This window comes from Glycine max, chromosome 19 (assembly GCF_000004515.6).
Source record: "Glycine max cultivar Williams 82 chromosome 19, Glycine_max_v4.0, whole genome shotgun sequence".
NCBI lineage: Eukaryota > Viridiplantae > Streptophyta > Magnoliopsida > Fabales > Fabaceae > Glycine > Glycine max.
The window spans coordinates 39,994,500-40,066,588 of NC_038255.2; the positions used below are offsets into that span (position 1 = coordinate 39,994,500).

Here is a 72,089-nt window from a genome sequence, read left to right on the forward strand (position 1 = left end):
AAATAGTCTATATTTCTAATAAAAAAGATGTCAAAAATACTTATGTCTTGTATCCAAACAGACCCATAAGTCTTCACAACATTAAAGAGAAATTTGAAAAATATTACACTTAAAGACAAATTTAATGCTGATATATAAATTAACTAATTTTCTTAATAAATCAACTATATCTTATAAATAAGGATGAAAAGAGTATATTTTTATATTTATTTATAGAAATCAAAGATGAGTTCATCAAATTTGTAACAATATGTGAAAAGTGTATTTTACCAAGTTTCCATGTCCATTTATATTCCTTTCAACTTATTACCCCCGTCTTATATATAAGCAATATAGTATAAATTGCCAAGATCAAGAAAAATGATGATCACATTTAATACTATCATAAATTTAAATTTTATTTCAAAAGTTTCCTTAAATTAAAATATTGTAAGTGATGATCTCATTTAATGTTAATACTCATAGTTCACCGAGTGAGTGTCTAATGAATAAATTTAACAATAAATTAAGGGTATAAAAAATATTTAACTCTGAATAAGTTTAAAAATTGATCATTATTACATATAATTAGAACAAAAAAATATATCATTTGTTATATATATATATAAAATTGAAGGTAGTATTAACTACTATCTCCTTATATTTTTTGATGTCTAAAATTATTACATACAAGTTAAGAAACATTTAAAGACACTGAAAATTGATGTATCAAAACTAAAATATCCTTATTTAGTACCTTAACTTTGGTACCTGCACCACTACTGGTAGATATTAAATAAAAGTATATTTAAAAAAAAACATTAGTTAGACTTTGAAATTCAAAAACATCAATTGTTTTAAGAAAATAATAAAAATTAAAACATCAAAAAAATCAGAATGAGGTACTTCTAGTAGTAACTTAGGATCCTTTGTTTGAATATAATGATGATGCCTAAAATGAAGAAGTATTTACAAGAAATAGATAACCGTGTCTTTAAATGTGTTAATTAGAGTTTTATTCTAGCTATGTTGATAGGTACAAATTTTACTTACAAGAGATTAATTTTACTTTGATGAATTCAATGCCTCAAATATGAATTAATCTTTGACTTTTACTAAAGAGACGGTCTTAATACCTCAAAAGGTGGCATTTTTTTTCCTTCTTCCCTAAATAAACATCTGTAATTGGACAAATAAATTTACACAACTAACTACGTGATAGTATTATATATTTACATTAGATAGTTTATAACGGATAATTGGTTAAATAAATTATTTATCTTAAATTGACGAGTTTATAATATTACATAAATTAAAAAATTTTACACAAAAAATTATTTTAATGCTAAATTTATTAGAATAAATAATTAACTTGAGTCATATTAAATTTTAAATTGAATTCTTTTTCTTGTATAATCAGTTAAACAATGATTATTTATATAAATAACTCAGTAAGCCATCAACTTTAATGAAATTTTTTAAAGCAATATTACTTAACTTTAAAAGCAACACATTTAAGTAACCTTGTTAAAGATGCTTAGTAGGTTTTTAAAATGCATATAATGACCGATTTAGAAAGGAAAAAAACTATAGAAATTAAGTTGAAAAATTAATGAAATCTTATTTTGATTTAACCTTTTATTTCCCTTTACTTCCGTTCATAAGCCGCTACTATTTACTATTCTCTTGCTTTTAGGCAAACATGGATTTTGTTTCTGTTATTATAATTAGGCCAGAGTAGTTCTTGAGCTCTAATTTACTTTTTGGTTTTGGTTTGGTATTCTAACTTTTTTCGTTGGATTTTGATTTTCTATATTTTATTTAGTTTTAATCTTATCTAATTTATAAATTATGACAATTTTTGTTTCTTAAAAATATCAATTGTGGCAGTTTATTACAACCATAAAAGATAAATTAGACTAATTTGAAACCAATAAAAGGACAAATAACCAAAAAAAGAGAGAGGACCAAACTGAAAATAGAAAATAAGGCTAGAGAATCAAAGAAAGTAATTATACCTAATAATTACATGAATCTTCCTGTCCTAATTTTTCTCTTATTACAAGCACAAATTAAATAGAAAAAGTTATTTATCCTTGGTCAACATGTTATTAAAAAGAATACATTCCTTCTCATTTTAAATTTATCACGATCTTCAGCACATTTCATTGCCATGTATAGCCTGCAGAATCTTACCATGGGCATGACCAAAGGAAACAAGGGGTAGAAGAAAACGAGATTTTGCAAATCCAAATTCTTCGAAGTCGTAACTTCAAACTGTGATTTTCATCAAAAGTGGTCAAGCGAAAGTTGGGTTAATTCCAAATATAAAAAAGCAAAAAAAAAAAACTTTTAAAAAGGCAAATGAAAGAGATACTAATATGGTTTTAATGAAGGCATAACCAAAGCGAATCAGAGGAAAAAAAAACTTACAAGATTTTGCAAATCCAAATTCTTCGAAATCGTATGTTTAATTCGTGATTTCTTTTCTTCTAAGAAGTGGTCTAAATTAAAAAATGTTGGGTTAATTCAAAATGAAAAAAAGCACACAAGCTTTTAGAAAAGGTAGATGAAAGAGTTGCTAATATGGTTTTTAATAAAGTTTTAGCTCTCTAGGAATCTCCTAGAAAATCCACCTATATTGTATGGGATGCACCTCGTGCTAAAGACCGAAGGTTCAATAAAGTGACATGTTATCCACCACTTTAAATCCTTTTGAAGATGAAAACTTTCGTGTCTAACTCTACTATGGCCTTTTTGAGGGAAATCTTGTATCATTTATTCAATGTCAATTGCCTATGGTTGTTGCCACATTCGGCCCTATCTATGTGCAAGTATGGGTTTTTTTTTTTTTTGGGATACTCAAGTATGGGGTACTTGTACCATAAAGATTGATCGATATCACATCTTTCATGTAATAACATTAATTCATCGTTATTAGTAGTTAATACTAACCAAAACCATCGAAGGAGATCTCCCTTTTAATTTCACCCCACTAAAATGCAACCATAATAATGATTATAATTAACAAAAGTAAAAATAGAAAGATGCCATTTCCAATTCCAGCAAACCTACTACATTTGATGCTGTTACCCATATCGATGGGTGCCACCATCTCCAATAGTTCACCTTACCAAATCTCAATTGAAAAGGAAACCCAAAAAAAAAATCTCAATTCAAAAGATTAAAGTTAGCCATCAGGCGATCACAATTTAGCAATCCTTTTCAAACCTGCCATAAACAAAAAGTAAAAAAATAAAATCATGAACAGAAGATATTAATGATTTTTTCTTACTAAAACAAGGCATTTGGTTTTTAAATTACTACTAAAATAGTATACTCATTAAAAACTTCACCGATATAATGTAAGTCATAAGTCAAATTTGTGAAAATTGACTTTACTTTATTTTTTCGCTTTCTGACCATTTGAACTGTCATAAATTTTTTTCCGTAACAAACTTAAACTGGCATAAATTTTTAAAACCAAACTAAAGTAGATTTTCAGAAACTTTGACTTATACCTTCTGCATTTAATAAAGAAAATACTTTATTTGGTGTGCATATTTGATTAGGTAATTTTATTCTTAAATCATTTTTTAAACTTTCAGATTTTTCTTCTAATTTATAGTAATTTTTCACTATTTCTATCTTAATAGTTTTTCTACTAACTGTATTCAACTTTTTTTTTGGTTTTTAATTTATTATTTAAAATTTTTAGAGGCACATTCCCCTGGTTAATAAAAAGAAAGAAAACATCTCATGCTAACAATAAACATAGAAAGTACAATATATGCAAAATTAAAATTGTGAATTACGCTTTTAAAAAAGTAGAACGAACGCTAGAAGGAGGGCTTGAACCTCCGACCTTGTGGTTAACAGCCACACGCTCTAACCAACTGAGCTATTCCAGCTTTCATTAATCTTATCTCACAAAGAGATTTACATTTTTAGTAAAAAGTTAAAAAAAGTGAGTTGAAGAAGTGAAAATGGTAACGACAAAACGACTTCTTGAGTCGTTGTTGTTATTTCTAACGTGTATGTCTTCAGTTTCGACTTTGGAGGGAGTCGTCGTCTCTCTTTTTTTTTTTTTTTTTCCTTTCATTCTCTCCCTCCCCTCACCAACACGACACACAGACACACCAAACATTATATATATTAACAAACAACATTGTCGTAATGTCATCATTCTCATCCTCTGTTCGTTCGATTCTACCGATGGCCGGTGCACACTCCCACAGACAATCACAGCTGCACCACCAACAACCCTCCTCACGTCTCCTCTTACTCCTCACCGTCCTCCCCTTGACTCTCGCCACCCTCGCCTTCGTCCTCCAATGGCGCGGCGGCGTCACTGACCCCGTCACCCGCTGGTCACCCGATCACGACCAGTTCCCCGGCATGGCCACCGCCGTTCCCTCCCTCCGCCACCACTCCGATTGCGGCAAGAACCCTCTCTCCCAATCCTACAACCTTCTTTCCTTTATTCGGGAATGGACCTCGATTCTCCTCTAACTTTCCCCCAAGGTTCCATCATAAACCCAAACCCTACCTTCAATTCCCCTCTTTCTAAAAATTCACCATTTACGAATCCTGATTCATTGATTTGATTTTTTCCTCTCTCTCTTGGAATTCAGATATGTATTACAACGAGCACTTCCGCGGGGTTGGAGCAGACGCTGCCGTGGATCTTCTACCACAAGGTCATCGGAGTCTCAAGTTTTCTCCTTTTCGTCGAAGGGAAGGCCGCGTCGCCTAATGTCACTAGGGTTTTAGAGACCATTCCCGTGAGCTCAAATTCCTTTCTTTCTTTCTTATCACGAAGAAATTCTCATATGTTTTTTCAAATTTTTTTATTTTTTCGGTTGATTAAAAGGTGTTTTTTTTTTAATCAGGGGGTGAAGATTGTATATAGAACAAGGGAGTTAGAGGAGCAGCAAGCTAAAAGGTATGTATATATATACACACACACTCATATATTTTTTTTTTTTGGAAAGGAAAGGCCTCTTTTTTTTGCTTTGTTGAGTGTTGTGACTTGTTGATTGAAGGGAACTTGTGGAGTATATGGGATTTGAAATCTTCATGTAATTTGAATGAGAAAAAAACAAAATTGTTTCGACAGTGCTGACTGTTTTATTGAAGTGTACTTCTGTGCTAGTATGTTTTTCTGAGGTTGAATTTTGACACGCGATCTGGATCTGGCTTGATTTGTGTTTAGTTTGTTGATTCAGATCTTTGGTGGAGGTTTGTGTTTTAGTTATCCAATAAATAACTGTTTCTGATGTGGATTGCTATAGTCTCTTGCATTTTTTATGGAAAATTTGTTCTGGGTTGTCTTATCTAAATGTATTCCAATTTGGGGACATGATGCTGAGATTCAGAATATGGATGTGATCAAATGCTTGTCCTATGAGATCTTACTGTCATATAGGTAATTGATGTGATTCAGGTTCTGATCCACATAATATTTTTTTAAAAATGAAATCAACATTGAACAGTTGAATCATGGCTTGAACAGTTAAACTCTTTTTTGGTCAAATGATTCTTTGGCATTAGACTGAAGCTTGATTGGTCAAGGGCTCTATTGCTTTATACCCATTCTTTTATCTCAATTATCAGACATTAAACCTTTTTTTAATTGTCAAGTTTACCCTTCATTATTTTTCTTTCCTTATTATGAATACCCATTCATCTTTGTGATTTATGTCCTGTCAGTAGTTTACATATTAAAAAAAATGATTATAAGAAAGCAAGCCTTGCACTCTTGGTACAGTGCTAGGGTTCTAGTTGTGAAGAACATCCTAGCAATATTGGGAGCCAAGCATTCTGAACTTTGCTCTCTTTTATATAGAATTATGGATTATGATATAACTTGTACATCTAAGATGTTGGGTTGGTTTAGCACTTTATCCATTATTGGCTTCTTGTTTCACTCATAGCTTAAGATATTGAGATCAGTAGTTTCTAATTGTCTTCTTAGATATTTTATTCATGTGGAGTTTCTGGGTTTTAAAATTATATGCTAAATTTTGCAACCTCTCCAAAATGTTTCCAAGTATTTTGATAGGATGATTTGTTCCTTATTTGCATATTTCTTTATTACTTCAGCCGAATATGGAATGAGACATGGTTGGCAACCTTCTTCTACAAACCATGTAATTATGAGTTGTTTGTGAAGCAATCTTTGAACATGGAAATGGCTATTGTCATGGCAAGGGTATGAATTATGATTTCTTTTATTGGATTATTTACTATCGTACCTTCAACATTGTAGTTTATCTTTTTATGATCTCAAATTTTTTTTGGGACGGTATTTTTTCTTTAGGATTCTGGAATGGATTGGATAATTCATCTGGATACTGATGAGCTGATGCATCCAGCAGGAACGCAAGAGTATTCTTTAAGACAGTTGTTAGCAGATGTGCCTGGAAATGTTGATATGGTCATTTTTCCAAATTACGTGAGTGCATGGATTTTATTTAAATCCTGAAGTTAATATCATTTTTGCCCTTTTGATATTCATTGATATTTTTAACTTCTGGAATGTTATTTGTTTCAGGAAAGCAGTGTGGAGCGAGATGATATCAAGGAGCCTTTCAGTGAGGTAACAGATAATTCAATTGATGTTGTTTGAAGATGATTATAAATTTAGTTCATGTTTGTAACTTCTTTTTCTTTTTGTTTTTATGGGTGGGGGGATCTATTAATTATCAGAAGTTTGTTGTCTTTGTTGTGCCATATTGTTGTGTGTGTGGAAAATAAAATACTCACTGAACATGAATTGCAAACATTTTAAAATTTATCTCGTAAAGAAATGAGGCAATCAAAACTTGCACACATATTTTATGTAGACATACAAAAGCAGACATGCATGGGCATTCAAAGAGTTCTGTATATGTTTTACAAAGAATCTTTTATGTAATGTTTACAGTGTAGAAATGATGTGTTTTTAGCTAACTAAGACGCGTTGTTTAGAACTTCATTGCAAGAGTCTTTTAAGTTTTAATGATGTCTATTGAACAGATATGAGGCAAAGGCCATCAACTTGTAGAATAATGTGATTCAGAAACCATCAACTTGTTAGAATATACTTTATTAAGCAGTATCTACTTCATACTAGTACAAATTATATAAACATAAACCAAATCCACTTTGCATTCACTTTCATATGAATTGGTGGTATTTGGTTGGTTAATGATATATTGTTACCGAACTTGCGATGTGGCTGTTGCAGACTTGCAATTTCTAAGGTTTTTTTTTATAATTAAATTAAATAAAAATAAAAAAGCATCTTTTGGGGTAAAAGCTATTGTTGTCGATCCAGATTTTTACCATGTCTTGTAGTCTTTTTGTTAATTGTGTTGATTGTTGCTCTTTGTTCCAACTCTTTCATCCTTTTTGAAACCAAGTATATTTATTGACATGTTTAACTTGCAATGTCATCATAGGTTTCAATGTTCAAGAAGAACTATGACCATCTTCCTAAGGATGTATATTTTGGAAATTACAAAGAAGCAACTCGTGGAAATCCTAACTATTTCCTTACTTACGGAAATGGGAAAGCAGCTGCCAGAATTCAGGATCATCTCCGTCCTAATGGTGCCCACAGATGGCACAACTATATGAAGGCACCTAAGTATGTTGATCCTGCCTGTCATTAATTTATGAGTGTGCATTAGATAATACATGTGCATATATTTGCATTTTTATTACCAATTATTTTATAGTGAAGAGTAGGTCTTGCTGGATCTGCTTGTATTTTGGAGTTTAATAGATGCCCAGTTGACCTGCTCAAAGGTTGATCATAAGAAATTTATGGGTATGCTGATTTCAAGTTTACTGTAAACTGTTATTCTCATATTGATTTAACTTCCTAATCTGCCATGCCAGCAATACACTCTATCTTGTGCAGGCCTCATTGTTTTGTAGGTCTTGTAAATTTCACCCAACGATATTGTGTTGAAAGAAGTGTGTTAGAGAGTGGACTGTTAGCTTTTCTCTTCTGTTTAATCTTTTGTCTGAAATACTTGGTAGCTTCTTACTGCTGTTAATTTGCTTGTGAATCATTTGAATAAACTATTTAAAGCCCTATGTTAGTAATTATTAGTGAAGAATGCATTGTTTCTATGTCTATATTTTGCACTGATCTGTATGACAAATCATTCATCAGTGAGATAAAATTGGAAGAAGCTGCTGTTCTGCATTACACCTACACCAAATTTTCTGATTTGACTTCAAGACGTGATAGGTGTGGCTGCAAGCCTACAAAAGAAGATCTTAAAAGATGCTTCATGTTGGATTTTGATAGATCTGTGAGTTATAGTTGCCTTCAAGTATTCTTGTTACCAATTTCTTGTAGGTTGATGAGTAAATTATTATTTGCAATTACATTCTTATACTTGTTGCATGTTGGATTTTGATGTTTGTTTAAGGCCACCCTAAGGTATCCTAGTTGAATCAGAACATAACTTTTGTTTGTTGTTATTTTTGTGCATGGTTATGTGAGATTCCCTCAGATTTTTTCTTAGAATCAGAATTAGTTCTTTTCTTGTTTACTAGTTGTATTCTGAAATACCCTTTCCTCCTATTTTCTAGATGGCTAGCCTTATTTTAATTATGTTTTTGTTTTACTTCCTAGCATGTTAGCCTGTGTGCATTTTAAGGGATAGCCATTTATGATTATATTTAGTCTGACATGACTCTTGTATGTTTGATGTAGGCATTCATAATTGCTTCAACTGCAACTGAGGAAGAAATGCTTCAATGGTAAGTAGTGATATGAAATCAATTACTTAGATTTTACTAAGGTATTGATCTTATTATTATTATTATTATTATTATTATTATTATTCACGGGGTGTTGGGGGTGGACGAGCAGTTGAATTTGTTGTTGAATATATGCTGTTTTTTAAAATCATGATAATTAGATAGTTTGTTCATGTAATGGATATTTGCAAATGCTAAGCAAGATAAATTCTATATGCTTTATCATTTACAAATTACATTGTCCTTAAACTTAACATACACATACATGGCGACAAGCTCGCATATTTGACTTGGTTTTAAGTCTTAATTTATCATCTCTTAAATGGGCCTTTTCTTTTCATTTAGGTATCGTGAACGCATTGTGTGGACCGACAAAGCACTCTTCATGAAACTTATGAGGAAAGGCATCTTGACTCGTATTTATGCTCCCATGGTAAGTTCACATGCCTGAAATTTGCTTTCTGGTTTCTCTCCAACTAATTTACCTAGTTATCTTCTGCATAGTTATTTGAAAACATTCATAACTTTTCCAACCAAAATTTATCTTTGCAGATTATTATTCAAAGTCTGAAGGAATCTGGTGTTTTTAGCTCTCTGATTGCAAAAGCTGCTCAAACAAAGTTATCCAAAGACAATTTTTTACAATCTGTTGAGAGTAGCAATTCTACCAGGAATTCCAGATCAGAAATTATATCTTCTAGAAAAATTGATGCTGGTGGATTATCCCAAGCAACTGCTAGAAGAATTTTGGAAGTTATAGATGACTCACTCCCATCTGCAATCCCACCATTATCTCCACCCAGCCTTGATCATGCTGACCTTATTATATCCTAGTTTTTTTACTGACTCCTTGCCGTTGCCAGAATTTATTTTGAAGATAATCCAATTCTTGACTTTTGGGGAAAACTTACTCAAGACATATCATAGAAGCTCTTCTGGCTGTCATGATGGGCATTCCAGTTTTTGGATTCTTAGGGTTTTTCCCGATCATTACCCAAGCGCTTATGTAAATTTCAGGTATAGATCCTAGGTTTAGTGTAGAAATCATACAGAGGAGATTTTGCTAGCATTTTCATTATTCTTTTTTACCTCTAATCTGTTCTTATTTCTTCCTTTTGGGCACATTGGCTGCCATTGTAATGGAAAATAGTGGCGGATTGTATTTTTTTTTATACACATTGAGAGAGACAGTGTTATACAAGATTAAGATTTTCTCCCCAAGTTGGAAGTAGAAATGGTTCATGCAATGAAAAAATTGTTTTGCCAAATTTTGCAAGCATTATAATTGACTTCATTAGTACTGTTGTTCATCCAAAGGGAATTGCAAGAGCTTATGTGCTTGTAGAATCCACAATGGGAAGAATATGTCAATTGCAATAATTTCTATATACCTGAACATTTTACGGGAGTTTAATCTTTTTTAATATTAGAATTTATAATATAACTTAGTATCTAATTACATTTCTACTCTACTAATAAATTTAGATTTTTCAAAGCATACCTTACACATCTTATGCCTTTAAAGTGAATTAATACTTTAATGTATGGCAATATATACATCTTTGTACATTATATTTGATTTTTTATTAAACAATTCCATTATTTAAATAATTTGAATATCACTTCAAAAAAATTATTCCAAATATGGGATAAAGAAAAGAATAAGCATGATCCCCGTAAAAAAAAAAAAAGCATGATCATTAACCATCTGATCATTAATATCTATTAAGTATAAGTCATAAATGGAAAATTAATCAGCCGACTTTCATTCTATTAAGTAAGTAAAGTATTAAAAAATTATAACAGACAATAGATTAAGGAAAAGGGTCCCTTCAAAAAAAAAAAAAAGAATAAAGGATTAGTTGAGGAAAATGTGGCAGGAATCCTAGAAGTAAAAATTGATTGAAAGGTAGGGATGAAAATGGATAGTGTAAGGAGACAATAGTACAACACTCATTCATATGCCTATGTTTACGTTTTTTTTTTATAAAAAAAACTATACCTGCATGGGGTAGGGGTAGTAACCTCAATTAAAAATTAATGTATATATATATATATATATATATATATATATATATATATATATATATATATATATATATATTAATGATGTTGTTTAATTTAACTATATAATATATTTAAAATATACAGTATTTAATATTTATTATTTTAAATAAGCATTAAAATAAATTAGTTTTAAATATTTATTACATTTTAAAAATAATAAATACAGTATATTTAATTAATACAACAATCTTATTCAATTTGAGTATGTATATGTATAATATTTTTAAAACATAATATTTAATGTTATCAGACAGTCAATTATACTCATAGTATAGCTATTATAGTATCTATTAATCACAAGAAATATAATATACATTTATTGAACGTATGAGTTTTTATACAAATGAAGCGTGTGCGAGAAACATTGATAATCCTATGATGAAGGCAAACAAGTGCGTGAAACATGCATGAGGATACAGAAAAGTGCGAGAATTGGAAGGATAGAGACCACAATGTAAGTCGAGAGAGCGATGAACGTCAAGCACCAATCAGAGACATATATTTAGAAGGATCCAACACACTTAAAAAGAGGGTAATTGTTGTGCGGATCTTTTGGCTAGAAAAGGTTCTTTTTCTCATGCACCAGTGCCCTTCCTTTCTTAATCTGGCACTTCTATCATATGCCCCTAATTAACACTCTCCATGTTTAACCTTAGTCCTTGGTGTCTTTGTATTTCGTCTTCAGCATTCTGAATGATAAAAAAAAAATGAAAAATACTAATCAGTAAGAGTAATAATTAAAGAACTAAAATGAAATTGAAATATATAAAATTATGTTGTGTATAATTTTTTTTATGTTCTCCTGTAATGTTCACAATAAATATTTTCTTTTTTTAGTTTTTTAGTCAATATCTTAATGATATTGGTTAGCAAGACAAAAAAAAAAAATACATTTTTCATTATTCTTTATTTATGGTTTTCTTTAAAATGTTGCATCTTGTTATTTTATTTTTAAATAGCATGTGTGATTCCATATAAAAAAGAAATGTTCATTTTAAAAATGTTCTTTTCGTAGTGGCTTTGTTTTGGTTTATGTGGATTTTATTTTTTATTTTTTTATTGTGATCTTTTGGAAACTCTTCCCTGCTTGTTTCCATGTTTAGTAATCTCCAATCTCCATGTCTCGTTAAAGCTAGCAGTGCCTAAGTACTTTCGACATGGATGGAATTGCATGCAAGACGATAAAGATGATCCATCAATTAATGTCTTTATTAAAAGATATATCCTTTTGAAAAAGAAAACAAATACAAAAAAAGGGATTGAATTGGAATTTTAAAATTTTCTTGGCAACAATTTTTTCTGAAATAAAACCCAAGAGCTCAAACAAGTTTTGAAATAATATATATTTTTCAACAAACACTTATAGGAGAAGAAAATAAGAAGATAAAATGGTTAGGTTTCTTTTATAAATTAAAATTAGTTTATGCATAATTTAGATAAATAATAAGAGAACTTTTATAAATTGATTTATACACAGGTTAATTTTAATTTGAGAAAAATTTAATTAATCAATTATTTTTATTTTCCTTTAAATGCTTATAGAAAATTTTATATAAACAAAACCAAAGTTATAGATTATATGTCTAAAATAATCAAACAACTCAATTGAACTTCTCCTAGCTTTGAAGAGATAATGAAAAGCAAATTATGAGTCTATTTTGTTTATCTGAAAGAGATTATAGGATAAGAGGTTATCTAAAAGTCTAATGTGTAAAGTTACTTCTAAATGAGTTAATTTTGTGTTGAGATGATATTGATTTAAGTGCTTATTCAAAATGGTAGGTAGTGTTTGGATGAAATAGCAAAATCACTTTTATATAATTAAAATTATTACAAAATATGTTTTTAAATTAAATATTATTAAAGTTAATTAAAAAAATATTTTCTCTATTATTGCTAAAAAAATGTTTGAAGATATCTTATAAAATATTTTTTTATTTTAACTTTTTTAAAAAATTAACTTCGTTATAATTTATCGGTAAAAAGTATTTGTATATATGTTTGGTCGTCAGGGAGAGTGAAAAATCCATATTTTCTTGAAAACTTTGAGATAAAAAAAAATACTAACTCTAGCTTTCCTTCCAAACAAAATTAATTGAAATGAGCTCCAATATAAAAGTGTTTAAGTAAAAGTGGCAAAATAGGTTGAACTAGGCTAGTCAATTTGAATTTGTCCTATAAAATATAAGGTTTGAATTTTAAATTTTGAGTCTGAATTAAATATAAACATTTTTGGAAAAAAGATACTAACTCTAACTTCCCTTCCAAAGTTAATTGAAATGAGCTTTACTATAAAACTCTTTTAAGTAAAAGTGACAAAATAGGTTGAATTAGTCGAATCAATTTGAATTTTTCCGATAAAATATAAGGTTTGGAATTTAAATTTTGAGTCTGAATTAAATATAAACATTTTTTTTTACATCCAACTTGTATAGCTAGCTCGCAACTTGCATTAAGTCGGCCTACACCGAGTCAAGTAATTTGTTTTAACATCTTTACTTCTAAGCAAGAAATAACTTATATCAAAAGAAAAGCTTTTAGTTATTCTAGCCTGTATATATCCAAATACCCTCTATATAAAAATCTTTTTCAAATAACAAGTTACCCTTTTCATAGGACACATTAACTTAAGTAATAAAAGAGATATAGAGAAAAAAAAAATACAGACGTTTATTAACTACTTGACCATAACTTTTAGCAAAATAAACTAATTTTTTTCTCCCTAACTAATTAAAATGAGTAATAGAAGAAATAATGTAAGAGTAAAAGAATGATTTTAAGAAATCTTTTAACACGATAAACCCTCTCAATATGAAAGAAAAATCACGATAGCTGGTTCAACAAAATGTCTCCATTATTACAAAAATGATTATAATGACTTTCTTAATACAGAAGAAAATCTCTCTCTAATATCAACCAACTAAAATAATATACAATATTTATAAAGAATAATTCTAAATCCTCCTATAATGTATATTTTTCTACTTCTCTTGTAAGTATGATTATCAAACTCTTGAATTAACTTGTTAATTCTTATGAATTTATGAGTTCGATCACTTGTCCTTTATTAGTTGACTTGTGTACAAATTCTTTTTTTAATAGATTCTGAGTAAATTTTATGCAAATTTTGTAGACTTTCGAGTTTATCATTTAGTTAAAAAAAAAATTAAACCAAGTCAACTATGTGCATTTAGGTTCAGCATACCTACATTTAGTGTGTTATTCGTGAATCAAAGAAACCTCACTTCTAATCCAACATCAAACTTTCAATGAGAATACTCTACCGTTACTATATCACTTCTAGAAGCTATTATCTAGTAATGATGTGATACTAGATTTAATTATCTAAATATTGTAAAATTTATAATTTACTATTTACTATATTATGTTATTGAAATATTCAATTGATATAATATTTATAAATATTTTGTTATTAATTTTATATATGAAATAGACTATTATGGGTTTATGAATGAAGTCTATGAAGTTTCCACATGCAGATTCTCGAATTTGATAATCTTAATGATAAATATTGAATGTATTATTATATTTTCAAAACATTAAATGCATATACTTTTTAATTTATACTTTTTTTTATAAAGTATAAGAAGATTTATATGAAGATATATATAAGGATATAACATTACTTATGTATCAAATCTTCCTAAGTATAATGAAAATACAACACTCTCTTGAAGAGAGTGACTAGAACTTTTTATCACTCTTGGAAATGAACTTGCTTATTAGATGGAATCTGCCCTTCACAAGTTTCTTAATAATATATAGGAGGAGAAATTTTTACCAGAATAAAACTCAAGAAATACATTTCAACCCTTCCTTTTGTGTTTCCTTGTGTATCTTATGGTTAATATTAAGTCTCAACCATTGGCTAAAGCTCCTAGCAATGTAAGGGAAAACGATTATTCAACTGGAGTTATGACATATTAATTCAAGCAAGAAATTAATCCTAGAAGGAGCTTCTATTTCTTGTCCATCAACTTTCTTTAAGATAACCCCTATTAGAGAGACACAACGGAAATTTTTATTAAGCCATTATATACTCTCTTGAGAATTATTCTCATTGTTGATAACGAAATTCTTATAATTCCTTTTGGAATTCCTATTCTTAATTAAAAAAAAAGACTATGAAGCAAAATATGTTAACTAGATACATATATATGATTTAAAGATAAGATAATCACATGTGTCTCATCAAAGTCAGAATATGACAATGTGTAGAAGTATAAAATTTCAAACAAAATGTGGGATACTCTAGCTGATCTTGCTCTTGAAGGAACCGACCAAGTAAGAAGGACAATGATTGCAAATTGGTGCACCAATATAAGTTGTTTCAAGATGAAAGAAAAAGAAGAACATCGATGATTTTTTCTTTTTTTTTATTGAATTCCAAACTATAACAATAAACACACCTTTGGGAAGAAACTACAATAAAGAGGATTAGTTCTTGAAACTTCTCAGAAGATTACTTAGTCATTGAAAACCTAATCACATCCAATTAGTTAGGAAGTAAAAGATCTAAGTACACTTAAGTTAGATGAACTTTCGGGTTTGTTATAAATCCATGATTTAGATCAAAGCTGAGGAAATCTCAAGAAAAGGATAAAATCTATTGTTGCAAAAGCTATCTCAAAGCCAACTTCAACATCCATAGTCTAGAGCGATAGACTAGATAAACATTAAGATGATGGCTTAGAAACAAAAGATGCACTACCCTTGATCTATAAAAGAATTCAAATATGTGAAACTAAAAGGAAAAATGACAATGATCTTAAAGAAAAGCTTTAGCGAAAGAAGACAATAACTTCCCCACCAATTTGATATCATACTTTCTATCTCCTGCAGGTTTTCCCCTCAAGTTTCCATTTGAGTTTCCATGATTGGCTTGATCTCCCTTATTGTCAATGCAGTTATTTCCTAATGCAAATCATTTGCAATTAATGCTAATGATTGGACGGTTTCTTTGGATTATGAGACAAGACCAAGACATTTTTCGCACTACATTTCATCAAATCAATTTTGGAAGAATATTTAATACTTTGTGTAACCACCTTATTTTAGGTATTATTACATCGAACAATTAACCATGGACCCTAATTACTTTGTAGGTGATTCGTTGATTTTTTTTTTATCCATAATATTTTTTTTTTGCATTAGATTAGAAAGTAGGGCTGGTGTCAACCCTCGGCTCCTTTTGCATGGTTGCATTGGCTACCTTATTGATACTTTAGACATCTTATTTCCCTCCTGATTATTTTTTTGGTTTACTAAGTATTTTTTTATCAAAAATAATTTTGTTTAAGTTGAATAAGATCATTATGGACCATAAAATTCTTCCTCAGGGGTATGCAAAAATTAATTCAATAAAAAAATTGAATCGAATTGGTTTCAAACTATTTTAATCAGTTTGATTTTATATCCAAATAGTCAAATTGATTTAAAAATTAGTTCAAAACTGAATTGGTTTTAAAAAATTGATTCTGAACTAAACTAATTTTTAATCAATTTTAAACTAATTCTAAAAGTTAAATCAGTTTTAAACTAGTTTTTGAATTATTTTTTTATAAATAATAAAAAAAATTAAACAAAAATCAGTTCAATTAACCTAATTGATTTTGTAGAAACAATTTGATTAATTGAATTGATTTTATAAAACAATGCACTATTTTTTTCTTGAATTAGTTAAGGGGAAAAACAAATTCAATTTAGGTTCGGTTACAATTTCAATAAATTTTTTTAAACATCCCTAATTATTACAGTTGCCTGTGAACTCAGTACATTGATCCTCTTTGTGCCCAAATCACCCACATACACCAAAAGCAAATTGCATGTAAACCTTTATATTCTAAGTAAAAAGCGATAATCTTTAACAATAGAAGAGTGACCAAAGGCTTATCATGATCCAATTCAACAAAAATTTGAGCAATTTCACCTTGAGAATGAACTGAAATCAAATGATTAATCTTCATAATTTCCAAGGGTTATACGACCATCCAAGTATCATCCAGTAAGGCAAATTTATAATTTTCCCCACTACTAAAAACTAATCAGGAAAAGCCATTAATTGTACATATCAATAATAAATACCATTCGTAGTGCAATTCCTCTGAAGTTTTGATTCCAAAGTGAGGAAACTAATTATTTCCTCTAACACCTTAACAACTAGCGTATTTTTTTCATGGGCTTGTCCATAAATTTATTTCCTTATCGCTAAGAGGAATTACAGAACCATCACAAATTCACAATGCTTCAATGGACCATACCCTCTTTAACCTTAGTCATATTCTCTGAGTTATACATTCAAACACCCCGCCTCCAATATAGGCTTCATAATTAGTTTATACATATATGGAGTTACGTACGATACCTCCCATGACAATGCCGTCGATGGTCACCTCACCACGTTTTCTCTCATCACCTATCCTCCCTTCACCCTTTTCGTACAACGGTTAAGAAAATCACCCTCCTAGCTCGAAAAGACACAACTAGTCTTTCCTTTCTCAAAAACCCTAGCCATGACACTCTCACGAACTTGTTAAGAACTCCAGATAACCTCATGCATTTTGAATATATGATACGTGTTAGTTGTAGATTAGTTCATATCATTCAAAAATTTTCAATATCAATTTATTAAACACATCCTCAAATCAAATAACTAAGGCCCCAATTGGAAGAACTTATTATAAAAAACTTTTTTGGACTTATAAAAATACCTTATGATTAAGATCATATGTTAAGTGTTTGCGAAAGTGTTTGGGAGAACTTACAAAAATATCTTATAACTAATCAATATATATGATGTTTTTAACTTATTTTTGCAAGTTCTCTAAGATAGCTTATATGAATAGCTTATGCAAAGCTTATAAAAAGACCCACTTTCGAATCATGTCAAGGCCAAACATTTAGAGCGTGCATATTATTATAATTTTTGTTTCTTTCCCTAAATTAAATATCTTATTCTTTTTAGTTTGTGCACAAAATGAATTATAATTAGTTGTTGTTAGTAAATATGTTTTTATTTTTTCTTTGTTCCATTCTTTTTTTATTATTAAATTTATGTTTTTATATGTTGCTAGTAATTTCTTTTATATGTTTCCCTGATAATGGTTTGTAGTGACTGAATTTTTAATAAAGAATTACTATTTTTTATAATTATTTTGGAGGCAACCAACATGGTTAGATCATTTGCATCAATTATTGATTAGTTTATATTAGACAAACTTGTTCATTAGGCAATTTGTTCTTTGGAGGCAAACTTGACCAACATGGTTAAACCATCACCCAACTAGTTCATTAGGCAAACTTGTTAATCTTATCTAATCTTAAAAGAAGTGTACTAAACACAAAATTTATGTAATAAAAAAAAGATGAAAAAGAAATTTCAGAATAATCTAGCATTGATAAACTTTTAAAATATTTAAATAACGAGACAAGATTAAATCATGTAAACCATAAATTGGTATATTAGTTTGATGAAAAGAAAACTACTTATACGAGTATTAAAAATGGTTATAGATGAAGTTTGAGCAAACCACTGCTCCAAACTAAAATAAGGTTAGTTGGGTATGATTGGTTTTAGGTAATTGTTTTAGCCAATTCAATCTGATCAAACTTCGATTGGTTTGAGAAGTTATTGGGTAAAATCATTCACCAAAAAATGTTATTGGATGAAAAAAAATTATTTCGTAAAAAAAAAACCCATAAAAAATAATGACATTTAGTTAAATTATTTGGTTAAAGAAAATCAAGTGAACTTTCATTAGTAGGATTAAACTTTGGTTAAAAAATATTCGAGCCCACGTTCATTGGTAGGCATGCTTTGACTTTAACAACTTAGCATGAAATGGTTTCCTCTTGTGTTAAACTTTTTAAAAACATAATAAAAAAATGAAAATAAATATTTGGGAATCAATAATTTCTAAAAAAAAGGAGTCAAGCCAATTTTAGATTTTTAATACAACTTAGATATATTTGATTTTTTTTAAAAAAAAAAAACTAAAAAGAGTTTTGAAGCGATTCTAAAAAACTAATCATATCAAACAAGTTTTATAATTTTTTTGAAAAGGTTTTTTAATTTTAAAATCTAAAAAAGAGAGTTTTGAAAATAACTTTAAAAACATAACACAGCCATAAAAAATATTTTTTTTTTTATAAAAATTAGGAAAGAAACATACCTAGTTTTCCCCTAATGTCAATATAAAGTGTAAAGGAATCACAGACTAAAATTATGAAAAGCAAGTAAACAAAAGTAGCATAGATCATCAAGGAGACAAGAATGCACTATTTAGCTTCATTTAAAATTGTCTATGCATATTTTCTCTGCATATACATAAACCTATCAACACGGCAGGTACTACTATTCTTAAACTATAAACTCCAAAATATACCATAAACCTTTCATAGAAATGTATTAGAATATAGGATGCTGTCTTTGTCTTCTTATATACTACCATATCTTACATGTTTTACCAAGATACCAAAATTTATATATCTTCAGCCACCTCAGCAGTTTCATTGGGGTCCCCTTGTTGCAGTCTCAGCCTAAGGTCTTTGACACTTCGCCTTTGCACTCACTTACCATCCAGCAGGAGTAGGAGTAGGAGGCACCTCCTTAGGCACATAAACAAAATTGCCCCTTCTTCCTCCTCCTTCTCTATAGTTTCTTCTTCCCCTATTATTCACATGATACTCATTATTACCATTAGTAGGGGTCTTAGACCATGACATGTTTTCCCTCCTTCTGTTATAGCCATCCCATGTTCCCCAATTACCATACCCTCGACCATTTCTCCCTCTTCCCATTTTGTGCAAGTCACCACCACCACCATTGTTCTCCCTTTGATTCCAACCCCAAGAATCATTCCTCCAATCTTGCCATTCATATCCTTTAGCATGTTCAGCAGGAGCAAAATCTTCTTTTGCAGGTTCGGCAGGAGCAAAATGTTCTTCTACATGTTCGGCAGGAGCATGATTCTGTTGCCCAGATTCTACTCCATTATTTGCTTGCAGATTTGCTGCCCAGCCTTGGACAGCAGAATTTGGATTTGGTGCTTCGGCAGCATAATCGTCGTCCCATCCGGTACACGGAAGCTGTTGCTCGTTCAGGAAGAGAGCGCCACCAATCATCACAATCTCGTGATCATTCCTTAGTTCCTCATTGGGGACCTTTGCTAATTCCATTTCCATATCCAGAATAAGTTGAGGGTCAACAATTGCATTCCAATCTACTTCATCGGTGTAAATGTTGGGATCAGGCAATGATATGTTGCAGGGAACACCGTTGATCTCAGCCCAATACCTCATTTTTGCATTGTCAAATGCCTCTTTGCCGGCAGAGTCATCCCAATTTACCACATGTTCAAACAGGTGCATGTACTTCTTGCTTTCTACTAGCTTTCGCCATGGAACTGAGCCAATTGAAGTGCAGAATTTCCTTTCCCAGGCAGGCACTGTTGAATGCCACTTATCTCCTGTGAACCAAGAAGAATAAGAAAATCAGTCGATAATAAAAGGAATCTCCTGCAATCATGGCAAGAATACATAACAAAAGGTGCATCACAGTCTAATAAAAAGCATGGTTAGTACAAAAGGAAAGCCAAGAAACAATATCTAAAATCTCGAGCAAAAGGGCTGTGTGTTACTCTGCATGCCAGTCTACAGTGAGATACTCATACATTCTCAAAAAAATTATTTCATAATACCATGCAGATGCTTCTAACAAACGTGACAAAGGAACGAAAAACATGCAAAACTTGCGAAGACAAGGTATAAGCAATTCCAAATAATATCTAGAGCAACAATTACTTTGTATGCTTGTTTGGTTGAAACGTGTCACCATAAATGATTCAATTAATAAATAACTAGTTAGCAATTGCCAAAATCGACAGCTTCAGTTCAAAAACTGACAGAAACAAACTCGACAACTGACATTTTTACACAAACCGACATCTTCAGGTTCAATCACCAGATTTCCTTTTCAACAATTGACTGATGTAGGCATTGTTTCAAACAATCAAACATGTCTCCAAAAGATTCCGCTAGTTGATACCTCAACAGTTTCAGTTCAGAACACGACACACCGAGTTATTATAAGAATTTAGATAAACCAAACAGGAATTTCAGTTATCTGTGTAGTACTCAATTTCAATTAAATAATACCACGTAACAATGGTTGAACGGATCAAAAGATTCATCATTAGAAATTACTAAAATCAAGACAATTTCAGTTCAGAACGTGACAGAAATCAAAATTGCTACCTGTGAAAAAGAGACTATCATAGGAAATTTAGTTTACCCTAGGCTTCACCTTCACCAACCTGATAATGTGAGAGGTTTTATTTACAATGTGCACTAAAAGATTCAATTTCTAGACATCCACTTGAAAATTGCCCAACCATAGACAGTTTGGATTCAAAGCACACAAACAAAAATTATTACAAAGCAGAATTTGCTTAGATCCACTACAAAAGGACACTTAGTTATGCATGTTAACCTAGTCCATTTCAATTATTCAATGACATTGGAACCAATTAATCCGCTGAACACCAACAAACTACAACTCAACAGCCCACCAACCAAAGAAATGACAGCACCTGACAACCTTAGAGGCCTCCCTTTGATTATTGAAGCTCTTAGTTACTTTCATTGACAAGGAAATGAAACCTAAGCCCTCCATCATAACCCCACCCTACCCTTACCACTTGAGTCACACACAACAGAAACACAACAAAGTAACTTGAAGCCTTAAATAATCCACCCCCTATCACAAAAAAAGAGGAAGGGGTTTCATAACGGCACAATCAAACCACACTTCAATCAATTATGAAAATTAAATAAAAGTTGGACAATAAAAAAAAAAATCAATATATATCTATCTATCTAAAGCTAGTTCCTAGAAACATAGGAATGGCACAAAATTAGAACTCCATCACACGACAAAGAAAGGCAAGAAAACCATAATTGCTCATTCAAAACCGACCATTTTACAAAAAACAAGGGAACCCCACTTTCTCAAACAAAAACCCCAATTAAATTCACTCAAAAGCAGCGTGATCATGATCATGTGCGTGGCAATTCAACCACACACCCACTTTTTAAAGTGTGTCTGAAAACAAAAAGAAAGATAAACTAAAAGAGTAATCCATGCAACAAGAATTAAACGCAGGTTCAGAAAACCAAACCAAGAAAAGGAAAAAAAGAAGAGAAAAGAAAAGAAAGAGCGACTAACCCAACGGTGGCTTTCTGTTGTAGGAGGATCGCCACTGACCCACTTGATGATGACTCTCACCTTGTTGTTTTCTCCAATTAGCCATTTCCCAGAGGCAAAAGAGAAAGACCCAGTAGAGGAAATTGGAAAGCTTTGGTTGCAAGCAGAGCAGAGACACAATATAAGAGAAAAATTTGCAAACTTCGGCAAAAGGGTGGAAGCAGGCACGGATTTCAGTAATTACCTCAGCAGAGAGAGAGAGTTATGTGTGTGTGTTTGTTGTTCTATTATGTATGTATTGGGACACGGCACACTAAGACAGAAACAAAAGAAACGGTGATGCGTGAGGAAAAGGTGGAAGGAGAGAATGAAATTAAGGAGCTTGTTGAAGGACCATGAAGTAATGAATATGAATGAAATGTGAAATTGTGAATGGACCCCAGACAGAGGAAACGCTCTCTGAGGTTTCTTGTCACACGCCTTCGAAGCGTTTCCTTTGAAGTGAGATCCTATCATATTCGTTTCGCTATTTATAGCACATGGTTTTCTTGGTCCTTTGCTTTGTTTCGGTTTCATGAATCATCATCGTCATCATTTATTTATTTATTAACTTTAAGATATTTAGCTTTTGCTTTTATTACTTTTTCAACAGTGAAATTCGTGATTTTAAGGTGTCATTTATTGATAAATTGATTTCTCAAGAATAAAAAAAGATATAAATTTAGTGTCTTGAATTATGAAATAATTTTGTTATTAAATTATATTATTTAATAACTAATTTAATATAATGAATTACAGTTTCTATAGAATTAATTTAGCATTAAATTATAAAATTTAAATATTAATTTATTATTATATTGTACAAAACTATTTTATCATATTCTTTTACCCTCAATGATTAAATTTAATTTTTTTATTTTTTACAAATCAATTTGTATATCATATTTTTATGAAAGAATTTGATTATTTATTTTAATAATAATTATAATAGTATAATAATATTCGGTAACCTTTCCTCTCTCTATGGACCTGGTCAGAGGAGTTTTTATCTCAGTTTCTTTCTCTCTCTGTTGGAAAAAAGAAAATAACAAATCCCTTCAAAATCTCAATCTGATGAATTGATAATCTTCTTCATTTAAGATAAAAGATTTGAAGATATGTTTAGACCATTTCTCGAGAGTATTTGATAATTGTTATCATTATTTTAAGAAATGTTTAAATGAAATTATATATTTTTTTAAAAAGAATGATTATTTTCTTACCTTATGTAACCATTTTACTATTAAAGATTTTCAAAATAAGAGATTATAATACAATAATTTAATGGCCGTTATTTATTTTTAATAATATTTTTATAACTCTTTTAATTTAAAATATAAAAATTAATAATTCTTTTATTTTATTACTATTTTTGTCTTGACTTGTTAAAGATACTTTCTAAAGTTGACGGTCTTATAAAAAATATAATAGGCATTAAATATCAATTCAATGTTTCTTTCTAGGCCTAGCATAATAATTTGTTTTCTTTTCTTATCTTACGCACATATTAATTAACTATTGAGTAATATTCTTTAAGGTTAGTAAAAGTAAAGGAAGTAATCTCAAGTATTGATGACAAAATTAAAGGATCATATTCGAACAGATTGATAGTGGAAACACAGTGAAAACACAGTGAGAAGTTCTCATTTCTTATAATAATTAGAGTTATTATGAGAAATGAGAATATATATATATATATATATATATATATATATATATATATATATATATATATATAAAATTTGAATTTTATTGATATGATGATTGAGTTACAATTATATATTATCTTGGTAATAATAATAATATAGTTTGCGACAAATTTTATTAAAATTAAATAATAATAATAAAAAGATAATCAAATAATTTATACTTTTGTATTTTTTAAAAAGTATTCATTATACCAATTTTGATGTATAGAAATGATGTATCAAATAATTTTTATTGATGTAAAATTTCATAAATATAATCTATTTTAAAGAATTTTCAACTTAATAATGAATTTTATGATAAAATTATTTTAATTATATATAAATTATTAAATGATGTAATAATTAATATAAATTTTTTTATCGCAATTTAATTCTTCTTTATCATTCATTAAAAGTTATTATGCAGTGTGTGTAATATCAAGTGAGAATTCTATTCATTGAGACCATTAGATTATATTTAAATAGTTGAGGTTAAAATATTAATGCACATAATGGTTATGTCACTATTGCCTAATTTTTAATTTGGACCATCCATGTATTCTTGCATGACCTAAATCTATACTTTTCATTTTTCGCAATAATCAAGCAATGATTGCCACATGTTGTTTTCAATAAGGTATGGAGTTAACAGGAGAAGGAAAAGAAATATACTGTGCGTTATAATGCTGAATTTGAGCTTTATAATCTTACTTTTTTTAGCAATAAGCGTAGTTGTATAATTTTACCACATGAATGACTATTCTTCACCACATGCTAAACACACTGAGAGACAATCTTTACATGCTTGGACATTGGACCAACCTACATTATAGCCTTGCAGGATGCGATTAGGCTGAGTCTATCTTGTATACTTCTAATTCGAGCATTGGCATCACTACAACCACTTGCACTTGCATTGACTTGAAAAAATGGTCATTTCCTCTTATAAACCTTGGCAGCAAAAAACCATTATAGACTTGTGAATCAATTGACCATCCTAAAATAGTAATGGTCTTGTGAAGCAATCAACCTAAAAGAAGGAGGCAATCTTGTGATTCTGGGTAATGGATGTCATTGAAGACTCATAACAACATCGACTTGATAAGGTGATGGATTTTATTCTTCAACTCTAAACAACGAGTATCCTCAGGGATGTAGTGCTACTTTGACTTGTTGAAAGACAATCAAGCTAAGGTTGATTCACTCTATCCCAAAAGCTAAGAGTTAAGCCTTCAATTTTTGGGTGGATGTAAAGTCAGGTTGATCCATATTGAGTTGTTGGCTACACAAGCTCTACGTTCTCCAACATTTAAAGCTTATTTGAGATGAAAACGTTGACAAGAACAACATCTGCAATTTTTAATAATAGAAAAATATATAGGTAATGCAAGTTTGTATAATTAATAAAAGACAAATCTCATATAACAGAAAATTAATATCAATGGAACAAACTAATTGACTAGCTATAATGCTTTTCCATTTATTCGCAATCCATGCCTAGATGTGGGAAAATTGGTAAATTCTTAAGGGCATTGGGGACGTAGGTGTTTCTCTTTTAGCATGTTATCATATACCTTACCACATCTTGAATATCAAAGCACATCATAGATGTCGAATCATATCATGACTGTTATTCACCATGCGTTGAAACTCAGGTAGCTTTATTTCTAGTCTCATAAGTTGTACATAGGTAAGTCAAGTTCAGAACACTATATAATAATAAAATATTGTAATAATCACTTCAAAATCTTTTACACGTCAAAATTCATTGAATATTAATCATAGCTGAAATGATTTTACTGTAATAACTTTCCGATTCGGGTATGGTATAATATGTATCACCTATTAGCATTATAAATAAAAATGCTTTTCTTGTTTTGCATGGCATTAAGTAAGAAAAGGGTTGAATTAATTGTACAAAAGGCAAAATAAGTAGGATGCGTCTGTATCAACTATCACGAGGATAGATATGAAAGTGACGAATATTTTATTTTATGGGACAAGTGAAGAACAATGAGTCGTGCATTGAATTTCATTTTTATTTTCTGTGTATTGGATATTACTATTATTAATAAATCAGAGCAGGTCCAACTGAAGTGTTGTTATGGTATATACAACTAATACAAGTGCGTTGCATAGATACAGTCATCAACTACAAAGAGTCAGAGACAGACAAGGAAACATGTATATTGCATCTTTCAGTTCAGTTTTCATTCTCTACTAAGATTCTTAGCAGAATACAGATGCAATGCAAATGCAATGGGTTGATTATGTTTCTTTTTCAACTCAAGTACAAAATCCTCATCGGTCATGGCATGGCACCACTTTATTTTTGCCCAAAGGCTTACGTCGTCTCTGGTTGCATTTAGATAATTTTAGTATCATGTTGTTAGCCCAATACAAACATTTAAAAATATTGGATGGGGTGTATGCTGATTTCCTGCAAGCATCGTTTTGTGATTGGTTAAAATTTAGATTTATGGCCCAAATAAAAAAGGGATAATTTTAGTATAACTAATATCAATCGGTATTTCATCGGCCTCTTGTTATATGATGCTTATAATTAATTTACATCCTTTAAAAAAATAATTAACTTAAATTAATCACGTGTAAGAAAAAAATAATTAATATTAATTTAAGCACAATTTAATATTTGATACATTAATGTATCTAGAAATTAGAAAATAATTTTATAAAAAGAGATAAATAAATTTATGAAAGTGATTTTATAATTAGGCATAAAGGAAATATTAAATTGTGCTTAAATTAATTTTAATTACTTATTTTGTTTTAAAATATATATGTTACAGTACGATAAAATAATGATTGTTGTAAATAAAAAAAAACAGATAACGTTGATAGGAAAAAAATGAAATTGATCTGTGGCTCTTTATAACTTCTATATTAATTATATTCTTGTATTTTTTTTTCAATTAGACTAGTTATTTGCAACGCAGAGCAACAGCAAACATTGTTAATATTTAATTTATAAATAATCATTTATATTATAAACGTTTAAGGGAATAAAAAATAAATAATTATATATTCCTCTAGTTTTAATATTCTTTACCAAACTTAATTACCACTGAACTTAAGGTTTTCTCTGAATTTTGAGTTTAGGAGACTTATCTCAGGTCAAACAGTACTGCATTACATAAAGCCATCTAACTGATCATGACCAAATTATGGGTCAAACAGCGAACAATTCATTATTTCTAATGGATGTTTCGAATTCTTATCTCCCTTTCATAGACTTTCAACACGTGAGAATTTGAAAACTCCAGAAAAAAAAATTCGTATTTTCTATTTTTATAAATAATTACTCATTAAATTGACACCAGCTTGTTTATTTCAAAGATCTATATATTAAAAATAATAAAATTTATTTTTACTAAATTTTATACAAATATTTAAAAATAAGAAACAAAATAAAAATAAAGCAAAGTTTTATAATTATTTATTATAAAAATAAAACACAAAAACACTTAATAATTATACAAACAAACAAGATCTAAAACCCAGTCCTCATGCTCTTTCTCAGCCAGTGAGGTGGTGGTTCTCCCACCTAACTTACCGTGTAATAACTGTGATGCCTGCCTCTCACTGACTTGATTGTGTAACTACCATGCATGTAATAGTAATATGGCCTGACACGTAATAGACTTTCATGTGCAAAGTGCAATTCGTAATAAAAAGACTTTCAACCATCAAATGTCAATTAATTAATGAGCAAGGTGTTGGAGTCTTAAAATGCATTGAATACAATGGATTGGCTTGATTATCCCCAAAACTATCGTTCATCACCAAGGTTTTCCGATTACATGCATGCCAACTATTATCTTATCCGGGTATTTTGCTTTAGTTTTGTTGCTCATTTCAATTTTGGTATAATAAATAGATGGGGCTTCACAATACCAAGAGTTTCTTTTGTTTCCTATTTTCTTATTTGGCGAGGTATATCTAATTATATATGGTTTTGGTGTCACATCCCAGGAAACGTAGCTGATTATAGCTAGTCTGGTAGTTCCTACAATTGTTCTTCAAAATTCCTAGCCGCAACATTTTCTTCTTCTTGCAAAATTGTAAACGTACACCTTATTTTACGTTAGATAACGGTGAAGGAAAAAGAGAGTCTAAGCCTGGAATTGATCAACTCCATAGATATGGTAGTTCAATTCCTATATGGGGGAGGAGAACAATTGATCAAATTAAAATACCACATGATCTTCCATGCATCCCTCCATACATGATCTCAAATTCTCGAAGCTCAGCATCGTGAACATAGGGGGCCTCCTCACCAACCATTTGTCAACAAAACCAAGAATGATCGCTTAACTGAGCTCCAAAAGAAGGAACCTGCAGTATTATTCAACATATATATCATCCACTTCTCTCTACCTAGGTATTTTTCTTTCACAATTTGTAACCCATAACTTCTCATCATTGAGGAGGATGGATGTTCCATAGAAGTTTTCCCACATCACACATAACATATGTTTAATTTGATTCCTTATTTTGTGAAAACCCGACCCACCATATTTATGTATGTGGTTTAATCATTGTGTCCTAACTAACTAGGTGAAGCTAATTTTTATATATAAAGAATTATTTTTGATTTAATTATATTTTTAGTTTTTTTTTTTGTTCCGATCACATTTATCTTACACGAGATATAATCCTATTTAAGTTGGATAGGAATTAGGCTACTACTATGAATGACAAGTTTTTTCTCCAAATATTTAATATAATTGTATATCCGGTACTTGAATCCAGCACATCTAACTAAACTGAAATGATCTAGAATAAATTGATTCATGTGTTTTGATAGTTGTTTTTATGTCACCAGAAATTGAAATTTAGTTTTTAATTTGAGTTACTTGATGTTTTTATTTATAAAGCTTATGAATATTTTGGAAATCAACTAAATTTAGTCGTTCTTATCAATTTTTTTACTTAAAATCCTAAAATTTTCATCCGTTATTCAAATATTTAGATATTTATGATAGGTTTAGAATATAGAGTAGTTTTAAATGCTAGTTGGTCCTGCTTAGAAAGAAAGTCATCAACCATACGAGAGATTAACAAATTCTGGATCGCCAATACTAGCAAAAGAAGAGATTATTGATTATATATTATAAAGTAGTAACAAGAGAACTTTTATTTAAAGCTAATTAACTTAGCTCGTAAATAGTACATGCAGACTTCAAGAATGCTGATAAAGTACTATACCCGCCCCTTCTAATTAAGACAATTATTGAAGTTTCATTTGGAATCATTGCTCTTATTTCTTATACACTATGCTTCTAGTAACTAATTCAAATTAATTGAGTACTTGGGCTGTTTATTTGGAAGGAAGACCCCCCAAAACTTCTCATACTCTGGCTGCTTCTGATTTTCATTAAACATGGCAAACACATAAGTTTCAAGGGGTCTACCAGCTGGCCTCTTTGGGGTCCCTTGCTTCACATTCCGAACCAAGTTTGTGTTGTAAGTTCTTGCATTATCAAGCGAAGTTGCTGTTCCACCAGAAGAAGGCCATCCACTCTCAGACACAACTATGCTCACTGACCCTCCTCCTGCTTTCTCCAATGCAGCATAAACAGCATCCACCATAGCATCAAAGAGGTTACGGTAACCAAGTGAACCATCTTGCACTACCACCGACGGAGACCTAAAAAGTGCATAGTCAAGGCTAATGTTCCTAGGGTCGTTAATGTAAGCAAAATAAGGGTACACATTAACCAATAATGGGGTATTATTGTTCACTAGATGTCTGATGACACCATCAAGATATGCTGTTCTATAGTCAGACCTAAAGGAACCCATTGATGGTGGGTATGAATCTGCCAAGGCTCCAGTCTCAATGGCAGTGGAAACTTTTATTTGGTTTCCAAGACCAGCATTAGAAATGGCCCTTTGAATGTTTTGCATTGCAGGCACAAGGAATTGTGCAAATGAGTGTTCCGGCTTCACTTCATTTCCCACTGAAATGTATCTGAATCTGACATTATTGGCATAGTTTTTGATGTTGTCTTGCACCCATTTGTTTGCATTGTCTTGGCTAAATGCTAGGTTTTGGAGGTTGTCATTTGGGATGTCTAGCAAAAGTTCAATGTTGGAACCTCTCAGAGCTTCGAGGACTTCTTGACTTGGATCGTAGATTCGCATCCTTCGGAAATCATATTGTTTGAAAAGGGCCACTACTTCTTGTGGGGACGGTAAATTGTTGCCAATTCTTCCATAGCATACACCAGATTGTGCACCTGCATCAGATGGAACAAATTGGTACTAGTTGTGAATTCACTGAATTGATTGTACTACTTTTTAGCTACTTTGATTCACAATTAAATAACTTGGTCGTAGAGATGAGTGTACATAACTTGCTTCATTTTCTAACTATTATTTATACGAGCTTTTATAAACTGATTCTTATTTAACGTAAGTTTTTTCGTTTTTGTTCTTAAAAATTATAAATTTCGTGTACTTTTAAACGTAAAGATTAAAAATGAGTGAAATTTATATAGAAAATTAAAAAAATGAGATATTTTCAAAACGACCAAAAATCCACTTGAAGTTCACCTAATTTTTCTTGGGTTTTGTAGTATGGTATTTTTTTTTACGCTTTTTTTTTTTAATATGGGGACAACTTGAAAGTGTTTGACCTAGTCTTCGTCTCTTAATTACCAGAAGGATTACAATGGATAAGGTCTAAATAAACCACTAAGTACTAGACCTATACTTTCATTCAAAAAGTAGTTTCACATGGATATATGCTTGTCTAGATAGTAATTTTAGTGTCATTGTCCATGTTTAAATCGGTATCTATATACTAAATTTTGAACTTTTTATGCAGATTTTAGTTCAATAAATATGTTATCATTTCAATTAATGTCGTACTTTTACAAGGTACTATAAAACAAGAGCATTACTATAATATCAAAAATTAACTCTGAAAAATTAATAAAACTAAAGAACTAATTAAAAGTGAATGAATTAACTTGATTAAATAGATATTCGGATATGTTTCACAGTTTTTAAAAAATTATTATTTTTTCAATCCCCAAACATTTTGAAAATTTTGCTTTTAATTCTTAAACTTTTCTTTTCACTGATCAACCTCCTTAACTTTTTTTTAAAATTTTAGTTGTTTAATTATTTTTTCATTCTTATTTTTAGTCCTTGAAAAAACTAAAAGGAAGAAAAAAAATTGAAGAACAAAAACTAGTCAAAATTAAAAATAAAAATAGTAAAAAATTTAGAGACTAAAAGTATAATAAATTCAATTTTAAATATAAATATGTAAAAGATAACCTTATAACTCAATAATAAAATATATTCGACTTTTAAAAGCCATTCTATTTTTTACACATTTTTATGAAGCAATAGATAGATTGGTACATACTATTAATTATAAGCAGTTATCTAAGGTCCATTAACAACTTGCTAAGCTGTATGCCTACATCCTACTAGGTTCTCTATGCTTGCAATGGAAGATCCCTATCACTAGTCAGCTCATGTATATATCCCAAATATTTTATGATTGGAGAGCTAGACTCATGCACCTTTGCGAGATTGCCTCACAATCATGCTCTGTATCCTAACAATGACTCATTCACATTCTAGTAATGATTCACTTGCACTCGAGTCTCGAGACCTATAAATAGATCGCATGAAATATATCTTAATTTTCATATATCGATACTCCATTAATTTAAACACTGAATTGGGTGTCGGATTATCTATATAGTTATCCCCAAATAGACTAACCACTCATCGCCTCAAAAGAAGCAAATGCCTACCATTGTTTTGCCTCAGCCACATCAATAAAATATAGCAATTATATAGTTATATGACGTGTAAGGGAAAATATATATGGAACAAGTTAGGTATTAATATTATATTCAATTCAAAACGTGAATCAACTCATATAAAATTATTTTAATTTAACTAAAGATTTTATATTTAATCTTGAGAATGTAATTACACATTAAATATTCAAACATAAAATTTTGTCATACATAATTTATTAATTTTATCTCACTCGAATAAAATCATTATCCTTAAAAGATACATGTGATAAAGAGTCTAAATCAAAAAAATTATATATCTAGATTTAACATCCTATTCATTACATATTATTAATACGAGTAAATGGTAACATAAATGTAAGAGCCCTTAATGAAGCCAAAGTTGAAAACATATTGATGCATAGAGAGGCATGGAAGAGAGAGAAAGAGACCTGCTTTGCCTGTATTAGTGATTAGAAGAAGGATAAACAGAAAGGCTATAGAAGTGATGGAAGAACTTTTCCCACTTAAATGGTACTTAGCCATGTGAGATAAGAAGAAATTAAGGTACGTTGAAGAACGAAGAACTGATACAAGGGTAAGGCAATTCAGCCTCAAAAACTAGTTCGTTTGTATATACAAGCTAGTAAGACTTTTAGACTTGTATTGGCTGAGACTTTTCAACAACCAGAGTGTACTGACGGGTCAAGCACTGCAGCCACTAGCAATTTGTTGATTGTCTTCACATGCTTGCTTCTGTCTTATTTCCCGCTAGTGTTCAAAACGATCAATTATTCTTCTCAACTGCTAGCTAGGTATTACCAATAATGGAGGCAACATGCACATTAGAAAGAAATTAATCGGAGTTCATATCACTTGTTCGACTGTGACATATGCATTCATTCGTACTATCTTTGCGTGAGTGGTGATTATGGTTTATTGTAACTGCTCGAGCCTCTCATGAATTAGTTAGGGATTCGAGACTACTAAAATTTCCAGCAATATTCTTTGCAATGTAAATGATCATATAATAAGTGAAAAAATATCTTTTATCTTAACCTTATATTTTATAATTTTCATATTTAAAAAGACACCTTCAATGGTTGGTTTTAACACATGAAGAGTCAAAACAAATCATAGCAACTATCAACCGGAAGATAAAAAAATAATTTACTGATTCCAACTAATTTTTACATAATTTACCAATAGTAGATAAACTCTAAATTAAAACTGACTGAATCTTATTACATAAGTTGGTCGTTAAATATTACATATTGATTAAGTTTTGACTAGCTAACTTTAGAACCTAGATATGTATTACCATTATCTTGAAATTTCCTAGTTACATCCAAACCATTTAACTAAGTGTACAATTAGTTACATTAAGCCATGATTAATTCTCTTACACCTTAATTGTACTCACCAAGTACCATGAAAAAACACCTTGGGCTCATGGTTTTAGACACCAGTGCCGGCCAACTTAACCATCCAAGTGAAGTCAATCTATTTTTTTTAAAAAAAAAAAACTTATTCAATAAGTTGTTGTATTTGTTGATTATCAAAATGACCTTGCTTTAATCCTTTGACCATGGACTTTTAAGTAATTGGTCAAATCATCCAAGCCCCCATTTGAACCAGCCTTGGCCGAACACTTCCTTGTGTTCGCCCAAAATTCTTTCTCTTCCCTTGATAAGAGCTCCGGGGTAAAGTTGGTTTTGATTAAAGCCAAGTCTTGGTATGTTTTTCTCATCCTTCACCCACTTCCATTGCTTAATCTTTTCATTCCGTAATCTAACTCATGGTTCTAGATGGGGGATAAAAAAACTCCTCTTCTCTTGATGATTCATTGATGGATTCATACATTGGAAACCTATGGAACACAAAGAAACTTTTGTTTTCTCAAGGATTCTGTTGAGTTTGGAACCAAAAGAAAGTAATTTGTGAAATTTATGTACTGATATGAGATCAAAAATATATCTTTCATTTTAAAATTTTCAGACCAGTTGTTCATGCTTTGAAAGAAAGACGTACATCAACATACTAGAGAAACTACAAGAAAGTTTATTATTATAATGAGCTAAAAGTCCATTGTAATAGCCAAAATCTGTTGTAAATTAATAGCTTACAATGGACTAATTTTTTTTTTAAAAAATCTTTATTGGTAAATTTTATTAACAACCTAGAAAAAGTCATCTATAATATAATGGACTTAGTCTACAGTAACTCAAGGGTAATATAGTGGATTCTTTTGTCGATAATTTGACTCTAGTTAATGCTAGCAAAAGAGAGGATTCATTATAGAAAAAAATGGTTACATATTGACTATTTAAAATATTTTATATGGTTATTCAATTATAATTTATTATTTATGATTAATTTATTAATTTTTAAAATAATGATTTAAAAATAATTTAAATAATAATTTATAATTAAATAACAATATAAAATTATTTTACACTATCATTACGTATAAATTAAACTCCTTCATTGTATATAGTAAAATATTGATAATAGAATTATTATTTAAAACAAACTTTGCTCGTAAATGGGTACATAAAAGACTCCAATAATCAATAGTGCAGATAAAGCTCCATACGGACCATACCTGCCTGCCTCTTCTAGAACAATTATGGAAGTTTAATTTGGAATCATAGCCCTTATTTCTTATACACTATGCTTCTAGTAACTAATTCAAATTAATTGAGTATTTAGGCTGTTTATTTGGAAGGAAGAGCCCCCAAAACTTCTCATACTCTGGTTGCTTCTGATTTTCATCAAACATGGCAAACACATAAGTTTCAAGGGGTCTATTAGGCCTCTTTGGGGTCCCTTGTTTCACATTCCGAACCAAGTTTGTGTTGTAAGTTCTTGCATTATCAAGTGAAGTGGCTGTTCCACCAGAAGAAGGCCATCCACTCTCAGACACAACTATGTTCAGTGACCCTCCTCCTGCTTTCTCCAATGCAGCATAAACAGCATCCACCATAGCATTAAAAAGGTTACGGTAACCAAGTGAACCATCTTGCACTACCACTGAAGGAGACCTAAAAAGTGCATAGTCAAGACTAATGTCCCTAGGGTTTCCAATGTAAGCGAAATAAGGGTACACATTAACCAATAATGGGGCATTATTGTTCACTAGATGTCTAATGACACCATCAAGATATGATGTTAAATAGTCAGACCTAAAAGAGCCCCTTGATGGAGGGTATGATTCTGCCAAGGCACCAGTTTCAATGGCAGTGGAAACTTTTATTTGGTTTCCAAGGCCAGCCGCAGAAACGGCTCTTTGGATGTTTTGGATTGCAGGCACTACAAAACGTGCAAATGAGTCCCAAGGTTTTACTTCATTTCCCACCGAAATGTACCTGAATCTGACATTGTTGGCATAGTTTCTGACGTTGTCTTGCACCCATCTGTTTGCGTTGTCTTGGCTAGAAGCTACACTTTGGAGGTTGACGTTAGGGAGATCTAGCAGCAACTCAATGTTGGAAACTCTCAGAGCTTGGAGTACTTGTTGGCTTGGATCATAGATTCTCATCCTTCGGAAATCATATTGTTTGTAAAGGGCCACTACTTCTTGTGGGGACGGTAAATTGTTGCCAACTCTTCCATAGCATACACCAGATTGTGCACCTGCACCAGATATGCTGGAACAATATGGCACTAATGCTGAATTGATAACACTACTTCTTAGGTATCAACGGAGGTTGATTAGTTTAATTGATTAATTAATGTCTGTGAATTATTATAAAATTAATATTAACCTTGTGCATGAGTTGAATGAGCTCAAAATTTATATTTGAACTTATTTTGTCCTATCTATCCAAAGATTAATTGACTCTAAGAACATATTTATTCGATATTCTTGAATTGGATTCTTGAATTCAATAACTCTTACCATATACATGCTTTGGAGATCTTTAATTAACATGGAGGTTGAATTTCTCTTCAAGAATTCTCAAGACCCCATTTTAAAAAAAATATTTTTTTATAATATTTTTCTCTCTAACTAATTCATAAAATATACCTAAGTGACGCTTATTGTGGGATTCACAAAAATACTCAAGAATTCAAATTGAGATTTATTAATTACAAAATAAAAAAGCAAAAAAAATTATATTTTATGTGACATCATCAAACCTATAAAAAATGATCTAAGAATTGTTATATTTTCCATGAAAGATGCTTTAAGTGGCCTGGTCCATGGATTAGACTTATATTTTATTACTTAATTTTTTACAATGGAAAGAATCATAGATGCTAAATTTAATATTACATGCGTTGTCAATGTCCATTTTAAGATTAATATTATATATATATTGATATCAAATGTCAAACTTTTACACATACTCTCGGCTCGGGTAAGAACTTTTGATATAAAAATTGAATTGATAGTACTATAAACTAGATTAAATTTATAAAAATTGATGTAAATAAAAATAATTAATTTACTACTTCATTAGACTGTATTATTTTGATATGATATTTAAAATATAAGTAAATTTATTGCTCTCCTTAAAAAAAAGTCATTGCTATATATATAATATACAATAAAAAAATCAATTTATCTGAAATTTGATATACATAATCATAAGATAATATATATCAAATGTTTTAATGGTTGGATTTATTAGTTTCGTATTATATAGAAAATCGTTGAATGGTGTAAGGATAAAACAGTGACACCTTGTAAAAGATAAAATTATATTAAAGAGATCAAATTATATTGTATTTAGTTACACTATTTAATCATTTTTTATTAAATAATTTTATCTCAAAAGTTATTGTATATTGGGTAAAATTCTTATCATATAAATTATGTGTACGAAATCTTATATTAATATATAGATATTTATTTGATTATCGCATAATATATTTTTGAAGAATAATAACAAATTTTAAGTGCAATTAAATTTCGATAAGAAATTAGTTTTGTAGTTGCCTCATCAAAATTTGTGACTATCTTATAATCTCACCGAAAAGCTAAATATGATGGTTACAAAAAATATAACTATTTAATTTAATAATTAATTGATATTCATAAAAAGTATTTAGATGATAGTATAAAATTATTTAATAATGTGTATCACTATTAAATTCTATAAAGTAATTAATACTGTAATAGTTTATATGAGTTTAAGTCAATATATGTTTTTCTTCTTTCTCTATATATGTTGAACGTTATAATACAAAAAGTAGCACAACTTTTCTATATTAAGTGATCATATATATAATCTTAAGTGATGGAAAATTGGCCAAAGTGGAAAATAAACAAGACTTGTGCTTCCTATTGTCAAGAGGATGATAGATCAGTTTGTAGAAAGTGGAAAACAAATAATGGTTATTGAGAGAGAGAGAGAGACCTGTTGTGCCTGTGTTAGTGATTAGAAGCATAAACAAGAGGAGTATTGAAGTCATGGAAGAACATTTTCCAGTTGAATGGGATTGAGACATTGATAATTAAGAACAAGATAGGTTAAGGAAGAAGAAGTGATAGAAGGGAATGACAATTTAGGCTCCAAAACTAATTTGTTTATATAGACAAATAAGGCGGCTTGTATTGGGCCATTAGATTTTTTTCTTCCCATTTCTATGGCGCCAATCACACTATTGACGGGTCAAGCAGCCACTACCTAGCTAAGCTAGAACTTGGATGAATAACAAAAACAGCTTTCATAATATGATCAATATCCTAGTGATTACCTAGCGATTTGTTGATCGTGGAGTACTTCACACGTCAAGTTCCCTCTCTTGTTAGTGTTCAAAACATTTAAGAGTAATGATAAATGTTCATCCAATGAAATATAGTGGGGTTAAGAAAAAAAAAAGGAAGGAAAGAAAGAATAAAATGTAAAAAGAGAAGGAAATCGATTTTTAGGTTAAGTTATAATTTTGGTCTTTTATAATTTTAAATTTGTAATTTTAATCTTCTTATTTTTAAATCAAGGTATTTAATTTTTTTATTTTTCAGAAAATTAAATAATTTGTTTTTTCATGGATTGTTCATTAAAGTCAAACCTTAACTTTGACATGTGTATTGGTGTTTATGTGATGCTTATGCTTAAGTAAGTTGTGAAATAATGCTCATGTAACAAGCGATTAAATAAAGTGAAAAATAAAAAAAAATCTGGTCATTAATCAAGAGTTATTAATTTTTTTCGATCTATAAAAACTTATAAATTAAAAAAATTAATATATAATTTTTTTAATTTTATTTTATATAATTTTATATATTTTTATTTTCAATAGTTTAATATTTTTATTTTTATTTTACCAATTTATAATTAAATTTCATAAATTAATATATGAATTATTTTGTAAATTTATTTTAATATACAAATTATTTTTATTCTAATTATAAAAATAAATATAATTGCATCAATTAATATATAAATTAAGTAAATATTTTAATATGTAAATTTTTTTATTCTAATTATATAAATTAATAAATTAGTGTTTAAATGATGATTACGAATCACCTACGAAATGATGTGTTTGAGTGTTTTTGGTTGTTTAAAAAATAAGTAATTTTATGGAAATCAAAAGTGGAGTTGTTTTATATGCGCTTCGTACAATTACACAAAATGTTTTTGTAACAAAATAGTGTTTTCCTTTCAGTATTTAAGCACTAGATATAATATGATAAAATAAAGACAAGTTGAAGACTAAATATTGGAGTGTGTAAATGAGTTCAAAGAAAAAATAAATATATTGATTATTAGTTTTCAACATTTAATTAATCTTCTTAACAGCTATAGCTAGGTAGTTCCCTGGCAAGGAGGTAACATGCACATTAGAAAATAAATTTTCTTAAATTACTACTTTACATAATTAAAATTTATAATCTAAATATATTTAAATATATAAATTATATTTTAAAGTTATCATAATAATTTATATTGTGATACAACATACGAAGATAATTTGTTTTAAAATATTAAAATTTAATGTAGAAATAAAGATGAAATATAGATTGAAAGATACAAGAGGTTGGGAAAAGTCTCCAAAAATGTTCTTGTTGAAGAATAACTAACTCTAAAAATTTCTCATTTTAGGTAAGTACTATAATTTTTTAAAATAAAAAATAAAGGATTTTTTTTTTGTTTTATGGTTAATTTTACTCTTTTTTTTTTCAAATTATTATTAGTTAACGTTTTATCTTTGATATAAATGTTGGTCTAAGAGTGTTCATGAATATGGATAGTCATGAACGCAAACTAACCTAATGCAACACTAATAATTTGATTTAATTTTGAAAATTGTTTGGGTTGAACCCAACTCAATCCAATTGAACTTATTATTTTTTGGATTGAGTATGGGTACTGCTCTAGCATTTTGTGAACACCGATGATTTGTGGAAGCTAAGCGTACTTTCCATTTCCCTCGATTTCAAACCAGGGTTAGACTCTTATGTATTTTATTTTTGGGAGTTGCTATTTACACTTTCCTTTATAACTAGTACACTCCCTTTTATAATTTTATTTCCCAAAAATATGCTACAATTTGCACTCCCCTTTTTTGTAATTGGCCTCTTCAGGATATGATTTTGCAATTCCCTTTTATGCACTCCTCTGTCACCCCACCTCCAACGAATCCCATGCACCCTTGGACCTCAGAGTGGAGGTTCTTCTTCCCTTTTGTCTTTTGAACTAGAAGATTCTCCAATCTATTTTCTAGTTATTGCTGCAATGAAATCAACCTAAAAATTACCAAAATATAAATAAAACGTAATTCAGTTTTCCACTCCAGTGACAAAAGTGGAGCTATTATCTTCAACAACAAATGAAGATTTGTTATCCTTAGTCTTCTGCATTTCAGCTGCCTACAAGAATAAAATAAGATTAAATACATTATAAATAAAACTCCATTTATGATAAGAAATTGAAATCCATATACAAGGAATAAATGAAGTCCTGCAAATCCCATTGAAACATACTAAGTAGCTACCACCGCTTTATTGAATGCTTTGTTACATGGTGAAATCAATCATAAGCATTGGGGTGTAATAAATAAAATAAAAAATGCATTGGGGAAATGCTAGAAAGGGAATGTGGTGGTTAGATGGCGTGGCGGAGAAAAGTGTGCAAGAAGGGGAATGCAAAATTATTTATTGAAGAGACCAATTACAAAATAGGGATTGCAAAATTTAGGATATTTTGGAGAAAAAAGTTATATAGAAGAGTAGGAGTAATAAAAGGGAGCAGAAATAGCAACTTTCTTATTTTGCTTGGTGGAAGCTCTAGACCAATAAAGTCTTCCACTCACCTCAACTATAACTAAGGGGCATAAGTCATGTTGATATAATGATATTAATTTGATAATGACTCGAAGTGGAATGGGTTTAGATTTTTCATGTCAATTTGTTTAAAAGATAAGGTCAGCTTTAAAATTTATTTAAAGGTTTCTTTTGTAATAATATGTTTAAATAAGCTAATAGATTGAAAATAAGAGGAAAGAAGAAAATATGTATACATTAAGTATTTTTCAACATTTAGTTAATCTCGTTAACCGGTAGCACATTAGAAAACAAAATGGGTGATCAAAATGTTTGACTGTATTTGCATTCATGTATACTATTTTTTAATGGATATTTGGTTCTTGTTTTGTATTTCTATTCTTTTAGTAATTAAATTCATAATTTAAGGCTATGATGAATTCTATATTTTAATCTTTTGTTATTTCTCAATTTCAATGTAATCAAATGTTTCCGTGCCCAATATAGGTTGTCTTAATATTGATAAAATTAATTACCCATTACATAATTGATAGTTGGGCACGGTTACATGCATCCAACGAAATTGCGGCGTTCACATTTTTCCCATTTTATCCTTTCGTAAAAGGATAGAGATCAACTGATCCGTGGATCTCATACGGATCACGAATTAGGCCTACGGATCAACTCCGTATGAGATGATCCGTGGGCCTTATACGGATCAACTTCATACAAATTAGTTAATCCGTATAAGTCCAATTCAAAAGTTTTTTTTCAAAAATATTTGTGATGAATTAATTTAAAATTAATGACCCAAACAAGAATAGAACATGTAACTTTTAAATTATTAGTACAATGTTCTATCCAATTAACCTAATAAATCAATTACATTATAAAATAAATAATATTGCTATACATAACACTAAAATTTCTAATGTATATTTAAATAATAAATTGTGACAATTAATTTTGATATAACTCATGAATTATTTAATTTGTATATTTTTTTATAAATAAAAATATTTACTATTAAAATTTTTAATATATTAATAAATTAATTTTTTAAAAATTTAATATATAAATTTTTTTAATAGTAAATATTTTTATTTATAAAAAAATATACAAATTAAATAATTCATATGAGTTATATCAAAATTAATTGTCACAAAATTTATTATTTTAATTTATATGCACATTAAATATACATTAGAAATTTTAATGTTATGTATATCAACATTATTTATTTTATAATGTAATTGATTTATTAGCTCAATTAGTTAGAGCATATGAGACCCACGAATCAACTCACACGAATCAACTGATCCATATGAAATTGATCCGTATGAGATCCACGAATCATTTCATACAGATCAATTGATCCGTGGGCCTCATATGGATCAACTGATCCGCATCCTTTTACGAAAGGATAAAATGGGAAAAATGCAAAATTGTTGAATGTACCAGCAATTTTGCTGGGTGTGCATAGCAGTATCCTTGATAGTTTGATTCATGTACTACAGTTTGATCCATTACATAATTAATGACTCATGTCCAATAGAGTAACACACCGGAAGGTGTCAAATGGTTTTGCAATAGCAATCAAATTTCTCATTTGGAAGTGTGGATTTGCAGTATTCCATGCCTAGATCCAAGGGACTCGCATTAAAGCAGCAGAAAATTCTTGTAACTTCAAATGCCACAAGCTCATCTAAAGAATGGTTGATACTTGGTACCCATAGAAGACAATATTAATGCCTTGATGATAAAAAATGTTGGCAATGCTCAATTACATAAAGTTTGCCATATATACCATTGAAAGAGATTTGGCCTAGTGAAACCATGCTGAGCAAGTTTATAGGAAGATGTAAGGTCCACCTGATTTTAAAAATAAAGTCTTCTCATATCCTTAACCACCTTGTCACAAACAGCATGATTTTGAGCCAAAAACAGTTCAGCTGCTTCTCTACTATCAAAACTGTTACCTTCAATAAAGTAGCTTCCCTCATGTTTCACAAAGATTCCATGTTCACAAGCCAAATCTAAGACATCTGACTCATGGCAAAAGCCTCTTCCAAACTTGATACCCAGTTCAGCCCTTTTCGTTGCTGCTGGTGCTAGTTTATTTTTTACCACTTGAGCACAGATCATAACACCCTCTACCTGAAGCATCAGATATCAAAAGGGAACAAAATAATGAAAATGAGAAAAGAGAGGATGTTAGGGAAAGACAGGGAGAAATTGGGTAACTTTCCATGAATTAAACAAAAGCAATATAGCATACAAAAGTAAAGGTGGCAGGACTGAGAATGAGAAGTCTTCCTCAACAGAGTAATATTGACTACCCGGTTGGCCATAATCCCAACAGTACTTAAGAACTAACCTTATCCTCAGTTTTGATCAATCTCACTCTTGAAAGTCTCAAACGAACAGCTGCATAGAATCTCAAGGCATTTCCACCACAAGTGACTTCTTCCACAGATCCATATTCCTTGGCTGATTTTGGACTCAATCTAATCTGGACATGAAGACAACAGTATTGCATGATACATCTAATGGTTCACTGGTATATCGTATTAATTGACATGGAAACTACAAGGTACACAAACGTTCAGGTAATAAGGCTTCAACCTGATTAATGAAAACAATGAGAGTTTGAGAATGAGATAATGAATAGTGAATCTTCCGCAGTGCTTGAGTCATCATTCGTGATTGTAAATCGCGATTAGTGGTAACTCCTAATTGATCAAGTTCACATTTGGGGACGAGGGCAGCAACCTGGAGTGACAAAATTATCTTATATTCATGTGAGAGTAAAATGAATGATGAAATGTATACAAATATATAGAAAATATCTTATGAATGAATCTTTTAGGGCATCTTTTTTTTTTTTTAACTCAATTTTAGGGCATCTTAGATTAACTCTTATGAGTGACTTTCATATTTCATTTGTTTCCTTATGTAACTAGAATTAGGAGTAGAGTTTTAGTATAAATAAATAGGAGTTGGTATTTTGTGTTTTATATTGAATCAATATCAATTTCAGATTATTCATTAGCTTATTCTCCCTTTTCTTTCTTTTCTACCTAAATCCTACAATTTCAACAAAATGATTGGAAGCAACGAAAATGAATAGGAGGATCCATAAAGCTAGTCTAAATACTTGGATGAAAGCCTTTTACTGCTGCAATTGGGGGCAACGCTCTTATTTCTTGACAGTCAGGCACTGCTATTGGATCTCATGACAGATTCGATGCAATAGGGGGATAATTTACTTTTGGGAAGCATTTTCTTCTCCTTCTCTAAAATGTTGCAGACTTTCAAGGCATGTTCAACACTAGTTATGAGAAAAAAAGCTATGGCTATGATTAAAACAGTGTAATCTAAATCCACCCCACTGGACCAAATCCTCGTGCAATATAATAGGTGTTAAAGACAAAATACAGTGACTTACACTGTCAATCACAATCACATCTACAGCACCACTTTTTGTTAATGTATCAACCATGCTTAACAAATTTTCAGCACAATCAGGATGTGATATAAGAAGGTTTTCAGTATCTATGCCCATCGATTCCATAAGTGAGAAGTCCAATGCATTTTCTACATCAAGATATGCACAATATCCTGCCAACAGAAATACACGGAAACTATGAAATTGACAGCACGCTAGACTCCGACAGAAATAGGGCTCCAAGTGAAGCATATGACTGAGCATCTTGCAGGTATCAATTGACAAGAAATAACACATTTAATTTAAATTTTTGGTCAAAAATAAAAGTCAAGGGAAATAACTTTTAGAGACAAACAGCTTAGTGCATTTCATGCATGTACACACTCCAGTATTGTTATGATGAACAAATTTAATATATAAATTTAGATCATCACCAAGAAACTAACCTACTTTAAATGAAGGAAATACTTACAGCTGCCTCCAATCCATTTTACACATTTGACAATTTTTTCTTGGATATTCTACCTCCAAATTATTTTCTTGGTTTGAAACTCAAACAAGATTCTTCTTTTTGCCTAAATTCTTTCTCTATGTTTCACTTTTGAGAAACCATAAAATCATATGATGCTAATTATAGGAAAAATAATAATTGATGACAGTTTACGACTTAAGAGCTCATCAGGAAGTTTCTGTATACTGACATAGAGCTTTTAACCTGCACATTTTGTACTTAAAGGAAGCATAACTGTGCTACATTCTAGTTACATGATTGAAGAATTTACTCATGTTGAAACTTAGAATAAGTCAGGGTGGCAGGAACTGTGCATATATGCTTTGATGTATATTTGACCTCTCAAGCATCTATATTTTGTCCTCCCTCCACTTTTTTATTTGTCCACTTCGGAAGTTAACACAAATGATCAAATGTAATTAATATCCTCGTTTATATTAAAATTATTATTAACTTCCTATTCATTTATTTATAATAAGTGTGAGAAGTATTTAAGAATTAAGAGGAGATAAGGGCATGATTGAGAAATAGTAATTAATATTGTCTTGAACTTCTAAGTGGACAGATAAATAGAAACAAAATCTCCTATCAAAAGTGGACAGATAAAAAGAAATGGAGGGAGTATAGCACAAAGAAAATATTTTTGCATACCAAGCTCCAAAAGTTCATTATCATTGCTTAGCCAAGAATTGATTGTCACTCCAATCCCTTATTAACATAATCAGTACTCATAAGAAACTTGAACAGAAATCTCTATAAACAGACCACCCCCAATAAAACTAAAAACTAATTGAGAACTTATTTATATACTTGAAGTGGGTCTAAAAATCTGAAATACTGAAATTCAGATAAGTACCTCCAAGCTTTTGAGCTTCTTTAATAATTTGAATTGCAAGTGTAGTCTTACCAGCTGCTTCTCGTCCATAAATTTCCACAATCCTGCCCTAAAATGTTGCAATGCAATACACATTAGGAAATTTGTGAATATAATGGGATAATAATCCAATGCTAGGAGTAAGAATCATCATTTCCAGCAAAGTCAGTCAAGTGCCGATCAGGAAAAGGTTGACCAACCCAAAACTATACTATTGATAGTTGCCAAAGCATTCAAGAGCTACATTACAAATTTAAAGTGATCATCTATCATCCAATAGTTAAGATCTGGCAAGAGAGAGTGAAAGGGTATATCAAAAGAAGAGAAAGGTTGCTCTGTAGGAAAAAAATGTTATTTTGTCAAATTCATGTGGTCTGCTGCTTTAAACAGCTGACTAATTCTGACAGTGAATAATACACATAATATATCATTAAGAGGCTTAAAGAAAGATTCCCTTTGGCTGCAAAAGGTTCAAATTCTGAATCTTATGGGTGTTTCAAGAGCAAAAAGCTGAGATGAGAGGAAAAAAATGAAACCATCACAAGAGCTAAACTGAAAAGATCTTGCCGGCTCCAGCTCACTTAAATATGGAGAATCAAAGTTCTTAAAATAATAAACTTTTTAATTTCAGTAGAAAAGACCTCCATTTAGGATACATTATAAATATAAAAGATGGAAACTTTCTAAGTTTATCACAATTAACAATGCAAAGAAAAACTATTCTAAGCTTCTACCAGTGCAGAACTGCAGATTAATAGTGGGAGGATATTAAGTGGGAAAGGGAACTAGGATGAAGAAATGATGAAGACAGGATGACTAATTGTATTGGGGAACTTATGACCCCTAGATTCCTGGTCTGAATATATCTATCTATACCTAAATATCAATATTAAACACTTTTGGTAACCACACTCAACCTGAATTATTTTCCAGTTAAAGCCCTATTGCTAAGAATTTTCGTTTTGGGCTTCAGTTTCATATTAATATCAACTAGTAAATCCAGAGAATTTAAGGCTATCTAACCATCAAAGAAAAAGCAAATATATGTTATACTGCTACTGCTACACAATTTCACTGGGTCATCCACCAGCAAAATGTGAGCACATGATACATATCCCCATCTCATAAATGTGCAACACATTTTCTTACACCAAACAATAGTCTAAACTCTAAAGGACAGATGCACAAGTCCTATTGTCACCTTTGGTAGTCCACCAATTCCCAGAGCTAGATCAAGCTTCAAGGAGCCTGTAGATATCACATGAGCACGGCGTACACCAAAAATCTTCTGCAGAGATAACATAGATTCCTTGCTAAACTCGCTAGCAAGCTGCGAGACAGCCAAGCAAAGTGCATTATCTTTCTCTGCTGCTTTGACATCATCATGGATCGCATCACATTCAAAATCTGAAGCTTCAGCTGAAATGCTTGTTATTTAACACATCATTTATGATAATTTTATTCTTCAAAGAAATGAAAGACATACTTATATTCATAATCCATAATACACAAAGTAAAAGATAACGATGCCCACAGAAAAAAGCCAGTAAAAGTTCATGCAAAATAGACACACAAACACACACAATCACAGGTACACTAGAAGGCATGGGAACTAGTACCTGCAGAAGAAAGAGAGCAGGCAGTCATGCCAATCCTGCTCATTATTTGTCTACCTCCATTCTGGGAAGAAAAAAAAAAACGACATAATTTGTCACAAAGGAGAAGACAATGGTTTAGACAATACTCATTTAGGGGAAATGGAAACAAACAAACACAATAGAAAGGGTCAGAAAGGAAAATAAAATGAATTACCACACTTGACGTGTATTCAATCAGTAACTATAGGTTTAACTTGATTAAAACCTATTAACATTATGAAAGAACATCTAATCCCAAAATGAAAACTCACATCAGACTAAAGCCATGTTTGTATAAACTTTTCCATAAGCCCTTACAGGAAAAGAAAATGAAATAAGCTTCTCACATAAAATAATGCACAAGTAAAAATACGCTTTCAGATAAGCTAATATGAGAGAACTTCTACAAATTAGCTCAAGCATAAGCTAATTTTACCCTTTTTTCTTTCTTCTTTCATAAGTACTTATGCAGAAGTTCATCCAAACAGAACCTAAACAAATATAACAATGCTTTGAATTAACAACATTAGAGGAACATTAGCCAGCTCAATTGAACTATCAAACCAAATCCACAAATCGGTTCCATCAGGAGCATTACCACACTTCAAATTTCTCTTCTAATTTAACACAGTACATTAAATAAATAAATAAAAAACTTTAATAAATGAGACGCAACCAGGTTTCACATTTAATAAAAAAACGTTATGTTCAGTCTATGGGTAAGTAGTTGTTGCAAAAAAATATGGAAGAGAGAGGAAGGGGTTTTGGAAAAAGAAAACAAAAACAATGATAATGAAAGTGTAGAGAGAGAGAGAGAGGACCTGGCAGAAGGGGGAGAGTAAAGGCCTAGCTAAGATATGAAGACGAGGCAAAAGAGACATTTTTATGAGACAACAGAGACGTGTGGCGGCGGCATTTACGACTTCATAAACATTTGAGACAGCAAAACACAGCACGAAGCTAGCTTATGCACATGATGTTCTTTTCTTCGATCCCACCTTACCTAAGTAGAGTATAGTTTATTTATAAGAAGGAAACGAAAACAAGACAAGGGTTTTTGGCGCTCGAGTGAGTCTAGTAAGTGACTGCGCCAACCTTAACAAAACTGGGAACAGGGTGTTCCCTCGCTCCAAAAAAAACAAGAAAGAAATTAACACAAAGGAAACAACTAATTTCCCATCCATTTTCTTGTACTTGTCTATTTCAATTTTCATATGGAAATATGAAAAAAAAAGAAAATAAAATATAAATACAAAAGTTGTAAAACGAAACTTATAGTTAACTTGGTGTTTCACTTTTGTCAAAATTTGAAATTTATTATGGATAAAACAAAAGATAGTGAGTTGAAACAACACCACAATCATCTAAACAATTATCATATTTTCATTATTCCAATGACTATTCTTTATAATGAAAATGTGTTCAATTATAATTAAACTAAGCAATTTTTATCCTCCTTTTAATTTTAGATAAAATATTTTTAAAATTTGTATATAAAAAAATAAAAAATCATAAAAGGTAATAATTAAAAAATATTGAATATCAAGTTAATTATTTAAATAATCAAATTATATATTTTTTTTTCATTTGACTAAACGACGTACAGAATTATAATAAAACTAGAAAACATCAATTATATTTCTGTATCTTTTCAACTAAGTGTTTAAGTTGATCAACCAATTTTTTTAAAATATGTAATAAATAAATTTCTTGATTCTAATTTTATAATTTTTGTTTTAAAATAAATTTTCATTTTTTATTTCTTAATATATTAAAATATGAAAAAAATAAAATAAAATGTGAGAATATATTAATATAATTTATAAGAAGCATTTTAATAGCAATTTATAAGTATTTTATTATATTTAATATTGATTATTACCAAAAAATTATTTAATTGATTAAATATTACATAAATAAATATAATAACATCACTAAAAACTCGATAAACTGAATTTGAAAACAAATTTACTAGTTTATTCATAATAAAAAATTATGAAACAGGATAGTTGTTCAATAACATTTTCCTTTTAATATTTATCTACTATGTTAATTTTCCATTTTCAAAGAGAAATATTATATTTTTATAATTTTCTTACCAATTTATAAAAAAATTATTTTGATGAAAAAATTATCTTTATTATAAAAAAATATTTCACATTTTTTCTTCTTTAACAAATAAAATAATTTATAAGAAAATGATTTAGTAGAATAAAAATTATTTGTTTTTTTAAAATATGTATTTACCGACCACACCGGCTCTTCGGTGGCGGAAGCGTTGACCGGTCTTTCTGACTCTCTTCACAATAAAATCCAATCTCAGCGCAGCACTTCACATCAAAGCGCGTGGTGAGGGCAGAAATGGCGGCGGCTACGGCAATTTCTCAGCTTGGCTGCTTCTCCGCCGTCCACCGCAGCTCACACCTCCGGCGGCGCTCGCTTCTATTCCCTTGCCCTCGCTCCAAGGTCTTTATCCTCTTTCTGATTTTGAAATCATATTTTGTCACCGTCTCTTGTAACTTATATTAGGGTTCGTGTTTAGCCACAATTGTCTGCATCAAGCACGCCAATGTAGAAGTTACTACATAGATCTAAAGCGATGTTTCCTAAATCATTCGTTGCCAAGGGAAGTTTGAAGTAATAGTGTTAAAAAAAACTGAATTTTTGCTTCTAGAACTTTAATTTCCAATGAGAATTTGTGTTAGAATCACAATTGTTAGGTTGGAATTTTGTTTAGTTTATGGATTGGCTCGCTGAATACATTTATTGCGTGTTTGAATTAGCTTGTTTTGAAGAAAATATATATAATTGAGATTTATTAGCGGCTTCTTGATGTATTGTTTTCATGATTAGTTCTTAATCAGTCTATCCCAAACATGATTCGGTGTTGAAGGTAATGCCTTTTGTTCATAGAGTTTGTTGTCTGATTTTGTTGGTTTTAGTCAAAGGATTTTGTATGACTTGGTGTTACTTCTGAACCAGATTACTGAAAAAAGAGCAGCACTAAGTCATTAACATATATCCATAAAAGAAAGCTGTTTGCCTGTTGTTACCATAGGCAATATATTTTTAATCACCGGAAATTTTGTGAGCAGTCTCTTTCAAATGATGTGGTTTTTTTTTTTTTTTTTAATATGGATCTATGACAATTATTGCTGTATGTGTGTATGTGTGCTCCATCATGTCTATCATCCATGTTCCTCTTGTGACTTCTTTCCTTTTGGGTATCACACTTTCCTAATACTGTGTACTTTGTTGCTGTTAAACTCACATAATCTACATCTTTCGAATTTGGCATCCATGACTGCTTATATTTAGTTCCTGGTTAGATAAATTTCTCCATAAGCACCCATAGGAGAAGAAAATAAGAAGGAAAGAAAAAAAGCTTCTCTCATAAACTTAAATTAGCTTACGCATAAGTTAAGATCAGCTTTTAGAGAAGCTAAATTATATAGCTTCTACAAATTAGCTTATGCATAAGCTAATTTTAACTTAAACTTATAGAATAAGCTTATTTCATTTTTTCTTCTTTCTTCTCCTATAATTTCTTATAGAGAAATTATCCAAACAAGGCCATAAACATGTTTCTCTACAAGTACTGGATAGAATGCTTTATTGATCATATATGCTTGTATTTATAATTTTATATGCAACTCTAGTGAGAATACAAAACTTATAAGTGCATAGCAGAGTGCTGGAAGTGCACATGATCAAGCATTCGAGTTATAGCCTTAATGATGATAGATTCGCAGGTTTCTCCACATTTAGGGGAAAGTCATATTAAGTCTATATGCTTGCACATATCTCTCGTTTGATATTGCAGGGCATAGTGCTAGAAAATATCATTAGGCTTGAATAACAGCATAAATAATGTTACATAAAAGTTTGCTAGAGCAATTATTTGATATTGATACTAAACAGGAAGCATGTCTCATTTAGTTATCAGTTGTTATGAGTCTGGAGAGGCATGACACAGATACTGCTGGGTCTGATACCAAAAATACACTAAGTTATGCAGCTGATGTGTCAAAGCTACATGTTGAAGAAAAAAAGCACTCATATTCTACAAAAGATGGCCATGATACTGAAAAATTAGGTTTTGGAGAGGCAACACAGGAAAGTGTTCATCAACCGAAAAGGACTGCAAAGATTCATGACTTCTGTTTAGGCATCCCCTTTGGTAAGTGTTTCCTTGTTAGTTAATTTGCATGTTAGGCAACTTTATTGTTAAGTTATAATAATCCATTCCACTTACAGTGTGTTTGGTTGGATGGAAATGGAGGGGGAGGGTAGTTCTTTTTTTTACGTTATTTAATTCAGAAACTTGGAGGGGAGGGGATTAGAAATCGTTGAGCTTGAATGCCTCCTTGCCTGTGTTTGTTTCCCCTTCAAATTAGGGGGGGTTTGGATGGGAGGGAAAGTGGTTTATAATTTTTTGACTGTGTAGACTAAATTGTCTGAAATTTGTTTACCTCTTTATTAGGTTGGATCTAGATAGAGAGATAAAATATAAGTGAAGGGGGATAGAAAACAATCGTACCTTTTCAAATTTCAAAGAGTGTAGCAAATTAAGTGAAGGATCTATCAATAATAAGTGAATTGATTTATGTTAGGACACCACTCACAATGATTGACTGGCCTGCTCTCAACAATGCCCAAGTCTAACTAACTAGTTCCAACTCATCATTACTCACTAACTCCTGCTAACCTGCTTCCTGATCTCTCTTTTTCCTGACCAACTCTTCTGTTGTCTACTCCATAACTGAACCTTGTGTCCTAACATGGCCCTTTCCTGGAGCTTCAGCCTTGTCCTTAAGGATGAAAGAAGGAAACTGGCTACATGGCACAAATTCATCCTCCCACATTGTGCTTCTATTAATTTCCCCTTCCACTTTTCCAGCCTCTGATGAATCTTCTCTCTCCTAAATAACTTGTCTGCTAACCATCACCATTACATATTCTGGCTCCCCTTGATCTTGTAACTCAAGTTCCAGCCCCTTTGGCAGGTTGTTAGGCACAATTTTAAGGAAACCTAATTTCCTACCTCAAAACACCTGTTCCTTTCTTTGTCGATCCACATACTCATTCTGTTGTGCCTGTATAAGGTTCTGTCTCAACTGTGATTGGCTTCATCTCTGTCCTTCATATCTTGAGCTAGAGGCTCAACTCTGGTTTTGCTAGATAAGAGGCATTCCAAGGTAGGAAGGAGGCTTCCTCCCGTAGACAACTGCAAAAGGCATTTTACCTGTGGCTGCTTGTAAAGATTTGTTGTACCATAGCTGAGCCCACATCACCCATTGAGGTAAAGCAACTCAAGTTGGTTTCCAAACACCTTTTCAAGACTTTGGTTTGACTGTCTGATTCAAGGTGATACGAAAAGCTCATCCTGAGTAACGTCCCTCGCAACTTAAACAATTCTTTCCAAGAACGGCTAAAGAAAAAAGAATCTCAGTCACTAACCACTGATTTGGGAATACCATGCAGCCTTATCACATCTTGAAAATAGCTCAGTGACTGTCTTGGCTATACAAGGGTGCTTAAGCAACAAAATAGCTATATTTAATAGTCTATCATCAACACAAATAGAATGGCCTCATAGCCTCTTAGGAAAACCCATAATGAAATCTAAGTGTCTTCCCAAATCTGTTTATCAATCTCTAGAGGCTGTTAGAGTCCAGCATGTGGCTTCATATTTGTTCCTTCAATAGACATCACAGGACTTCACAAAGTCCTGGACTCTTCTCTTAGTCAATCCAGCATACAAGGCAACAAGACGGGTTTGGCTCTCCCAGTCCTCGCTCCAACCAAGAACTGGACTGTTTGAATTGACTGAAACAATTTAGCCTTTCGTTTTCATCTAGAATTAACAATTTAAATTGCTTATTAGAAGCTTAGAATGGGTTTGTAGAGGGTGTAATTTCTCACCACAACGAAAGCAAAGGATTTTTTTCACTCAATGAACTCAGGGTAAAAAGGGTGATGAAACCCTTGCATCTTCTCTGTTGAGACTCTCCAATGTTGGGACACCAGTCACAACACAAAGCAGAAAGAGAGAGAAGATCCAAGATTAGAAGAAAATTGTGTTATTCACTGTAAGAGCTTGGACAGAAAACCAGAGCTTAACTCAGTTACATCTCTCCCTCAAAAATTACAAATCCCCCATGTCTCCTACATGCCTGCAGATTCTTTTACATTTAACTAACTGGTCATCTCTCAACAGTGCCAAGCAACTTACTAACACTTGCTAATTAACTAGCTTCTTGATCTCTTTTTCTTGCTCCTGTAGTATCCTTTCCAGACCTTTGGCCCTCTGTTATTGTCCACTAACTGATCTGTACCTGAACTTTGGGTCCAAACAATTGACCTCAGAAAAGGTTTTATGGAGTCTAGTGTTATACAGATTATGGCTTATTAAACTTTTTACATTTACCTATTAGTTTTTAAAATGGAACATTGTGCTGAACAGGGTATAGTATTTGTGGGTGACCTCTTGTTTGAGACTCATGACATCAATAATATGGAAATGTGGTACATTATTTTAGTACAGAGAGAAAATTTATACAGTATTCTATTAGGGAATTATCCCCCCTCCCCATTAAAGATGTTATATCTCATCTTTATCTTTTGTTGTAGGTGGATTTGTTTTAACTGGAGGGATTATTGGATTCCTATTTTCACGGAGTCCTGCAACACTAGGCAGTGGTGTGCTCTTTGGGGGTGCTTTACTATTCCTTAGCACCTTTAGCATGAAGGTTTGGAGGCAAGGAAAATCGAGTTTACCATTTATTCTAGGACAAGCAGGTATATGATTTAAGCAGCATTAATATGGCATTGGTCTTGGAATAAGAAAAAAAAGAGAAGAAACATAAGAAGCTGCAGCATAATCTTATTAGGATAAGTGTTATGTACTCTCTTGACTTGTTTCTTTATTTTACAGCTTTGGCAGGGGTTCTTATCTGGAAGAACTTTCAAAGCTACTCATTGGTAGTACATCTATTTTTGGCAAAAAACTGTTCTTATGTTGTGTCTCATTTAATTGTTATACTTATTTGCATTTCTGGATGCAGGCAAAGAAAATATTTCCAACGGGCATTAGTGCTATTATAAGGTATCTCAATCCATTGCTTTTATCCTAATTAATTATACTTTGGTCTTTGAAATTGATAATTGTTCTTTTAGCCCCTTGGGTGTTAGATTGTCCTAATTTTGGATTGATCGCTTTATGCTTGCGGGAAATTTTTGTTTGCAGTTCTGCAATGCTCTGCTTTTATTTATATGTGCTTATCTCTGGAGGAAATCCCCCACCTAAGAAATTGAAGCCATCTGCCAGCACTGCATGATGAGATAGTCAAGGTTATGCTAGCCTGTAGAATATGGGGATATAATATCTTATTTTTCTGTGAATTGAAATAAGTTTTGGATGAAAATCTGATAATTTGTTTCTATAGTTTTTCTTATTTATAAATCATAATCTTTATTTTCAGTCCATTCTATTTTTAGTTGCATCTTCAGAATGGGGCTACATTTCCGGTCCACATTTGTTGTGTTGGATATTCAGTGATTCCTTATCAAAATGGATCCAGCTTATATTTTCTCAGATAGATACGGTTCATGCACAGATTAAGAAAAGGAGAAATGGAAAACAAATGGGGAAGATTAGCAGTAAAAAAATGAAGATTAAATGAAAAAAAAAAGCAAGGATCGTATAAAAATACAAATATGAAAACGAATACTTTAATATAGTCATAAATACAGTAAAAAAGAATGCAAAAAGAAAGATTTTGATATATTTATTATTCATTTTTTTCATTTTGTAACGCCTGAGTGTTTTTTCCAATGCAAGTACAGAAGGGGAAAAAGTAAAGGGTAACGTCTAATGTGATCCTTTCCTTAATATGACTCGTGACCATTTTAGGATAACAAAAGATTAACAGGGCTCGATAGTTTAACAATCAACCTTGGCATAAGATTAAGAGCAATACATACTCAACCAACCAGCATTGGCTAAATGAAATAAAACTCCTTTAATTAATTTTAGTATGAAAAAAATCCTGAGATTAAAATAAATTATTGAACGTAACATGAGGCTAGAAAATTTATGCTCAATATAAATAATATCTTGCAAGCTGGTGGAAGAACGGGTCTTACATTGGGTATCTTCTTTTGAAGATGAGCAGCAGGAAAGAAAGATGAATCTCAAAACTGATAATCGACGCTTGAAAACACAACACACCAGTCTCTTTATATTTACCATACGTAACTTGTTTTTAAATTTTATTTTATCTTGATATACTAAGTAATGACCATTAGAACCGTGATTGAGTTGTCTGGATAAAAATATTCTATACAAAACGGTGGTTATAACATTGCTCATTTCAACTCATAACTTTACGAATCATATATAATTTCGCCAAAAACATAGAATCATATATAAAACACATGGGGAATAAGTTGAAAAAGTATTAAACTAGAGAGAACTTAAGTGTAATTTATCCTAGCTAGAAATTACTATATCACATCTTACCTAAATTCTCTGCTGAGATATCATACAATAAGGCAAGAAAAAGACACGAGGTTTACAAATGGGTATGACTTGAAAACTTGCACTCTTTGTCTTCCTTTCTCCTCGCTAGAAACTCAGAATAATAAATCAGACTTAAGATAAATTTTGAGATTGATTTTTTAACTTTAAATGAGAGATATACAATTGAACATTTTTATCAATATACTACATGACCTTTTTGTTTTAGAAAACTGATAACAAATATTTTTTTTTATTGGTAGATCTAAAATTTGAACTTTAATTATTTGACTGTTATGTCGGTTCTGCTTGAAAGAGACTAGGGTCGGGGTATCACACCATGTTCCTGCAATGTCTACAACAAGAGCCAAACAAAGAAGGCACCTAGTGGAAAAAAGTTACGCCCAACTTGAGACTTGAGACTTGAGAGTGACCTTTCTTGGCTTCAATGTCATCACAAACATAACCCTCTGCATTATGCACAAGAGAGTTGTTCCAATGAGGACGCAAAAGAGGACCAATCTCATGATGAATAAGATAGGCACAAGGATGAGCAACATAGCTGAAATGTCCAAAAAAGGAGGCTAAGTGGTCAAACAAATTACTTGCCCATGCAGCATTCCCAATACCTCAACTCCCCTAACGTTGTGGAGCAAGAAACCAATGCATGAATGCAAAAGAGTCATATATAAATAGTGCACACACCTCTTAATAACACACAAGTAAATTACATATTCTTCTGAAGTTATATCCAAATAATTGAAATGTGAAACTCTGAGAAGATCCAAATCAAGCTCAATCTTCATTGTACCGATTAATAGTTAATCTTATGTAAAACTAACAACAAACAATGAGTATAAAGTTGTATGCCCACGCGTAACTCTACTATAAAAACACTGATATAAATCTGTTTATACACCATGTCAGCTTATCCAGAAAACACATTTCCTCTTAACTTTCTCCCTTTAATGTTTCGTTCGATGGAAGATATGAACGTGTACATCTTATAAATTTTAACCGCTAACAACAACAATAACAATTAGTACATAAACGTATTTTACACTGACGAATATTCAAACAAGTTTAATATAACCAATAGTGATTGGTTGCAGTACAAATCAAACTTTACATGAAATATCAAATATTTGAATCCTGAAGTACTAGCTCTGCCTGATTACTACTCTAAACCTAAGAGATTAATTAAACTAGCTAGTTGTGTACATATACTTGGAGTTAGTGGGATACTTGAACAAAATCAAATGTGTATTAGTAAGTAAACCCTAAGTGATTCAGTCCCAATCCGCACATGCAAGGTTTACGTACAGATAAAGATTCTTGAGTTCACGTGAGAAGAATCACTCGATCGGCCCGAAGAGATGGTCATCACACTAAGTAATAGGAGGTTTCTTATGTTTGTTCAAAAATAAATTTATGGGAATTTTCTCAAGTTGCTCTAAAAAATTTGTAATAGGAGGTTTTTGAAGTTTGTATATCAAAATTCGCAGTAGTAGGTGCATTTCATTAGGAATATAATAAAGTTCCATTCGAGGACCCTTTTTAAAATTTAAAAATGGTCACTGATTATTAAACTCTTTAAAATTTAGATTCAATTGTAATTTTGATTTTTTTATTTTTAAATTCATAATTGATTCCTCAAATTTTAAAATTATACAATTTTGATCACTCCATTATAATTTAAAAAATATTTAAAAATAATAAATTTAGGACTAGAATCCAGGTCTTTTTTTTTTCTTCTTCACAGCCTAAACCTTAGACCATTTTGCTTGTCTGAGTTATAATGTAAATAATATGCTATACATATACATTAATGTATCAGATGATTAATTTTTTAAAATACTTATTTAATGTTAAATATCTTTTATAAAATAAATTTATACAATAAATATACAAATAAAAATATTTTATAAATAAATTACATTTTATTATTTAATATATTTTTCATAAATATTAAATCACTTTTGTCTTTCATATCTTTTGTACCCTATTTTTTTCACCACGCCACTAATTTATTTAATTTAATATTATAATATTTATGATATAAATTTATAACATTTAATGCTTTAATATTTATATTATAAATTTAATAATAATATAATATTATAAATTTCTTAAAAAATAAATTATATAAATTAGTTATGTGATAAAAAATAAAAAAATATGATAAAAATCACACATTAAGAATTATAGATCTAGAAGTATCAAAATTATAATTTAGCCTAAAATTTAAATGCGAGATGTTGTCACCATTCATTAAATTTTAAAAAACATAAAACAAAATGAAATAATAATCTATAATTGTTAATAAAAATATAAACTAAAAATAAAAACATAAAACAATGTTTTTAACACAAAAAAGAATACCTCTTATAATGGAAGATCAATTTCACAAAGGATCAGACAAAAATTTTCTTTTGAATATTTAATGATGCTACATACTTAGAATCTAATCCGAGTCTCCATAATTAAGCTATGTAATACATATTTAGCAATGGATTTAGTGGTGAAATATATAAAAAAGAATTGACAATCCATATTACTAATTCTATCCTTTTTTTTAATAATATATTTTATAACAAAATCTATCCCTAGCCTATTAATTAATTAGTAAGTGATGTAAATAATTTTTTCTTCTAGCAGCGGACCTGCTCTCTCTACGTATGACATATTGTCTCAAAAAGGTTTATAAATACGTAGGTTGAGGTCGAGATGTTTATTATATCATGCCACCTGGCCAATGAAATTAAAGAACGCATTTGAATTATTCGCAAAATCATTTATTTTTTATTTGTTTCAATGCATACTCCAGGTCACTGGGATTTAACATGGAGAGTTTGGATCACTAGCAAATCGATGATGGTAGATGTTCAAAACTAGGGACATATCATGAGTACTGTTTTGGTGGATGTTGTCAATTGTGGGTGTGGAGGCATATTATCAAATTGCGATCCGTATGAAAAGTAAAAATGCATTATATGCATAAAGAAATTAAACAAAAATAAATCAATAAACAAAAAAAAAAACTGTTCCACGGAAAATTGATGGGTGCCAATTATAGGTCATCCTATTTTCCAAGAACATGATTACCAAAATAAGCACAACCTACGATGGTGGCAAGAATAATATTGTCCCTTTATCTATTGGACGAATGCATTCTAAAATTGTCATGCTATGACTATGAGATGAGATGACACAACTATGTATATATTGCGTTGGTATGCCTAACCCATCTTGATTTTGGGATGGTAAAAGAAAAGGTACTTGATGATAGGGATCCCACAATGAGCGTGAACTATCACCTCCAGGTAGTGAATGTGTGTTTTTCAATGAAAGGGTCCATGGACCACATGGTCATTTAGGTTGGCTTTTAGCCACGTACAAGTCTTTTTCTCTTGTTGGAACCCTTGCATAAGTGGCTCATCATTAATTTTTCAGATATTATATTTCAAGAGAAAATTACATAGGTTATTATAATTTTTTAAAATTGTGTTATTAGTGTGAAGTATGTATCACCAAACCTGATTGATCAATGAAATTTTTTCTTCTAATTATATTTATTCCATCAATAAAGTTTAAATCTGAAATCTTTCATACCAATAATTTATTAGTTAAATAGGGCACTGTTGTTGCAGTTAGCTTTACTTTGCCCACCTTGTGTGTGTCCCTCGTTGAATTTGAATGAAAGCTATTCTTGCTCTTGCAAACTTTTGAAAGCCATGTTTCAAAGCAAATGGCGACTAGGCACTTATATCAAGCATTTTGCTACAAGGTATTGAGCTAGGTGGGGGGTGTTATTTCTAGCTTTCTCGACCCTTTAACTAGTCTTTTCATGCTTGGCACTGCTTACTGCACTTGAGCATCGATGGAATATGAATTTCTTTTCTGTATAAAGGTGGCTTGCAATTACATGATTGTCTTAGTAGATAATTCTAAATTGAAAATCACTTCTTCTCTCAATTTGTTGCCATACCAAAAAAATGTTAAAATTTAAAATAAAGATATATAGATATTTCTTCATTATAAACACTTATTCAATGTTATTTTTATATATTTTTTTATATTATAGATGTAAAATATTTATTGATTTTGTTTGATAGCTTGTTTTTGCTGAAGAACCTTACTTATCAACGTGATCTTTAAGTTAAATTTGAATGGAAGCAATTCTTGTTCTTTCATGCTTTTTGAAAACCATTCAATTAAGTTCAAAACAAAACAAAAAATAGAATAAAAGAATATTTATAGAAAAACTTATGTTTATCTGTTTTTTATCGCTTTATATTTCTTATTATTTAAGTTTCTACTTCTTCTCTCTTTTGTTTTATTTTTTTATCTCACTAAGTGTTGATCATGGGTACATAGCTATCTACAAAACATTACCCGGCCCTCTCGTAAATTTAAATACTCACCTCTATTTATTGATTGTTTGAGTGGAAAGATAATACAAAGTAAGATACAAATTTTTTTTTATAAAAAACTAATTTTTCTAATTTTTTTTAAAAATGGCTAGAAAAACTATTTTTTTAATTTTTCTAATTAAAAATAACTTTTTTATTCATTTTTCGCATTCAAACAACTGATAAGATAGTATAGCTGCTGCAAATAGTATTCACAAAAAAAAGGATGCTGTACATAGTATATATTTATTTTTTTCCAGTATTACGACTTTTCATTTATCAATGGCAAAGAGAAAAGATTTTGAACCAAAATATTGAGGATATTAACCTTAAACCATTTTTTTATATTACAGATATTCATTATTTAACTTGGACGTAAAGAATCTTTTTGTGCAGCGTACGTTGTCTGCATCAACTTGTAGTAGAATAGTAGTCTCGTACATTTAGAAGAATATTCAAAATTCAAACCTTTTTTCGTAGTTGCCAGTTGGTGAAGGGAGTAGTCTCTGCAGCAATGCGATGGGAGGTTTGACTAATTTCCCATTTATGGGACGGATAAGACACAAAAATCATATAGTTAAGTGAATATAAACAACATCACAACATCATACTGCATTGCAACACAGTTCAGAAAAGCCCCACTCGCATACACAATAAATCATCATCCATTTTTTCATTTAAATATAAGGTGATATGATTAATAGATAATTTTATTTTTTAATGAATTTGATTCTTGACTTATGTGTATGAAAAAACATCTATTAATAAAGATCAAACTTTTAATCATAGGATTAATCTTTAACTTTCAGCTAAGGAATATCTTGTTCACAAAAAAAAAAATATTTTCATTTAAACTTATTGCAAGGTGTTTAAGATAACTTATTTAAATTTATAAAAATAATTTATGCCATTATATTATGAGTATTACTTTTTATTTGTTCAATAATTTATACCATTAAAAAGTTATGAATAGACTCTAATTTAAGAATATATTAGTTAATGAATATTTATTTAGTTAAACTCATTATCTAAATATGTAATATATATATATATATATATATATATATATATATATATATATATATATATATATATATTTCATATTAAATATATTTTGCTGTTAATTTATTTAAAATGTTTATGTTAATTCCTTAAATATGTGATCATGGGTTGGATTTTCAACTTGTGCATATGAAAAAAATATCTAAAAGAGATTAATTTCTTAATTGAGGAATTAGTCTTTGACTTATTGCAAGGTGTTTAAGATAAGTTATTTAAAAATTTTAAAAAATAACTTATGTCCTTATATTATGAGTATTACTTTTATATTTGTTTTAACAATTTATACAATTAAAAATTTATGAATAAACTCTAATTTAAGAAGATATTATTAGTTAATGCATATTTATTTAATTAAACTCATTATATATATATATATATATATATATATATATTTATTTCATATTAAATATATTTTTTTGCTAATTTATTTAAAACGTTTATGTTAATTCCATTTTGAGACGTATTGTAACATTTCAAAAATTCTATTAATATTTATTATTTTCATATCTTTTTTTTCCTAGTCATATCTCATATCATACATCCATTTCTTGTCTTCTCACTCTTAATTTATCCCTTTATGAGTCATCTAGCTAGCATTTGAGTAATGAGTTTTTACCAATTATTTTCCCTTTACAGTAAACTTGCATGTTCAACCATTGCACCGTATTGATTGCCTTCAAGAATTAAAACTCAAGTGCTCTAATTATTCCCAATGATAAATATAATTGAATATACTAATGTGTGGATTAATTTATGCAAAATTATTTCAGCTCAAACTAATGATTTCGAGTTTAAACTTTAAATATATATATAACTTAAATAAATATTCAATAGGAAAACTTTATATAGTCTTACTTGGCTACAAGATTGTCTCATAGACAATTCCTATAATTGCAATTTGAAATCTCAGATTATAAAAGATAAAGATTAATAATTTGACTTAAATGAAGAGAAAATTTTATAATTGTCATTAAAAATTTGATAACATTATAAATTTGTTATAGTTTATATTAGGTTAAATTAATTTATTGGTTATATTTTCATCAAATTTTTAACTTAGTTTTTATAGTTTAATTTTTTTAATTAAGTATTATATTTTTAAAATTTTATAATTATGTAAAAGTTAATACAGTTAAATTAAATCCATTATGTCTTACTATCATAGCATATTTTTTAAACTATAATATCCCAGTATTCTTATAAGTTGAAAGGTAAGAGAGTTATTAAATATCGATCATGTCAATCACCGATATACTCATAAATATCTTCCTAATATTTGTAAAAATTGCCTATTCTTCCAATCTTCCCCTGAGTTGGCCATTGGACGACAGCATTAATGTGCTTGATGAAACACCCAAAATATAATTACCTGAAGCACAATTCCTTCCCTGCAAGTAAAAGTTAACTTTTTCGGAGCTTGGTAATGAATATGTTACCTCTCACTTTTTTTAATTTTGTTGTAAGCCATAGGGCTAGTGTGAGTTAACAATATTTTTCCTTTGAAGGATATTCAGAATTTGAATTCAATATTTTAATTAAATTAAAATATCGCTCAAGTTAATTCACGTGTTCAACAGTCTGCATGCAGTGCATTCTAAAGTATTATATGTATAGTAGCATGAATCAGAGAATAATATGCCCCCATTCTACGTGAAATAGTTTGCTTATCAAGTACGAGGATTTGACATGTTCTGCACTTTTATTTTATTTTTCAAATCTTGTAATGATTTGAGTCGGGATGCGATATTTAGCTAGATCCAGGGGACTGGCATATGTATCCATATTGTAATAGGAATGTGAAGTTTCAACACCTGGTAAGTTATTAATTTGCTATTTTTCCACAACGAGTTACATTCTATCTTTTATTCTAAAGCTAATGTATGTTTGTTTATGGTTGAGCCGGCTCTCACTTTCCATGTTAATTAAGCGTTTTCATTCGTGATTTCGGGAATGCAAAAGTTTTGGTATGTTGGTATGTAACATGTGCCTACATACATATATATATATATATATATATATATGTATGTATGTATATGCATATTGTTACTTTACACATACTATATGATACCATATTAATGGTGGATTACTCAAGTCACATGCTACTTACACATATTGATCATAGAATTAGAAAAGATCTGCATCCATATATCCACAAGTGATACTACATGTTGGGTATCCTTTGATTTTCGCAATGGAGATGTGGGCTATCAAGTCACGGTAGACAATATCTTTTTATGAGCCAACATGTTCTTATTGTTCGCAGGTTGATGAGTGGGAAGGGTGTATTTATTTTAACGTTAGCCAACATATATACCTATCTATCAAGATTTCTATATATATAAATATAATATTTGAGGTTTTTAATTTTGACAAGCGTCACTTTCTCTTTCAATTTTACTATCTTTTCTTGAAAGAGTATGATAGATATTCTGTTCATTGTTAAGCCTTATTATTGAGGCAGTAAAAGAAGTTACAGGTAAATGGGATCTTTTTAAACCTTGTGTCCTCATAAAATGTGATATTTCTACATTAATTAATTGTGTATATAATTGATAAAAAAATACACAGAAATTCGAATGTTCAGATAAAAAAATTATATATTTTAATTTTGTGAAAAATGAAAAACATAAAAAATATTACAAACATAAAATTTGAATATTTTTATATTTATGACAATAAAAATATTTTTTATTTTTTTGTTCTCGACAATTTGAAAGTTATGCACACTCCCCTACAACGAAATCGTACGCTATATTAGCCATCAGGCATTGAAGAAGACTTATATGTATATCCAATGTCAGCATAAAAAAAAAACCCTTCGAATCTCTTTTTCTTCTGAATCCTTCACGGTAACGTACAACATTATTGGCATAAGGAACATAGTATTGTATCAAGAATTAAAGTATTAAACTCATCCTGGTCAATCAATTTGCTAAAAAAACGAGGAGTTTAAAAAAATGTGAGGCATAAAAGAAAGAAAGAAAAAACTCCAACTAGGCTTTAAATAATTGAAAAGCTTGAATCGTAACAAATAAACACGAGAAAAAGGACTATGCATTAACAATTCTTTTTTATTATGTAAATAACTAATACAATTATTATTAAAATATGAACCTATATTAAATAAAAATAAAGAAATATAAACTTCCAACATTTAGAACCCTAGTGTTTTACATAAAATAACAATTTTGTAATTAGCTTAAAAAATCTATAATCAACACGTGTCCTCCAGCTCTCCCACGAGACACACACATCTTGACCCATCCGTAACATTGATCTGCTGCGATAATCGAATAATTTATGTGGCAAAAAGTTTCAGCTACATAACTCCAACCGCAAAACCCTAGCCAAGTACGATAGAATTGCATAATTTTCTACTTGAAAATTTTTGTCTCCCCCACCATTCCCTACCCTCTCACCTTAATGAACTTTAACAACGCATTGTGGCCACACATGGGGGGATATAAATGATGACAGAAAACAGAAGAAAGGCTATATGTTACACTTCCCAGAGGATAAGATAGCATGTGAAATAGGGTATAAACCATATTCGATGTTGGATCATGTACTCAAGGAGTACTAGCTTTATATGTTACAATTTAGTAAACTTTTTCAAACATATTTTACTATTAATTATAATTTATTGAAAATTATGAGTGAATTTGGTCATTAAATAAAAAAATGAGACTGAAATTTTGTGATTTTATCCTGGTCATTGATAGATCACCCAAGTTTGAATCCATAAGCAAGGACAATTGTCCCGTGAAGACTTACTTTTGCTGTAATTCCGGTGATTTTCTTTAACCAAGTCACTACCTATAAGTAGGTGGCTCATTCTTCAACAGACAGGCAGTTAGAGTCCCCTAACATAAATTTTGATCAAAAATAAAAAATGCTCACAACTACATTCATCTTTGTCTAATTAACTAGAATAAATACACAGCTAGCCAATAATAATGCTCCAAAGTTTCTTAACTTCACATCTTCAGGTCTCTTCATGTTTGCTATCAAGAGTGTGGTGCATGTTCTCAACTAGTTAACCTCTCCACTTAGCACAATTAGGTTAGTTGGGGACAATTGTTACTTGCGTACGTGTTAATTTAGGTCAGACAAAGAAGTGACGGGGTTATTCTCATTCATAAAGCCACTCCATGATGTAGAAGATTAACGCATGCAGCATCAGATATTTTGATTTTTGTTTTAGCAAAAGTACTAGCTTTTGTAATATTTATTTTGGACGAATGTAGCTATAGCCATTAATTTGATGACACCCAATGTCTTAATTTCTCTTTGAGCATGGGACATATATATAGATTCGCACAATATATGTTTGATGTTGAAGAGTCAGAGAATAGCTTCGTCAATTAGATCATATAGGCATGTGATATGCCTACAAATCAAATAGATTGGTTATAGCTATATTGTTTTATTAGAAAGTTAGAAGCACGAGATCGCTATCACAAAGATAAATTTGAGTCCAGAGACTTTGAGTGTAAAAATGGTCCTCTTATTAATTATCTTAGCAGGACACGGATATAATATACTCCAACGCAAAGACGAATTTAAAGCATAATAATGGAGCTGTAATTTTATTTTATTTTTTCTCTTTTGGACGCATGGCACATGCATAAAACACAATCGCTGCTCGGCATGACTAGCGATTTGCTAGCAACGCAAGCACTTGTCTGCCAAAAGCTTATGGGTTTGAGATCTCTTTGTCAATCATTTTCAGAATAGCTGTAGTGACGAAGCTTCAAGCCTCACCAATTCACCATGTGACAATGACTTCGTACCTTATATGTAATTAATGTCTCCACTCAAACAATATATACTTGCAGAAAAAAATTAATATAGATACGGCAATATATGTAATTTATATATTGTTGGATTTATTACCCAAGTTTTGAATTCAAGTTTTTAATATTATTTACGTTAAATATTTTTAAAAAAAGTTTTTCGCGGCTGATATTAATAATATTCCACTTAAATTAGGTTATCTCTAGTTAATAGTGAACCGGAGATTTACTTGGTAATATATGTTAACACTTAATAAAACTTTTATTACACATTAGAAAGGTGAAACTCTAATTTTGATTGAAAAATAACACCTAGAAAATTACATTTACTTTTCTCCTAAGTTAAAATCCACATTTTATCTCAATAATTGTCAACTTTTGTTATTGAAATGAAAATAGTTATTCTAAGATGAAATATTAATAATTAATTTTATTGAAGAACAATACTATATTTATGTTTTGTCTTACACTTACAGGTCGAAACGTGTCCTACAACACACATGCCACTGAAAATTTTGAAATAACAGAAATTAATGTGTAACTATATGGTGGAATTTTTTTTTGCAAATATTATTTCTAGAACTTTGTTGTTGTTTGTGCCCATATATAATGTCATATGCAAATAACATTTTTTCTAAAAAAAGTAAAATATAGAATTATTTTTTTAATTAAAACTTCTATTTGCTCTCCCATATGTCATACATTTGTGTTCTGGACTCCTCTAAGGGGAGTTGAGCCAATAACATGAAATAAGTCAACATGTTATAGCCTAATAACCAAATTCTACTCGAATATTTCATCTTAGAAGACTACTATTGAACAATTTGTAATCTATTTTCTATCCTGAAGATTAACTATGCAAACAAAAACAACCCTATAAAGTAATGTAGCAAAGTGATCATTATGAAATTTAAAGATGTTTTATCTTGAACAGTTTCTTGTATTCGATCTTGCAGACAACATGGTGCACAAATTTGATAATTGCTACTAAAATAAATATCCTCTTTCTTTCGTGTCACACTCACACACGCCTCTCATGACATGTTTCGACTCTAGCTTGGCTGCAGGCTAAGGATCACAAACGATACGGCAACACTTGTGTAATGAATTGACTAGTTACAGCCAAGTCAAGGTACAAAAGAACATCATTTTGATTCAATCTAGCACGTGAACTGATAAGTATTTGAAGATAAGGTGTTTGACAGAACAATGCTTAGTTTCTGAAAAATTATGATGAGAATGATGCTTATACACGTGATAAAAAAAACTTAAAAATTAAAACAACGAATTAACTATCGTCTTCATACACAAAATAATTATATGTGTACAAGCCTGATTCGATGATGAGTGAGATATATATAAATCAATTTTCAAGAGTTTTTTTTTTTACTTTGAATAAAAAATGATATGTTGGACCTTATTATCAAGTTATGTGATATTTTTATTAACATATGTCACCTTTTTTGCTTTATATAAAAATTTATAAAAAAAAAATATTTTTTGTAAGTTTAGAGCAAACTTAAACTTTAATTATTTTATGCTTGAGTCAACCCTATGTACCTGTAAGTAAGGGCTGGCAATTGGTATGGGGACATGGTAGTAGCCCCATTGTCATGTGCCTGCCCACACTTGCACAAGTATCCGTTAAATAGATATTTGCAGATTTGATAGATATTTACAACAACAACAAAAAACCACAGGTATCTATTGATGTTTGCTAAAAAAAATGAAAAATGAATTGATAATTGTATTAATCAATAATTCATTCAAAATACATCAATTGATTAACATAAGCAATGAAGTTAAATTTATTCAAAATACTTGAAACGTATCGACATACTAATAAAAATACTTCAATTTAGAAGCTAAAATACTTCAACCTAATAAGTCTTAACAAAGTCAATAAGTTAAAATACTTCAATCTCATAAGTTCACAAGTATAACAAAATTAGGAGAGCTTCTTAATTTGTATATATTTATAAGGGTATTTAAGTAATATCATATTAGAAGATATTCGTGGGTACGAATACTTTGATATCCTTTAATTTCCCCATATCGTTCATAAATTATAAATAAGTGAAAAAAAAATATATTTGAATTACCCGCAACTATCAATTTGGGTATCTAAACTTAACCTCTTAGAGATTTTACATGCGGCGGAAATCTCCATATACGACGTACATACATACATGAATATTTTTTTAATCCGATATATATATATATATATATATATATATATATATATATATATATATATATATATATATATATATATATATAATTTTATGATGTTGATTAAACTATTCATTTGTTTCCAATAATCATCTTTATTTTAAGTTTTAATTCCTACATGAGAAAATTAAAAGTTTTAGTCCTTACATATACATATAAAGGTTAAGTTCTATTCCTTGTTGCTAACACCAGAGAACATTTTCTAGTGCTGTAAAACTGTTAAAAAAAATGCTCATTCAATATAAGGATTCATATTTATATATAATGTATAAAAATAAATATTGAAGTAGATGTTATTTATATTTTTTACATTCTTACATCATATATATTTAAAATTGTGCATAGATAATTTATTATTATTATTATTGACAACTATTTTTAACTGTTATATATTTTTATGCACAATCACTATGTTATGGTTTGTATCATAATTTTGAATAAGTATCACATTACTATATCAAAAATTTAATTTTATATATATATATATATATATATATATATATATATATATATATATATATATATATATATATATATATGATGATTTAGATTATATTCTCAAATTTATTCAAAACATATGGATTCTAATTTTTGTATATTTAAGTAATTGTAAATAATGATAACAAGTTTAAATAATATCATAAAATTTTGTTTATAATTCAAGGGTGGTTCAAAATATAATTCAAACTTGATTTTTATTTCTATTATGCTTATTAAATATTAAAAATGTTTCAAAAAATATATACAAAATTGATTAATACATTAATAAAATATAAAATTTTGTTACTTTATATATTAAATAATTTTATAAAGTACATTTCATTTAATGAAATTATTTTATAATATTTTTACCATTCAATTTTTAATTAATTTCGTGCGTGCATATTAACTCGAAATGGAACCATTATAATTATATAAACAATAACCATCCTTGGACTGAAACTATTGTTTTAGGCAGTAAAAAGCTAAATGAAAAGGGGTGCAATGACCATTCTTGGATTGAAAGTTGAAACTATCGTGTTAAAGCATTTCAGGATATTAAGTTTTCTCAATATATAAATATGATTGTCCGAAGAGTTCCAAAAGTTTTTCAATATTTAAAATCCAACAACAAAATAAATTGAAAAAATAAGATGCTTTCAAATTAACCTATTAATTAATTAATATAATTATGAAAAACAAAATCGTTTATAGAAAATGTATGGCTTTCAAATACTAGAGAAAAGGGGGGGAAAATACGTCATTTATTGACTTTCAATTGAATCTTTCTCCAAAGTTATGGGCAAATGAGTTCAAGGTACTCCATATACCATTAAAGTCAAATGAATGAATTTAAGGAGTCAAGTTGAAGAAGGTACTCTATAACTACATACCATTAGATTCAAACTCCAAGCCCTAATTCAGCACCTGAAAATGTAAGAGAAAAAAGTAGTAATGAATGAAAACCCACGAAATCGAAAATCCTCAAGAGCGCGCACAAAACACACTTCAAAGTTTTGTATATATAAATTGATGAAGAAAGAGTGGGCCTATGAAATTAATGAAAAGGAAAAGGAATTAAAAGGATTGCTTTCTATTTTTCCTTCAAAAACTTCTTCAAAGAAACAATCCTCCAGAAAAAATAAAATATGTAATGATGTTGTAAAATATCCTTTAATAAAAAATTATCATATATAATAAATGTGTTGATTTTAATAATACATATCTTAAAGTCATATAAAACATATTCTATATTAAAATTTGGATGTTGTCCAAAAGAACTTTTACCTAACAACCAAGGATGAATTTAGAAATACATCAAAGAAGGGAAAATATTTTTTTATACAATTATTTAATCATTTAATTTGTAATAAATAATTATTTGATAAATAAAAATTTTTACAAAAATATATATTATTAAATTTATGTGTAAAACTAGAGATAAAATCTATTGTTAAAAAAATTAAGCAAACATTAACTTAATATTCTATTTTTTTATCAATATTATTTTATTTTATTTTTATTTTTTTCTCATGTATACAAAGGATCTTGAGAGAAGGAGCCATGACCCTTGTTTCCCACCTAAATCCATTCCTGCTAATGATGTTGATGATCTATTGACGTATCACATTGAGAGAGGGGGCCATGATTCCTATTTTCCACCTAAATCCATTCATGCTAATGATGTTAATGATCTAGTGACTTATTACATTAAGAATTTTTATAGAATAGTTGTGTGTATTATTTTTTTGTAATTATATTTTAAATTTCTCATCAACTAGTTAACCATTTTAAAAAGAGAAAAATTTACAAATAGTGCTTACAAAAAAATTACACATAATTACTTTGAAATATTCTTTTTTGTTGGTCCACATAATATTCTGTGATGACATGAAAAGTCAATGAAATATTAATATCATTGATACATTATGAGTTCATCAGTTAACATTACTTGACAACAAACTAAAACATCAACAAAAATTAATCTTTAAAGGACTAAAACCAAAAAAATAAAACTTTAAAGTGCTAAAATGAAAAAAAAAAACCTATTTTATAGACACCAAAAATTATTTAAACCCTAAAAAAATATTATATAACAATATTTTAATTTTTTTAGAAAAAAGGTAAATTATATAATTATGAATGATACACTTGACTATTAGTCAAGGGAGACATATTGTGTCATCACCCATAATAAATCTTATAATTAAATGAAAACCAATTTCAAATAAACTAATAGAACATATGGTGCAAAATCTTAGTTGTTTGCTCGGAGATAGCTTTTAATAATAAAGAGTGAATCAATAAATAAAATTTGTGCAACCTATCCTAAATCATAAACTCTTTGATGGAATAAATGTATTATCGGTCCATGTACTTTTAGTTAAAAAAAAAATTAGTTCCTGTATTTTCAAGTCAATGAAATCAGCTATTTAACTTTTAAAACATTGGATTTTTATTGAGCATGTGATCAACTAAAGCGTAATTATTTCAGCTTATAAACTAAAGATTTTATATTTGAATCTTATGGATGTAATCACATTAAATACTTTCACAAAAAAAATTATTATATTGTCACTAGTGATTATATCTGACTCATACAAAATTATTTTCAATAAAAAATACCTACAATCTAAATCAAATATGTAATTTTCATCCTTCCATTCATGATTTGTGTCACAAGAAAAATTAGTAAAGAGGGATCAAAGTCACACATTCCCTCCAAATAATTGTGAAATTGAATTGATTATGACCTTGAAATGAATTGTTCAAATTGCGAAATTGTTTGAGTTTTGATATTGATTAGATTACTCATGATAATGTATTTGTGGTGATTAGCTAAGTTCGTGTTGTATCAGTATCAATTGTTTATAATTTATATCACACTAATTCATGCTATTGCACATCATTGGACTAAGACCATTGCACTTAGAAATTAGAATAAATCACGATTAATTAAATTTGCATTAAAACATTCATCTGAGGTTGATAGAAAGCATACCTCAAAGAAAATTGAACCAATAAAAAGAGAGACAAATTATTTTAATTTTTTCAAAAGACTTTTGCAAAAGTTTTAAAAGGTTTTAATAACTCAATTTACCCTTTATTTGGCAACCATAATTAGGAGTAATTTTTAATCTGAAATTTGGTCATACTTAAATTATTATTTTTTTCCTCTTTTCATGATGTATCCTATGAAAATTGAATGTAAACCGTCCTTCACAACCTGAGCTACACCAATTAAATATTTAATTACCCTTTTAAATATATATACGTATTATACATACTACAAAGAAAACATATATATCCATGTATTGCAGTCCAGTTCCCCCTCTATATTCCCTATACATGGATAGTGCTGCCTAGCTAAATGCAATTTTTTTTCCCTTTTCTAATGATTTAAATGTTGATGAATCCATTAATAAGATATTTATCAAATCTTTTATTTATTTATCCTCTTGGTACCACAATTTTATTGAGCAAAATCGCTATATTGACAGATTCAGACATGTCGACTATTGTCTATAATATGCAATGAATGAACATGTGCCACGGTTAGTGCTGAAGGGCATCCATAAAATGATGGCAAAAAAACGAATAATTTTTTCCATGAAAACAAAAAGGGCACCATTTTTTGTTACAATAACATTGCATATGGATGCTAAGTAAAGTTTGTGACAAACATGCAATAAGGTGTGACAGGTCCAAAGGCAAATGGAAAAGGTCTTAATCAACAACCTCCGTATTAGTGCTCCCTCATATTCAAACCAGCAGATGAACATTTAACGTTGTTTTTTCTTTGAAATCAAATTATTTGGATGTTGATGAAACAATTGAAAATCATATGTATCGAATCATTCTATATTTATCCCTGTTGGACCACAATTGTTTTTGACCAAATGTCGCTATATATTGACGGATTTATAGTGACTACTTGCTTGTCATTAATATGTAACGAATGAACATGTACCACAGTTAGTGCTGAAGAAGGATATCCATAAATGACAGAGAATGAATCATTTTTTCCACAGAAAAGAGGCTACCATTTTTGTCAAAAAACATAGCGCATGTGGTGCTAAATAAAGTTGCGACAAACATAATAAGGAGAAAAGGCATAAGCAAATGGAAAAAAGTTCAATTCCTAGCTAGGTTTCATATTTTGTTAAGATTATATATATGGAGACTAAAGATATGACAATTATAGTTTTTATATATAGGCCAGGGCTTAAGTATTCCATATCTGTTTAGGCATATTCAATAAAGCATAATTTTCATTTTATGCAACCTTCGTGTTTTTCATTCGCTAGAAAAATATTATATACAGAAAAATGTGTGATAAAATAAGATAAAT

At 29.9% G+C, this 72,089-nt stretch overlaps 5 protein-coding genes, 1 non-coding gene and 1 pseudogene across 10 annotated transcripts; 2 read left to right on the top strand and 5 right to left on the bottom strand.

Moving 5' to 3' along the window:
- Positions 1-3,816: 3,816 nt before the first annotated feature.
- Positions 3,817-3,890, bottom strand: TRNAN-GUU (transfer RNA asparagine (anticodon GUU)). The gene has a single exon. It is a non-coding gene; the product is annotated as a tRNA-Asn (tRNA).
- A 135-nt stretch (positions 3,891-4,025) lies between these two features.
- LOC100775265 (glycosyltransferase-like At2g41451) lies at positions 4,026-10,010 on the top strand (annotated as a pseudogene). The gene is made up of 11 exons (XR_001386632.3): positions 4,026-4,503; positions 4,614-4,763; positions 4,872-4,924; positions 6,085-6,193; positions 6,302-6,436; positions 6,536-6,580; positions 7,425-7,612; positions 8,147-8,288; positions 8,696-8,742; positions 9,088-9,175; positions 9,295-10,010. The product of XR_001386632.3 is annotated as a glycosyltransferase-like At2g41451 (transcript).
- A 9,085-nt stretch (positions 10,011-19,095) lies between these two features.
- LOC100775807 (uncharacterized) lies at positions 19,096-22,537 on the bottom strand. The gene is made up of 2 exons (XM_003554102.4): positions 22,055-22,537; positions 19,096-20,297 (listed from the first exon to the last, which is right to left on the bottom strand). Exons 1-2 carry the CDS (start codon positions 22,137-22,139, stop codon positions 19,402-19,404), a joined length of 981 nt encoding a protein of 326 aa, XP_003554150.1. The 5' UTR covers positions 22,140-22,537; the 3' UTR covers positions 19,096-19,401.
- Positions 22,538-28,862: 6,325 nt separating this feature from the next.
- LOC100776357 (glucan endo-1,3-beta-glucosidase) lies at positions 28,863-32,195 on the bottom strand. Its single transcript, XM_003554103.4, has 2 exons — positions 32,000-32,195; positions 28,863-30,023 (listed from the first exon to the last, which is right to left on the bottom strand). The coding sequence occupies exons 1-2, from the start codon at positions 32,091-32,093 to the stop codon at positions 29,071-29,073; spliced, it is 1,047 nt and encodes a 348-aa protein (XP_003554151.1). The 5' UTR covers positions 32,094-32,195; the 3' UTR covers positions 28,863-29,070.
- Positions 32,196-34,037: 1,842 nt separating this feature from the next.
- On the bottom strand, positions 34,038-37,058 carry LOC100776890 (glucan endo-1,3-beta-glucosidase). The gene is made up of 2 exons (XM_003554104.5): positions 36,914-37,058; positions 34,038-35,183 (listed from the first exon to the last, which is right to left on the bottom strand). Exons 1-2 carry the CDS (start codon positions 37,002-37,004, stop codon positions 34,234-34,236), a joined length of 1,041 nt encoding a protein of 346 aa, XP_003554152.1. The 5' UTR covers positions 37,005-37,058; the 3' UTR covers positions 34,038-34,233.
- A 4,183-nt stretch (positions 37,059-41,241) lies between these two features.
- Positions 41,242-47,401, bottom strand: LOC100777423 (DNA repair protein recA homolog 2, mitochondrial). Of its 3 annotated transcripts, none has more exons than XM_003554105.4 (8): positions 47,057-47,401; positions 46,218-46,278; positions 45,800-46,017; positions 44,581-44,668; positions 43,214-43,386; positions 42,391-42,537; positions 42,143-42,277; positions 41,242-41,922 (listed from the first exon to the last, which is right to left on the bottom strand). In XM_003554105.4, the coding sequence occupies exons 1-8, from the start codon at positions 47,114-47,116 to the stop codon at positions 41,644-41,646; spliced, it is 1,161 nt and encodes a 386-aa protein (XP_003554153.1). In that variant the 5' UTR covers positions 47,117-47,401; the 3' UTR covers positions 41,242-41,643. The 3 variants fall into 3 exon arrangements, with proteins under 3 accessions (XP_003554153.1, XP_006604336.1, XP_040868460.1); XM_006604273.3 differs by having other exon boundaries at positions 45,800-46,005; positions 47,057-47,400; XM_041012526.1 differs by having other exon boundaries at positions 45,800-46,011; positions 47,057-47,378.
- A 1,086-nt stretch (positions 47,402-48,487) lies between these two features.
- On the top strand, positions 48,488-53,718 carry LOC100777952 (protein FATTY ACID EXPORT 1, chloroplastic). Of its 2 annotated transcripts, none has more exons than XM_003554106.5 (6): positions 48,488-48,701; positions 50,175-50,415; positions 52,869-53,036; positions 53,173-53,219; positions 53,303-53,343; positions 53,485-53,718. In XM_003554106.5, exons 1-6 carry the CDS (start codon positions 48,597-48,599, stop codon positions 53,573-53,575), a joined length of 693 nt encoding a protein of 230 aa, XP_003554154.1. In that variant the 5' UTR covers positions 48,488-48,596; the 3' UTR covers positions 53,576-53,718. The 2 variants fall into 2 exon arrangements, with proteins under 2 accessions (XP_003554154.1, XP_006604337.1); XM_006604274.4 differs by having other exon boundaries at positions 48,571-48,701; positions 50,157-50,415.
- The last annotated feature ends 18,371 nt before the right edge of the window (positions 53,719-72,089 follow it).

Excerpts from the sequence above, each read along its gene's own strand:
- LOC100777952 (XM_003554106.5), top strand. The coding sequence starts at position 48,597 with ATGGCGGCGGCTACGGCAATTTCTCAGCTTGGCTGCTTCTCCGCCGTC. Across the intron at positions 48,702-50,174 it reads TCCCTTGCCCTCGCTCCAAG|TTATCAGTTGTTATGAGTCT; the intron begins GTCTTTATCCTC and ends TGTCTCATTTAG. Across the intron at positions 53,037-53,172 it reads ATTTATTCTAGGACAAGCAG|CTTTGGCAGGGGTTCTTATC; the intron begins GTATATGATTTA and ends TTTATTTTACAG.
- LOC100776357 (XM_003554103.4), bottom strand. The coding sequence starts at position 32,093 with ATGGCTAAGTACCATTTAAGTGGGAAAAGTTCTTCCATCACTTCTATA. Across the intron at positions 30,024-31,999 it reads CACTAATACAGGCAAAGCAG|GTGCACAATCTGGTGTATGC; the intron begins GTCTCTTTCTCT and ends CATCTGATGCAG.
- LOC100775807 (XM_003554102.4), bottom strand. The coding sequence starts at position 22,139 with ATGGCTAATTGGAGAAAACAACAAGGTGAGAGTCATCATCAAGTGGGT. Across the intron at positions 20,298-22,054 it reads CAACAGAAAGCCACCGTTGG|GAGATAAGTGGCATTCAACA; the intron begins GTTAGTCGCTCT and ends CTTGGTTCACAG.
- LOC100776890 (XM_003554104.5), bottom strand. The coding sequence starts at position 37,004 with ATGTCTCAATCCCATTCAACTGGAAAATGTTCTTCCATGACTTCAATA. Across the intron at positions 35,184-36,913 it reads CACTAACACAGGCACAACAG|GTGCACAATCTGGTGTATGC; the intron begins GTCTCTCTCTCT and ends TATCTGGTGCAG.
- LOC100777423 (XM_003554105.4), bottom strand. The coding sequence starts at position 47,116 with ATGTCTCTTTTGCCTCGTCTTCATATCTTAGCTAGGCCTTTACTCTCC. Across the intron at positions 46,018-46,217 it reads CTGCTCTCTTTCTTCTGCAG|CTGAAGCTTCAGATTTTGAA; the intron begins GTACTAGTTCCC and ends CAAGCATTTCAG. Across the intron at positions 43,387-44,580 it reads AGAAGCTCAAAAGCTTGGAG|GATATTGTGCATATCTTGAT; the intron begins GTACTTATCTGA and ends TTCTGTTGGCAG.